The sequence below is a fragment of the Amblyraja radiata genome, chromosome 4 (assembly GCF_010909765.2).
Source record: "Amblyraja radiata isolate CabotCenter1 chromosome 4, sAmbRad1.1.pri, whole genome shotgun sequence".
NCBI lineage: Eukaryota > Metazoa > Chordata > Chondrichthyes > Rajiformes > Rajidae > Amblyraja > Amblyraja radiata.
In genome coordinates this window covers 4269962-4342050 of record NC_045959.1, presented here as the reverse complement: position 1 = coordinate 4342050, position 72089 = coordinate 4269962, and positions in this window count along the sequence as shown.

The window sequence follows — 72089 nt, the reverse complement described above, 5'->3', positions numbered from 1 at the left end:
AGTCTGTGGTGACATAAAGCATAAAAGGAAGCTGTACTTCTGCAAGCAGTTTCGAGGGCTAAAGCTGACAGAGAAAAGAGCTGCAGTAAAGAAGTTGGGAGCATGCAAAAAGTGTCTTGAAGTCCATGATGATGGTTCATACTGCAAACCTGCATATCTGTGTAAAAATCTAAATCTGCAAGGATGAACAGAATCCTGAGCATCATTTTTATCTGTGCCCCAATTATGAGATGAGGAAAAGCAGTGTGGATCAGAGAAGGAGTAAATTTGGTCCAGAGGAAGATAAAGCAAAAAGAAATATACAGTGCACCAAGAGGAGTTTTTCAGCAAACTTCCACCAGAGTTGGCAAAACAATGCCGAGATGTGTTCTCCAACACTGCATCAAGAGCCTTCAACACTGCAAAGCATCAGCCAAGCCTCCTAAAGGAAGGTGGACTGCAAGAGCATCCAGTGATTATGATGCTTCTGGAGGTCATAGCAAATGCTGGACAAAAGGTTGGGACATTAATTGACTTGGCTTCAGATACCAACTACATAACTCACAAGGCTGCGAGTAGACTGAACCTTAGGAGTGAAGACATCACGCTTATCATCCATGGAGTTGGGGGGATGAAGGTCCACGTAGAGACGATGCGCTACCTTCTAAAGATCCGAGTGAAGACTCCCAAGGGCACACTCAAGTCGCACCAGTTAGTTTGTTATGGATTGGACAGCATTGCAGATGTTCACAAACATGTGACACCACAGCAGCTGCAAAAGTTCTTTCCAGACGTCCCACTTGAGGAACTTGTGAGACCAAAAGAGATACATTTGCTCATAAGCCATAGAGAAGGTCAGCTAGCGCCTCAGAGGATTAGAACTGTTGGAGATCTCATTCTGTGGGATGGACCACTGGGAAAGACTGTTGGAGGTTGTCATCCTGAGCTGTTTGAGAAGCTTACCATGTCAGCCCACATGTCCAAAACACACTTCGCAAGATCAATGAGAGCAGCTGCTTTAAAGTATGAGGAGCTCACTGCCCCAGTCCCTGAGGAACTTTCACCAAACGGACAGGTCGCCGTCAAAGTTCAGAAGTCACGTACATCAACCGCCAATCGGGACTTCTTGGATTGGTGGAAGTGGGATAGCATTGGAGCAGCATGCGAGCCAAAGTGCGGGGGTTGCCGCTGTGGAAACTGCCAGCCAGGCGGAAAAGAAATGACTCTTGCTGAAGAGAGAGAGCTCGAAGTGGTAAGGGAAGGCCTCACCTACGTAACAGGAGACCGTCACAGTAAAGACCCACATTGGCATGCTAGCTATCCTTGGTTGGAAGACCCAGCTTCTCTACCAAATAATAAAAGGACAGTGGAAGCCACATTTCTCAGGACGGAGAGGCAGCTATCCAGAGAACCTGAATGGAAAAGTGCCTACACAGCTCAGGTGCATGACATGGTGGACCGAAAGGCTGCAATCAAATTGTCCGAAGACATGATTGCAAACTGGAAGGGACCAGTGTGGTATGTGAGCCACCTTATTGCTCCAAACCCCCACTCTGTCACAACCCCAGTGAGACTAGTGTGGAACAGCAGCCAAAAGTGCAAAGGTGTCAGCTTAAATGATTTGCTGATGAAAGGTCCAGACGTCCTCAACCAAATTCGCGCCGTCCTCCTCAGATTCAGAGGCGGAATCTATGCTGCTCTGGGAGACATAAAGAAGATGTATAACTCAGTCTGGTTGGAGGACCGTGAAGTACACTTACACAGATTCCTCTGGCGAGATTCCGAGGACGAGGAGCTGGGAGAGTATGCTATCACAAGAGTGAACATCGGAGACAAACCTGCGGGGTGCATTGCACAGTTGGCAATGCGTGAGACTGCTAATCTTCCTTCTTTTACCCACCTCAAGGATGAGCAGCAAGTACTCCAGAAAGACAGCTATGTTGACGACATCCTCACATCTCACAACAGCCTCGACCAGTTGAGAATCATCACAGCAAATGTGGAACGAATCCTAAAAGCTGGTGGGTTTGAGCTCAAGCCTTGGGTTCTGTCTGGCCAAAGTGGGAGGAAGGAGGACAGTGATGCTTTAAAGAAAAGCAAAACAAAAAGCATGATCCTACCAAACCAAATGCATGATGATGATAACAAGGCACTTGGTCTGGGCTACATTGTTGAAGAGGACATGCTCCACGTTATGGTGGGAATCAATTTCTCCAAGAGAAAGAAAAAGATGCGGCTTGGTCAAAGCCTTCTACAAGAGCAAGTCAAAACTCAGACGCCAAATCCCCTAACAAGAAGAGAGCTTCTCAGCCAGGTAGCAGGGCTATATGACCCCATCGGCATAGTGGCTCCTGTTAAGCAAAAGGGAGCGATTCTAGTACGCAGAGCTTTCCAAGAAGCAAAAGAGGGAAGCTGTTCGGTCAGAGACACATGGAACATGGCACTCTCAGATGGACTCAGGGAGGATGCAATTAAGCTCTTAGAAGAGTACGAACAACTTGGAAAAGTCAAGTTCGTCAGGGCACTGACTCCCTCTTGCTCCGCAACTGAACCCTTGGGAATCACCTTTTCTGACAGAAGTGAGCACACCTACGGGGCAGTGATGTACGTGAGATGGGATTCAGACCATGGCCCAATTGTCAGACTTGTGGAATCCAAGGCCAAGTTAACTCCCTTGGACCACAGAGGAGACGCTGTTAAAGCAGAGATGTGCGGAGCAGTGTTCGCCTCACGCTTAAAGAAGTATTTGAGCTACACAGTCAAATTCAAGTGGAGAAGTGGTATCATCTTGTGGAAAGCCCTAAACAATCCAAAGTGGGAGGCCATCTCTTTGACAGGAGTCATTACAATAAGAGAACAAGAAAATGCTCTAAAATACATTTTTTGCGCTGCGGAATTGGGCACAACTTTCCCAAGCACCACAACAGATCGACTGGTAGCCTATAAAGACCAAGATTCTGGGCTGATGGTTTGTGGTGGCAGAGTGCAGAGCTTTGAAGAGGATAAAGTTGCTGTTCCCATCCTACCCGTTGATGCCTGGGTGTCCATGCTGCTAGCTCGGGAGGCTCACAGGGAGAGTCATGACGCAGTGGCTGGGACCTTGCTTAAAATGAGAAAAAAGGCTTGGGTCATAAAAGGAAGGAGAATTGCTCAAAAAGTTGTTGATCACTGCATAATCTGCAAGAAAGCAAAAGCAAAGAAATGTCAACAAGTAATGAGTGATCTGCCGCCTGAAAGAACTGAACCTGCTGCTCCTTTTGAGTTTACAACAGTAGACCTCTTTGGACCCTACCACGTACACGATGACGTCAAGAAGAGGGTAAAACTCAAAGTCTGGGGAGTTGTCTTACTTCCAGTAGAAGAACAAGACAAAAATGCATCAGGTGACTAAGTTCAAACCCCCATTCAAAGTTTGACTTTAAAGCGTCGATCTCCCAAGTGGTTCCATTGGAAGATCGAGTGGGAGGTGTCAAGTCAAACTGAAATGCAAGAAACTTGCGAGCAGAGAAATGCTACAATTGAAATCACGAGACAGTGATTAAGTGGGCGGAACCCCAGCCTGCCGAGTTCTGCCTGTGGGTCAAAAGGGCACAGAGCACCAGAAGCCAGTGAAGGAGAGACAAGGAACTTGCGAGCAGAAAACCCACAGTAAATCAAGAAGACTGTCCGAAAAGACTGCCGCGAGAGCCAGAAAAGGCAAGCAGGACTGATTCTACAGACCCGATTGGCAGCCGGTAAGGACTGAACTCTAAATGGACTGAGTCGAAGACTGCAGCCCCAGAGACTCTGTTTAACCATTTAAAAGCTGAGAAACTTGTCTGGCTAACGTGTTGATATTGGTGGTGTCTGTTAAAGACCAAAACTGTTAAAGACCAAAACTGTTAAAGACCAAAACTGATAAAGACCTAAACTGATAAAAACTAATCTGCCAAAATAAAAGAAGGAGGAAATAAAAGGTGGAAAAGAAGTGTTTGGTCTGAGTGAATCCAGTTCATCATTTCGGGGTAGATAAATCAAATCCCTTTCAAGCGGGGAAACTGCAAAAACATTAGAAGACTTGACAATGGTATTGTGATCACTGGTCCCGAACTGTTCCCCAACGCATACCTCTGCCACCTGACCCGTCTCATTTCCTAACAGGAGGTCCAGCACTGCCCCTTCTCTAGTAGGTACCTCTATGTATTGCTGCAGAAAACTATCCTGCACACATTTTACAAACTCCAAACCATCCAGCCCATTTACAGAATGTGTTTCCCAGTCTATGTGTGGAAAATTGAAATCTCCCACAATCACTACCTTGTGCTTACTACTAATATCTGTGATCTCCTTACATATTTGCTCTTCCAATTCTCGTTCCCCATTTGGCGGTCTATAATACACCTCTATAAGTGTTGCTACCCCTTTCCCATTTCTCAGTTCCACCCAAATAGCCTCCCTAGACGAGCCCTCTAATCTATCCTGCCAAAGCACTGCTGTAATATCTTCCCTGACAAGCAATGCAACACCTCCACCTCTTGCCCCTCCAATTCTATCACACCTGAAGCAACAAAATCCTGGAATATTTAGTTTCCCATCACAGCCCTCCTGCAACCATGTTTCACTGATCGCCACAACATCATACTTCCAGGTGTCAATCCAGGCTCTAAGTTCATCCACCTTTCTTACAATGCTCCTAGCATTAAAATATACACATTTAAGAAACCCACCCCCTCGTATTCTCTGTTTATTATCTCTTTCTTCTCTCTCCCCTACATTTTGTGTCTGAGTGCTACCATTCTCTGCCTCCTGCCTCACAAACTGACTACTAGCTTTCCCTATTTGAGTCCCTCCCCCCAACCATTCTAGTTTAAAGTCTCCTCAGTAGCCTTTGCAAATCTCCCCGCCAGGATATTGGTCCCCCTCGAGTTCAAGTGCAACCCATCCTTTCTGTACAGGTCGCACCTTCCCCAAAAGAGGTCCCAATGATCCAGAAACTTGAATCCATGCCCTCTGCACCAGTCCTTCATCCACTCATTTATCCTCCACCTCGCTCCATTCCTACTCTCACTGTTGCGTGGCACAGGCAGTAATCCCGAGATTGTTACCTTTGCGGTCCTTCTCTTTAACTCTCCTCCTAACTCCCTAAATTCTCCTTTCAGGACCTCTTCTCTTTTTCTACCTATGTCATTGGTACCTATATGGACCATGACCTCTACCTCCTCTCCCTCCCATTTCAGGATATCTTGGACATGTTCAGACACATCCCAGACCCTGGCACCAGGGAGGCAAACTACCATCCGGGTCTCCCGACTGCGTCCACAGAATCGCCTGTCTGACCCCCAAACTATAGTCCCCTATTACTAATGCCCTCCTCTTCTTTTCCTTACCCTTCTGAGCAACAGGAACGGTCTCTGTACCGGAGGCCCGGCCGCTGTTGCTACCCCCAGGGAGGCTGTCCCCCCCAACAGTACTCAAACAGGAGTACTTATTGTCAAGTTGTACAGCCACCGGGGTACTCTCTAGTCCCTGCCTGTGCCCCTTGCCTCTCCCAACTGTGACCCACTTGCCTGCCTCTTGTGGTCTTGGAGTGACCACCTCTCTGTAACTCCTCTCAATAACTTCCTCGCTCTCCCTGACGAGACGGAGGTCATCGAGCTGCTGCTCCAGGTTCCTAATACGGTCCCTTAGGAGCCCCATCTCGATACACCTGGCACAGATGTGGACGGCTGGAAAGCTATCAGATTCCTTGACCTCCCACATCTGACATCCAGAACAGTAAACTCCCTCATACTCCCCTCTTACCTAGGATACAATACAAAGTACAATACAAACTGCTGGAAGAAATCAGCAGGGATCTGACTCCCAATCAGCTGCTCCCTCTTGTCAGCTTCCACCAATCAGCGGCTTCCTCAAGCCCACTTGTTTTGAAATGCGAATGGAACGTTGCAGATATTGCTCCTCCCTCTGCGACCGCTCCAACGGCTCTCGGGCATCTGTAAACAACAAGCCCCACGCTCGGGTTTTATCCCTACTGCTCGGGTGTAGCTCCTCCCTCTGCGACCGCTCCAACGGCTCTCGGGCCTGAATGAGAACTTCCAGAAAGCATCTGGCCCTGATGGTGAACTTGGCCATGTTTTTAAAACCAGTACGGATAAATTGATTGGTGTCTTTGCAGATCCTCGTCATCATGGCTGCGGTTTACATCCCACCCCAGGCAGACTTTCATTTGGCTTGCACCGGAGGATCTAAAGGTCATGGTGAACAAACACAAAACAACATACCCCTTTGACTTTCCCAAAATAGCCAAGGACCAACAAGGCTAGATTAAAGACTTCACTTTCTAACTACCACCAACACATGTCCTGCGGTACCTGAGGATCGAACACTCTTGACCATTGATATTCCACCATAATAGATACCAATTGCATCATCTCTTGCCTTCTTTTGAAAAATCAGGCCATTCTACAGTGTTTCTTCTTCCTGCATATACGGAGGCAGTTGCTGAGGAATACAGCTCCAGTGTTGAGCATGAACAGAGCTAGTTGAAGTTCATTGTAATTAATTGAAAGAAACCGCAAAGAAATTAGCCCCATGGCCTCCGAGCCCATGTGGACCATTAATGACCCTCTGGTCACAGCAGGCAGAGGAGCAACTTAGCGACTGCTTGGCATCACTAGTCTAGCCAATGTTCCAGGACTCAGCAACGGACCTAAACCAAATATTTGTATTAGTTACTAAAATTTGAAGAAAATGTGTGGAAGACTGTATTCCTACCAAGACCATCTGAGTATTCCTCAACTGGAATATTCAGTATTTTATGAGGATGTTGCCAGGACAAAAGTGTCTGAGCTATAGGCAGAGGCTGAGTAAGCTGGGACTCTATTCTCGGAATGCAGGAGGGTGAGGGGTGGTCTTATAGAGGTGAATACCATCATGAGAGGAAAAGATCAGGTAGATGCACTGAGTCTCTTGCGTAGAGTAGGTGAATCGAAGACGAGAGGACATAGGTTTAATGTGAAGGGGAAAAGATTTAATTGGAATCTAAGGGGTAACCTTTTCACACGAAGGGTGGTGGATGTATGGAACAAGTTGCCAAAGGAGGTAGTTGAGGCTGGGACTATCCAAATATTTAAATAACAGCTAGACAGGTACATGGATAGGACAGGTTTGGAGGGACACAGACTAAATGCTGGCAGGCGGGACTAGTGTAGCTGGGAGATGTTGGCCGGTGTGGGCAATTTGGGTCAAAGGGCCTGTTTCCACAGTGTATCACTTCATGACTCTATGACTCCAGAAGTCTTGGACGAACCATAATCTACTAAGCATTAGACCCCAGGAATTCAAGACTGGTGACACAGGTACATATAGGAAGTCCAGGTACAAACCTGAAACCAAAGAAACACTTTTGGTCCAAACTGGAGGATGAGACAGTCATTCAGCAGCTGCAGAAGGGCTTGTATGTCATCACATCCTACAAGGCAAAACCAAATGGTAGCTGAAGCGGTAACAACGCATTTACCCCGCAGATGAGCTTATTGAGGTCAATGCTCACATTGAAAGGGAGAACATTGATATACCTTCCTGGCCCCCCACAGCACCCAGTGACACTATAATCTCAGTCACCAAGGCTGATATCAGAAGATTCTTCATGAAGGCGATTCGTCAGAAAGCATCCAGCCCCAATGCTGCACTTGGGCCACATTCTTAAAACCTTCATGGACCAAACTAAATGTTGCAGATATCTTCAACTTCTCACTATTATGGTCCAAAGTTCCCACCTGTTTTAAAAGGATATCAATAATACCAGTGTCCAAGATAAGTAAAGTGACGTGCCTTAGTGACTATCATTCGTTGCCACTAACATCCATGGTGATGAAGTGCTTTAAGAGATCTGCTATGATGCATGTCAAAGGGCAGCACGTTAGAGATGCTGCTTTACCGGAGACCAAGGTTCGATCCCGACTACGGGTGCTGTCTGTACGGAGTTTGTATGTGACCTGCGTGGGTTTTCTCCGAGATCTTTGGTTTCCTCCCACATTTTAAAAAAAGCATAGAAAATAGGTGCAGGAGGAGGCCATTCGACCCTTTGAGCCAGCACCGCCATTCATTGTGATGTTACATTACAATTACAACTACATTACAACTACAGGTTTGTAGATTAATTGGCTTGGTAAAATTGTAAATTGTCCTAGTCTGTGTAGGATAGTGTTAATGTGCGGGGATCGAAGGGCCTGTTTCCACACCGTATCTCTAAACTAAACTAAACTAAACTCCTGCCTTTGTGAGGACCTGGGTCCACCACAATCTGTCTATCACTACAATCTATCTATCACTACAATACAGAGGATGCAATCTTGCTGGATCTCCACTTTGCACTGGACCACTTGCACCACATATGTCAGGCTGTTGTTCATGAAGTACAGTTCAGTGTTCAACAAAATCAGCCATCTTCAAATGCATAATTTGCATTTGAATGTGGTTGAGTGTTACCAGAGCAACAATCTTGCTCTTAACATCAGCAAGACCAGAGCGCTGATTGTTGACTTCAGGAGGATAACCATGGGTCCATGAATCAATTGGCTGTATAGCCATGGAGAAAATCAATTGTTTCAAGTTCCTAGTGTGCATATTTCTGATGGCCTGCCTCAGGACCAGCAATTTGATGCAAAAAACATCTCTTCTTCCTCAGAAGTTTTGTGGAAATTTGGCATATCGCTGGTCTATCGAATGACAATAGGCATACGGTGGGGACTATACTGATTAATTGTTTCATAGCCTGGCTCAATAACTCAAATGCCCTAGAATGAAAGAGGGTGCACAATGCTGTAGAAATTGTCTGGTTCATCAGATTTACCTCCCCACCATTGTAGGGATCTACAGGAAACGTTGCCTCATGAAGGCAGTTAATATCACCAAAGGCATACATCTTTGGTACAGGAGCCTGAGTACCACTACCTTATGTTCAAGAACAGCTTCTTCACATCAACCATTAGGCACTTGTTCCACACTGCACAACTCTAACCATATCACTATCTCAACACCAAGCTACTATGGCCTTTGCATAAGGTTCCACAACACACTTTACTTTGCACTATTTTGGTCTGGTTATCTAGTATAACATCATATATATTTTTTATTTTACATTTATTTGTTCTGTTGTCATGTAAATGCTCCATTAAAAATGCAGCAAGTAAGAATGTCATTGTTTTGTTTAAGGTTTCAAGGTTTCAAGGTCAGTTTATTGTCACATATACCAATTAAGGTACACTGACATTTGAGTTACCATAGAGCCATACTAAGTGAAAAACAACAAGACACACAACCATGTAAAAGTTAACATAAACATCCATCACATTGGATTCCGCACTTCTCACTGTGATGGGAGGCAATACAGTTCAATCCTCTTCCTCTTTCTTCTCCCGTGGTCGGGACAGTCAGGTCACAGTATGGAGCTCAGGCAGAACTCAAATGTTTGCTGCTTAGAATAGAATAGAATAGAATATGTTTATTGTCATTGCACAAAACTGAGCAACGAAATTCCATTTGCTTCTCCTCCGTTAAAAGAAATACAACACAACAACCAATACACATATGTACAGTTAATAGTAAAATAATAGATACATTTTTAAAAGAGTTTAAAAGAGTTACATCTTGCTTCCCAGTGTTCACTATTGGAGTTAAGCTCTTTTACCGCACATGGGTAAAAACTATTTTTTAGTCTACCGGTGCGAGCCTGCAGAGACCTGAGTCGCCTCCCCGAGGGTAGCAGAGTAAAAAGGTGGTTGGCAGCGTGGGATGTGTCCTTCTTGATATTTATGGCCCTGCGCAAGCATTGCTTCTTAGCAATGTTTAAAGCTTATGAGGACATGCAGTGATGACACAATCCAAGAGAGGCAACAATGAAGAAATTATTGTGCAATAACTAACCGATGATTAAAAAAAATCTTAAATCTAAGGTTTCAATTCAATTCAATGTACAGCAGTGTGTTGCTCCACAACTCCAGCCACTTTTGTGGAACAGTTCAAGGTGCCCAGTGGATTAAACATGGAACTAAATCACTAACTTGGCACAGCAAATGTATTCTTCAACTGAGTTAATGAGATGAGTGATTTATGTGGTTTGCGCCATGAATTCAAGTGAACTCCAGCCCCATAAATATTAATGTTAATTCATTCCTGCCAAGACCTATTTCTACTTGAGACTGGATTTATATAATTATATTATAGTTCTATTGTATCATGTGTCTTTAATTAGTGAATCTTGTTCTCACTTGAATATCATTGCTGTTTTATAAAATAAGAAATGATCTCACACTTATTGTACATATAGTTAAAGTATATTTCTTGAAAGGGCATTAAGGGATGCAGTTCTTAAAGAACAGAGCTTTACAATCATTTTCCAAGAATAACATTTTTTGTTTCACAGTTATCACAGTTAATTCTCCTAATTAACCTCTTGGTGAGGCAATCAAATCACCAATGAACAAGCTTTGCAATCGTTTATTTCTCACAAATCTTTTGCATATTAACAAATATAGTTATATTTTATTTTCTGGCTCTATTTATATTTAGAAATGCCCTATGGATGAATTAAAAGAGCCACAAACATATACAACTTTATAGCACTGCACATTTTACAGAAGTCAGCTTTGAATCATATAGGTGGGATATTCTTGTGTTGGGATTCAATTCAATTGGGGAATCGCCTCAGCGCAGAGGGAGAAGAGGAGGGAAGAGACAGTAACCCTAAGATTTTTGCCTCCACCACAGTGAGGAGGTGCTTGGAGGATACACTGTGGTGGTGTTAATTTGTGTTTATTGTTGTTTATTATTGTATGATTGTATGTATGACTGCAGGCACGAAATTTCGTTCAGACCGTAAGGTCTGAATGACAATAAAGGTATTCAATTCAATTCAATCAATTCAACTTTATTGTCATTGCACAGATACAAGTATGGGTACAACGAAATGCAGTTTAACGTCAGTTCGTAGTAATAGTGCAATATAGAAATAAAAATACAGAATAATCAAACAATGTGGACGGAGAGACTGGAGAAATCTATCGGCGGGACTCCGAGTTCAGCAATGTGATAGTGTTGTTGTAGAAGCTGTTCCTCATCCTACTAGTACGAGACCTGAGGCTCCTGTACCGCCTCCCTGATGGGAGGAGGGCAAACAGTCCATGGTAGGGGTGGGAGGGGTCTTTAATGATCTTCCCGGCCCGTCTCAGACACCGTTTTCGGTGGAGGGCATCTATGGCAGGGAGCGGGGCACCGATGATGTACTGCGCGGTTTTCACCACCCGTTGTAGTGCCTTCCTGTCCGCTACGGTGCAACTGCTGTACCATACCATGAAGCAGGTGGTCAGGATGCTTTCGATGGTACAGCGGTAAAAGTTGGTCAGGATCTAGGGGGACAGGTGAGCTTTCTTGAGCCTCCTCAGGAAGTAAAGGCGCTGCTGCGCCTTTTTGATCAGCTTGGATGTGTTGAGAGACCAGGACAGATCCTCCGAGATGTGTACCCCGAGGAATTTGTAGTTGGAGACGCGCTCCACCTCAGTCCCGTTTATATGGATGGGGGTATGTCTGCCCCCTGATCTTCCTGAAGTCAACAATAATTTCCTTCGTCTTCTTGGAGTTGAGGACGAGGTTATTGTTGGCACACCAGGTTGTCAGGTACTGGACCTCCTCTCTGTAGGCTGACTCGTCATTGTCACTGATCAGTCCTACCACCATGGTGTCGTCGGCAAATTTAATTATGGCGTTGGATCCATTCTTAGGGATGCAGTCGTGGGTGAAGAGGGAGTAGAGGAGAGGGCTGAGCACACAGTCCTGTGGCACGCCGGTGTTCAGTGTTATAGTGGAGGAGGAGAGGTTGTTGACCCTAACAGACTGTGGTCTGTTGGTGAGGAAATCCAGTGTCCAATTGCAGAGGGAGGTGGAGATGCCAAGTCCGCTGAGTTTGGTGATCAAGCTAGCAGGGATGACAGTGTTAAAGGCGGAGCTGAAATCAATGAACAGCATCCTGATGTAGGTGTTATTGCTGTCCAGGTGGGTCAGGTGGGTCAATTACTATATTGTAAAGCCGATGTGGCGTCCTCTGTAGACCTGTTGGTCCGGTAGGCAAACTGATGGGGGTCCAGTGTGGGGGGGAGGCTGGCTTTGAGGTGAGCCAAGCTCAAAGCACTTTGCAATGACAGGGGTGAGTGCCACTGGGCGGAAGTCGTTGAGACTCCCTGTAGCTGATTGTTTGGGCACTGGCACAATGGTTGATGTCTTGAGGCAAGTGGGGACAACACCCTGGGCCAGTGACAGATTGAAAATGTCAGTGAAGACCAGGGATAGTTGTCCAGCACATGCCCTGAGCACCCGGCCAGGGATGCCATCGGGGCCGGCAGCTTTGTTCTCATTCACCTTTCTCAGTGCATCTTGTACAGCAGAGGTGGAGAGACTGAGGGGTTGTTCATTCGGGGGTGGGGCAGCTTTGGTGGCTGGAGTTTTGTTGTCCCGGTCAAAGCGAGCATAGAAATGGTTTAGCTCGTCCGGAAGGGTGGCGTTGTCTGGGGGGGGGGGGGGTGTTAACTTTATGGTAATCGGCAATGGATTTGGTTCCTTGCCACATGCGACTGGGGTCGGAGTTGTTTTGGAAATGCCCCTCGATCCGCCGTTTGTGATTGAGTTTGGCGTTCCTAATTCCCTTTTTCAGATTGGCCCTGGATGAGCTGTATCCCTCAGCGTTGCCAGATCTGAAAGCGGCATCGCGAGCCTTCAGTAGGAGTCTGACCTCCCTGCTCATCGACGGCTTCTGGTTAGGGAAGTTCTTTATCTCTTTGTGGGTAGTGACGTTATCAGTGCAGAATTTTATATAGTCCAAGACTGTTGAGGTGTATGAGTTGATGTCCACTTGGGAGTTAAATGTGGACTGGGTAGCAAACAGACTCCAGTCTGTTTGCTGAAACTGCCCCTGTAAAACAGAGACAGCCCCCTCAGGCCAAACCTTCACTGTCCTCACGGTAGGTTTCACACGTCTGATCAGAGGTGTGTATTTGGGGAGCAGGAACAGAGAGAGATGGTCAGACTGACCAAGGTGGTGGAGGGGGAGGGCTTTGTAGGCTTCAGTAATGTTAGTATATTCTAAGTCCAGAATATTGTTTCCTCTGGTTGGGCAGGAGACATGCTGATGGAACCTGGGGAGTACAGTTTTAAGGTTGGAGTGGTTAAAATCACCCGCAGCAATAAAAGCCCCCTCTGGGTGTGCAGTTAGTTGTTTGCTGATAGCAGCTTGCAGCTCTTCCATTGCTAGCCTGGCATTAGCGTCCGGGGGTACATAGACTGCAGTGATAACATTCGATGTGAATTCTCTGGGCAGATAGAAGGGCCTGCACTTTATCATCAGATATTCCAGGTCAGCAGAGATGTGACTACCAATCCTAACAACGTCCGTACACCATGTGTTATTCACATAAATACACAGTCCGCCGCCCTTGGTCTTACCGGAGTCCTCCGCTGTTCTGTCGGCCCTGAAGACAGTGCGCCCCTCCAGCTCGATGGCGTTGTCCGGGATGTTACCGTTGAGCCATGTTTCGGTGAAGACCATGGCGTTGCAGTCGGCGATCCATCTGTGTGTGGTGATCCGCAGCCGTAGTTCGTCGATTTTACTCACCAGGGACCGGACATTCGCGAGGAAAATGCTGGGCAGAGCTGGCTGGTGCGGGTTTGATTTCAGCCTAGCTCGATAGCCTCCCCGCTTCCCGCGTCTTTGTTTGCGGTCCCTGCGCCGCCTCCAGGCACTTCCTGTCGGGGGAGCTGGCCCGCTAGACCACGGTGTCCTGGCGATCTCCGGCGGCAGTTGGAAGTCGCTTCTGGGGCTCGTTGTGTAGAGACGGTCGAGCTCCAGTAGCTCCTGACGGCCGTACAGAGTCTTCACTCCAGTGCTCCGGGCGAAAACTAAGGTAATTATTAACAGGAAAAAAAATAAATTGCAAAAACTACGGAGACGCAGAGCCTCGCGTTGTGCACGCGACGCCATCTTCAGACATCTAGATCTTGCTATGCTATACTCTTCGTAAATTATGAAGAAGAAAATAAGCCCTGTTGTATCCATTTTCTGGTGGAGGTTAGGATGGGTGAGTTGTGGCATATGTGGGATAGGGTTCCATATTTACAGGCTTCCACACCAAAAGGTTGACTGAAATAAGATTTGGTTCAAAGTGGTAAAGAAAACGTATGGTATACTTGCTTTCTTTGGTTAGAGAATTGAGCGTACGTGTCAGGAAGTCATGATGCAGCTCTATAAGACTTTGGTTAGGCTGCATTTGGAGTGTTACATGTAATTCTGGTCACCCATTGCAGGAAAGATGTGGAGACTTTGAAAAAGGTGCAGAAGAGGTTTTACCATAATTTTGCCTGGATTAGATGGTATTAGCTACAACAAGAGGTTTGACAAACTTGGATTGTTTTCTCTGGAACTCCGGGAGTTGAGGGAAATATATGGGAGGCATAGCTAGGGTACAGCATCAGATTCTTTTTTCCCAGGGTGGAAATGTCAAAGACCTGAGAGCATGACTTTAAGGTAAAAAAGGTAAAGTTTAAAATATGAGGGACAAGTTTTTTTACACAGAGGACAGTGCATGCCTGGAATGCGCTGATAGGAGTGGTGCTGGTAGCAGAGATGATAGTGGCATTTCAAAGGCTTTTAGATGGGCACATGGATAGCAGGGAATGTTGACATATGGATCATGTCGAGGCAGATGAGATTAGTTTACCTTGGCATCATGTTCTGCAAAGAAACTGTGGATAAAACGGTTTATCCTGTGCAATACATTGTATGCTCTATGTCATTCTGGCATTTAAACTGATGCTGACATCTTTGAATAATTATTTGGAAACTTCTAATGGGACATCTTCCTGACACTGGATCGGCTTGAGCATCAGGCATTCTCCAATTACGTCTTCCTCTTCCTGATATCAACTCACCACCAAAAAGGAAGGTTTATTTCAAAATGAAAAGAAACTATCTTGGGGTGCCAGAAGTAAAAGATTCACCTGGACACACAGCACTCCTACAGCAGCCACTGATTTTAATTGGGCACTACCTCCCACTCCAGCAAGACTCTCCTCAATTCACTCCATACGACTCCAACCCTCCACCATTATGGAACGTGAAAAGAACAGTTGCCAATGAAGCAAGTAACAGATTATTATAGAAAAAAAAATTGCTTCTGGAAGCTGTGATGGATTGGCAGCTTATGTAGAAAATATTAAAGTAAGGCCTAAACTCCATTCTTTTCTTTTTTTGAGCAACATATATGTGGTGAGTTATGGGGCCTAAAGCAAATCATAGAAAATATTTCTGCAGAATGGTCTCCTCTCTGATACATGTGTGACCATTTATCAATACGGCCATGTTTACATTGGATATTTTTTTAAACTGCAGATATCGGAAATCTAAAATACAAAAATGTTAAAAATATTTAGCTGGTCAGCCAACATCTGTAGGAAAGAAACTGATTTAATGTTTCAAGTCAATGACGACAAGTTCTGTAAAAATGATTTTTGTGCTGAGATGTTGACTCCTTTTCTTTCTGCAGATGCAGTCTGACCTGCTGAGTATTCCCAGAAATTCTATTTTTATTTTGTGTTCACTTATTTCCATTTAAAAATTACATGACCTGTTTATGAGATAAACAGGATTCAATTTGAGTAAATAAGTAATCGTGACCAAAAAATAAATAAAAAGAGGCATGTTACAGAAATAGGAAAGCAGCAGAATGTATTACAAAGAAATAATAAAATGAACAAAATGGAATGAACACTTCAAAACAGCAGGTAATAATTCTATTGGAAGGTGCTGGACAGGAAGGCATGCAGTGTGAATGTCATTAAAGTGTATTAAGGTCAGAAAAAATGATTAAAAAACCTTCTCATAAGCCTGGGGAATTGACATTCAGACTGAGATCAATGTGTAGGTTCTATCTCATGGTTGTTAAGAAACTCCAGTCTCAAAATAAATTGATAGCATTTGTGTAATAAATCAAAAATGAAATGCAACAGATTAAAATGAACAAAATTCAATCTGAATTTCTACAAATCCTGAATTAGATTATGTCTCTCTTTTGAACAGATTAAATCAATAGTGCCCCCAAGTCTGATAAATTAAAATATCTAATGGGATTAGTTATGCACCAAATATGGAAATTGCAGAGAAATATCTGTTGTGCGATCAGATTTATTACTCCGAACCTCATAGCATTGTACATCTAAAGCAACCATTTCCATATGTGTTTATGGTATTATGTAAGGATTGCAGAGCAAAGGTTGCTGTTGCAATGGGGCTTTTAATGAGAATGCACCAAATTTCTTACATAGATTTCTCAGTTGACAGATGTGGAACATCTGCTTAGCTGGGTCATTCATGTTAATCAGCAGCAATTTTGTTCTTTAATGACTTTACTCCACATTTTGAACTGTTTTGATAATTGCTCAGATGCCCGACTTTGTAAAAACTCATGATCTGCATGGATTCAGTTTTTTTTGGCTTGTTCGATAACTCTGGAGATCACTTAAAAAATCAACAATGTTATTTACAGTCTGAAATTGTATAACTGAGGCCTTCTTTTAAGAATCTACCAGCTGCCATGATGGGATTTGAACTTTTGTTGCCAGATTAATGAAGTGCTGGTTGTCCCATTACGCAAACACTGCACACTGTGATACCATTGTTAATATTCATAATACCCATACATTTTAATTAATCTGTGCCGTAAAAAATACAGATTAATCATTATCATGTTAAGCATTCTCCATCAATTAATACTGCCAATTTTATTTAATTAACCTAACATTTCTTCCCACTGATGCAGCCTGACCTGCTGAGTGTCCCCAGTATTTTATGTGCAGAGAAGGTTCACCAGACTGATTCCTGGGATGTCAGGACTTTCATATGAAGAAAGACTGGATAGACTCGGCTTGTACTCGCTAGAATTTAGAAGATTGAGGGGGGATCTTATAGAAATTTACAAAATTCTTAAGGGGTTGGACAGGCTAGATGCAGGAAGATTGTTCCCGATGTTGGGGAAGTCCAGAACAAGGGGTCACAGTTTAAGGATAAGGGGGGAATCTTTTAGGACCGAGATGAGAAAAACATTTTTCACACAGAGAGTGGTGAATCTCTGGAATTCTCTGCCACAGAAGGTAGTTGAGGCCAGTTCATTGGCTATATTTAAGAAGGAGTTAGATGTGGCCCTTGTGGCTAAAGGGATCAGGGGGTATGGAGAGAAGGTAGGTATAGGATACTGAGTTGGATGATCAGCCATGATCATATTGAATGGCGGTGCAGGCTCGAAGGGCCGAATGGCCTACTCCTGCACCTAATTTCTATGTTTCTATGTTTCTATGTTTACATATCAAATTTCCAACAACTGCAGTTTTATTTAAAATTGTCTATCATCCAACATGGCAATGCTTTTCTTTTTCCTATTCTCATACTGCATAGGAGGCTGTTCAGTCCACTGAGAATGCCAACTCTCAGAGCAATTTAATCAAATCCATTCACCCTTTATTCTTCCTGTAGCCTGCCTTTTCTCACAAATCCATGATACTCTCCCATCAAAAATAAACTATGGTCAATTTGCAATAGCTATTTTTTGGGGGGGGTTTTCAGTAGCTAGTTTTTGCAATAAGTATTTAACCTAACAACTAACATATTTTTCAGATGTGGAGCGAACTGAAGCTTCCAGGGAGAGGTAATTGTAGGGAGAACATGCAAGCAAGCTGCAGCAGAGAAGTCAAAACCAGATTCTCGCAGCTGTTTTTAATTTTCTGAGCTGGGTATGGTCCATCCAGGAGGAGAAAATTAAACAAGTCTCACAGAACAGCACAAATCAGATATCTTTAAAAAAGTTTATTAAAATCCAACCAAATGTACAAATAAAACAATATAAACAAGAAACATAATCAATATTATATACAATGTTAGAGGAAATTACAGACAGGTTATTATGAAATGTTGCAGACTGATGATTTCTGTTCGGATAAAAAGTGCTGGAATAATTCAATGGGTTGGGCCGCAACTCTGAAGTACAAGGATAGGCAACGTTTCAGGTTGGGACCTATCTTTGGACTGATTGTGGTGGGGAGGGCGAAAACTGGAAGAAAGATGTGGATGGCACCAAGATTTACAAATAATAGCTGTAGATTAACCCTTATTAATTCATGCCATTGATAACCTTCACCACACAACTAAGCATGCCACCCTTTACATTGTATTACGGTACTACACAAAGACTCTCTCTTTCTCGGGCACTAGTTAGTAAGCGAGACACCGGCAACAACTGGCTGTTGAAATACTCCAGTGTATTTGATGGAATAAAGTTGGACTTTATCATGAATGTGTTTTTATTTATTGGGCCACCAATAAACATGATGTCAGGAGTGGGATCACTGTCTGTAGCCCTGGGGGTTTAGGCGATTGTTGAGAGGTTAATGCTTGTCGTGGGTACCTATAGAAGGTGTGGACATCATAGACAGGGTGTGACTCTAGCCCCAAGGCTTTAGTATGGGTATCAGTATAAGTTGCGGCATTTATTATTTTATTGCATATGAGGCCACATAAAATTAAACAGGTCATGCACAGTTCAGGTATGGCCAGTAAATTTCCCAATTAGCGGGTTTGGCTTGCAGACACGACCTGCATGTGTACGATAATCACCTCCAGCAGACATCTCATCCTTCGCTGGGGAAGCAAGTCCATTCTCTGGTGAACGCGGAGGTGAAGACACCGGTGGAGATTGGGGCACTGGGGAAGGCAGAGATGGCATGGCACCGGCAGATGTGCCCGTGAGAGGGTGTCAGCTAAATGCATGTCCTTACCACGTTTGTAGGTTAGTCTGATGTCATATCTATGTAGTTCCATCATCATGCGTTGTAAGCGCGCTGGTGCCGTATGGATCGGCTTACTGAGGATACTGTCCAGGGACCGGTGGTCGGTTTCGACCATGAACGGGTTGCCAAAGATTAAGTTATATGGTTATCTATATTACTAAAAGTCTGATCTTGACCGCTTTTGGCCGCGCTGTGATTTCCGAGAGAACGCTGCCACCTACGGCCATGATTTTTGGCCAACTCCATCAGAGCCGCCCTCCGACGGGAGGATTTTTCCCATCGATGAAAAATCAGAGAAATATTAATGATTTAAAAAAATTGCCATTCTCTCTGCTGCCCCCGCTGGCGGCAGGGGGGAGGGGCCAGAGCACCCGGAAGTGTAGTCCCTCACTCAGCCTCTGCCTAGACCCAGGAAGCGAGAGGGGCACAGCTCTCTGAGCTGCGAATAACGCCTCGTTGGCAGAGGAGCTGAACCTATTCTTTGCTCGCATTGAAGTGGAGCCACCAGAGACAGCCACATCACACCACATGGTCCACAGCAGCTTAACCCTCAAAATAGAGGAGCATGAGGTGAGGCGCACGCTGCGGGCCATCAATCCGAGGAAGGCTGCTGGACCCGACGGCATCTCTGGACACGTGCTGAAGGACTGCGCAGACCAGCTGGCTGGAGTCTTTACGAGGATTTTCAACCAGTCTCTGGCCCAGTCCACTGTCCCACCCTGTCTGAAGTCCTCCACCATAGTCCCCTTGCCCAAAAAAACCTACATCTCCAGCCTCAACGACTACCGGCCAGTCGCACTCACACCAGTGGTGATGAAGTGTTTTGAAAAACTGGTCCGGGGTCATATCACATCACTCCTGCCCCGAAGCTTTGACCCCCACCAGTTTGCGTACAGAGTGAATAGATCTACAGAGGACGCTGTAGCCACAGCTCTCCATGCTGCACTGTCCCACCTGGAGCAGCGGGGGAGCTACGTGCGGATGCTCTTTGTGGACTACAGCTCTGCTTTTAACACCATCCTTCCCCACAAACTGGTGGACAAACTGGGGGACCTGGGACTTCCATACTCCACCTGCATGTGGATAAATAGCTTCCTGTCGGGTCGCAGCCAGAGAGTCAGAGTGGGCCATCACACATCCACGGCCCTCAGCCTCAGTACCGGCTCTCCACAGGGCTGCGTACTGAGCCCCCCTGCTCTACACCATCTACACACATGACTGCACCCCCGCCCACCACAGCAACACCATTGTCAAATTTGCGGATGACACTACGGTGGTGGGACTCATCTCCGGGGGGGACGAGTACGCCTACCGGGATGAGGTGGAACAGCTGACAGTGTGGTGTGGAGAAAATAACCTGCTCCTCAACACCTTAAAGACCAAGGAGCTCATAATAGACTACAGGAAGAAGAAAACGGACATTACACCATTAATTATCAGAGGGGACTGTGTGGAGAGGGTGGCGGATTTCCGCTTCCTGGGAATCCACATTGAGGAGGACCTGACGTGGAGCGTGAACACCTCTGCGCTGCTGAAAAAGGTCCAGCAGAGACTGCACTTCCTGAGGGTGCTCAGGAAGAACAACATCACCCAGAGACTGCTGCTGTCCTTTTATCGGTGCTCCATAGAGAGCATCCTAACATACTGTGTATGCGTATGGTACACCAGCTGCACAGCGGCTCAGAGGAAAGCGCTCCAGAGGGCCATTGACAACGCCCAGAGGATTGTCGGCTGCCCTCTCCTTACCTTGGAGGACCTACACAGTTCCCACTGTCTCAAGAAATCCCAGAACATTATAAAGGACATTTCCCACCCCGGACACTCCCTGTTTGAACTGTTGCCGTCAGGCAGACGGTACAGATCAATGAGGACAAGGACAAACAGACTCAAAAACTGTTTTTATCCCACTACAATAACTACACATAATATAGCCACCAAATGAGCGCAGGTGCGCTACATACCAAAGGGATTGTGCAATCGACAGAAGAATGCATGGTTGTGTGTTTATGCTTGGTTTTTTCATGTTATTTATTTTAGTTGTTTATTTCAGATATTTCTCTTTTACGTATCGTTAGCTTTTAGATAATGTGTGAATGGTGCACTGACTGGTTGGCATTTTTAATTTCGTTGTACATGTTTACATGTTATAATGACAATAAAGAACCTATTACTATTGCTATTACTATAACACTGAACGCACGTCTACTCCACGGTGAGTCCCCCTCGATGCGGCTGTAAAGTGGCTGCTGCCCAATTGTTTGCCTCGCCTTTTTAAAAAGTTTGTGCTCACAAAATGAATTGTGGATGTCAGGTGGCTGCAGCCCAATTATTTGCCTCGCCTTTTAAAAAAGTTTGTTCACAAAATGAATTTTGGTTGTCAGGTAGCTGCAGCCCAATTGTTTGCCTCGCCTTTTTTTTATCAAGTTTGTGTTCACAAAATGAATTTTTGTTGTCAGGTGGCTGCAGCCCAATTGTTTGCCTCGCCTTTTTAAAAAGTTTGTGTTCACAAAATGAATTTTGGTTGTCAGATGGCTGAAGCCCAATTGTTTGCCTTGGGTTGGCTTTTAAAATCGTTGCAACAGTTGGATGCCAGCCCATGAATCCATTCGGCCCACAATGTCTATACTAGCCCTCTGGATACCAGTACCTTCTGCCTGCAACACCCATACTAGCGCAACAGACAGCCCCCCCCCCCCCACTGGCGAGCAATATTGGAATTGGTGTAGAGGTGGAATATTGCATAGGTGACCAGCCCTCCCGTGTGATGCTGGGGCCCAAAGGGTCCCACTTAGTCTAGTATGTTATATGGTTATATGGTCACAGGCCTCCCTTTTGAGACACAACCTTCCACCATCACCCTCTGTTTCCTTCAATTTTCTATCTATTCAGCAATCTCTCCTTAAATCTCATGGGATAGCTTCCAGAGCAGCTACCATTGGGTACTTTGATGAATGTCTTGGTAAAATCCATGTTTTCAATATCCACAGCTCTGTCCTTATCAACCTTTTTGGTCATATCTTCAAAAAACTAATTCAGATTTGTGAGACACAACCTCCCACGTATAAAACCATGTGAGTTTACCTCTAATCAGCCCTTGTCCATCTAAATGCATGTATATTTTATTGCTCAGAATATTCTCTAATATCTTTCTGACCACAGATGTCAAGCTCATTGGCTTCTAGTTCCAAAGCTTTTCTTTGCAGCCCTTCTTGAGTAGAGGCGCAACATTTGCCACCTTTCAGTCTTCCAGCACATCACCCGTATTTAAAGATGACTTGTAAATCTCAGCCAGGGTTGTTGCAATCTTTTCTCTAGCTTCCCACAGTGTCCTTAGATATATCTGCTCAGGCCTGGCAGATTTGTCTAAGTTCATGCGCATCAGGGCCTTCAGCACCTCTTTGACCATAATAGTAACTGCTTTGAAGACACTTCCATTGACTGCCCCAAGTTTCCCAATCCTCCTGACTTTCTCCACGGTAAAAACAGAGGAGAAATACTCATTGAGGACCTTGCCCATCTCATGTGGCTCCATGCAGAGTTGACCACTTTGGTTCAGGAGATGTCCAACTCTCTCTCTTTCTTCCAGCTTTCTCTCCCCACCCACTACAATCATGCTAAAGAAGAATCCCAATGCAAACGTCACATATCCATATTTTCCAGAGATGCTGCCTGATGATTCTGGCGCCGATAGAGTTATGATAAATTCATCAAGCAGTCTGTATATCCTTGCAGCAGTGAACCAGGCCTGTTGCAGCATGTAGGAGCAGGCGGCCCCATTGTCTGGTCCCCCATTTTATTCTTAATGGCTCCGCACTGGGCCCCCCAATTGTTCTCAGCAGCCACCGCTGGGCCTTCCCTTCATTTTGGTGGCCCCCCATCAACTCGCCCAGATTGTTAGAGGCAGTATATAGAGGCTAACTAACCTACCAGTTGGACGGCTTTGGGTTGTGGGAGGAAATGGGAGGACCTGGAGGAAACACATAAGGCAACAGGTGGAACGTACGAAGCACTGAATGTCACAGTAGATCTGTTAGTTGTGCCACTGTTTAAGACTGTTTTGTTTGATGTTAAAACTGCATCATAGGCCAGTTTGTGAACTACATGTATAGCAAAACAACAATTTGCCACCCTCCAATTTGTTGGTTTTCACTGTATGTCATCATACTCAAACTGTGATTGATTGTTGTGGTGCGGCGTTCCTCATGGACGTGTAATTTCCACAGTTGTGACGATATAACGCAAGGCTGAACTTTACAGGCAGGTTTTTCATGCTGCAGAGGTGACACTATACAGCAATGTGTCTACTATTTTAGGGGCATGTTGATGGGATGGGATTCGAAGGCACATGAAGAAGTTCACACAGAGAGTGGTGAATCTCTGAAATTCTCTGCCACAGAAGGTAGTTGAGGCCAGTTCATTGGCTATATTTAAGAGGGAGTTAGATGAGGCCCTTGTGGCTAAAGGGATCAGGGGGTATGGAGAGAAGGCAGGTACAGGATACTGAGTTGGATGATCAGCCATGATCATATTGAATGGCGGTGCAGGCTCGAAGGGCCAAATGGCCTACTCCTGCTCCTATTTTCTATGTTTCTATGTCCATGAATCTAGCTTTACTTTGGAGAAGTCTGAAATCCAAGCAAATCCAAAGTGGAATTCTCTGTCTCAGAGGGCGGTAGAGGCGGGTTCTCTGGATGATTTCAAGAGAGAGCTAGATAGGGCTCTTAAAAATAGTGGAGCCAGGGGATATGGGGAGAAGGCAGGAACGGGGTACTGATTGGGGATGATCAGCCATGATCACATTGAATGGTGGTGCTGGCTCGAAGGGCCAAATGGCCTGCACCTATTGTCTATTGAAATGTCAATTTGCACTTTAACTGCTCCCTCAATATGAAGGAGAATATGACAATAACTCATTATTGAACATGGAATTTGGGTGCCATCCTTAATGTAACAGTGAGCAACAAACTGCGAGATTTGGCTAAACCAGTAATGATTCTGAGACTTGTAAACTGAGACTAACCAAGACCCCCATCATGGACAAACAATCAAAGCATGCATACAAGGATGTATTTGATGTTCTAGGACATCACAGACCTCAGTGAGAATAAAAATTGCTGCCTGAGTATTGGTCCTTTAAACAGCACTGTCCAATGGTTAATAAAACCTGATTGTTCAGGGAGTAAAAATGCCCCTGTCCCACTTAGGAAACCTGAACGGAAACCTCTGGAGACTTTGCGCCCCACCCAAAGTTTCCGTGCGGTTTCCGGAGGTGTTTGTCAGTCTCCCTACCTGCTTCCACTACCTGCAACCTCCGGCAACCACCTGCAACCTCCGGGAACCACACGGAAACCTTGGGTGGGGCGCAAAGTCTCCAGAGGTTTTCGTTCAGGTTTCCTAGGTGGGACAGGGGCATTATATAGGTTCACAAATCTCACACCAGATCAATGCTTTGTGTTGTCATTTAGGCATGTTTAACAGCAGAAAAACAACTACGAAAAAGATACAAAACCTCACAGGTTATTATTTAAATAAATATATCAATGGTTCTAAGGCATATGGAAATGCTTTAGTCTTCGGTAAGGCAACATTTAACTGTGCACCATTTTGTGTAAATTAATTTTTTGTGTAAATGAATTTTAAAGTTGCTGCTTACTGGTTGAGCTAGATGAACTCTAATCTATACCAATCTCATGCTGATAGCCTCTACAGGCTGGATTGTTGGACTTACTACAGAAGCTCTGGTCTTCAATCATACTGGTCTTCCTGCAGAACTACCCAGTCTGGGTTAGGACAGATGAAGAAACAGAGGAAGCAGCTTTGCAGAGTGAGTACGCCTCAGGATTTGTCTGGCTCTCCTATTAAGGGCTGAAGAACACCAGAGAGTGTATGGACTTCCATCTTAATTCTGATTGAAGTTTCTCCAAGTCATCCCATCATCCTGCACCTGGTACTATCCTCACTCACATTCAGAAAGCTCCAAGCAAATTCTAGCATTCTGGATCCACATGTGCATCTTGATACACCTCGGCGTGCAGTTCCCGATAGGAAGCTCTGAGTTCAAGAGGAAGCATTCAAGAGAGTGAAGGAGTGGAAATTAGTGGAGTGACTATCACTAAAGAGAAAGTGCTTGGGAAGTTGAAACCTCTGAAGGTGGATGTCACCTGGACCAGATGGACTGCACACCAGGGTTTTGAAAGAAGTGGCTTTAGAGATTGTAGAGGCATTTGTTGCGATCTTTCAAGAAACACTGGAGTCAGGGGTGGTTCCAGTCAGATGATTGAAAAATAGCAATTATAAACTCCGCTGTTCAAGCGAGGCAGAAAAGGAAACTTTAGGTGGTTAGCCTGACTTCAATGGTTTGTAAGATGTTAGTCCATTATAAAAGATGAGGTTTCTGAATACTTAGAAGCATATGATAAAATAGGGCGAAGTCAACATGGTTCTGCAAAAGAGAGATCATGCCTGACGAACCTGTTGGAATTCTTTCGGGAAGTAAATAACAGGGTAGACAAAAGAGAGTCAGTGGATATGGTCTACCTTGATTATCCAAAGGCCTTTGATAAGATGCCACACGTGAGGCTGCTAAAGAAGATGCTAGCATGGACAGCAGATTGGCTGGATGGCAGAAGGCAGAGAATGACAAAAAGTGGGGCCTTTTCTGATTAGCAGCCAGTGACCAGCGGAGATCCGCAGAGGTCGATGCTGGGGCCGCTACTCTTCACGGTGTATATAAATGATAAATAATAAATAAATAAACAAATAATAAATAAATAAATAAATAAATAAATGGATGGTTAATCAATAAATATAAAGGATGAGGGAATTGAAGGCTTTGTGGCCAAGGTTTGCAGATTATATGATGATAGGTGGAGGGGCAGGTAGTGTAGAGAAAGCAGGGACTCTGCAGAATGACTTGCACAAAATGGGAAAGTGGGCTGATATGTGGTAGATGGAACACAGTGTAGCAAAGTTTGATCAGGCATTTTGGTAGTAGGATTTTCTAAATAGAGAGACTATTCAGAAATCGAAGGTTCAAAGGGACTTGGGAGTGCTGGTGCAGCAGTCCCAAAAAGTTAATTTGCAAGTTGAATCGGTAGCAAGAAAGGCAAATGCAATTAGAGCATTTTTTTTGAGAGAGATACAATACAAAAACAGGGATGTAATGATGAGGCATAATAAGGTGCTTGTTAGATTGCATTTGGAGTATTGTGAGCAGTTTTGGCCCCCCTTGGTCTGAGGAAGGATGTGCTTGCATTGGAAAGGGTCTAGATGGATAATGCTTTATATTTTCACTCTCCTTACCTGAGTTAACACTGTAACTGTTTATTTTCCTTCTCTGATCTGTGTCATTTCTTGTTTTATTTTCCTTTAAAGATACAAATTTGGTCATGCTAATTTTTAACATGCATGACCACTAAATCTTTCAGCATATAGACAGTGTCAAATCAAGACTGACTGTTTGATGGGATACTCTTCTGATTAAGTGCCAGGTTCCAGTATGACAAAGAATAGGGAATGTAGTACCATTGGTCATGACACAGCCAAATCTGCCAACTGCACAACATCAGCCATTATCTAATCACAATGGAAAAATAAGAAGGTATAAAAGTATCTACGTGGGTAGTGCATTTAATGTAATGTATTTTGGAAGGCTTTTGACAAGGTTTAATATGAAAAGATGATTTTTTTTTAAAGACACATGGTATTCAAGAAACAATGGCAAATTGGATCCAAAATCTGGCAAGAAGCAAAGGTGAAGATTGGGAGGCAAATTGGAAATTTGGAAGGCTTTTGGAAATTGGAAATGTTCCTTGAAACCTTGCATCCTGGTAAGAAAATTGAACTTGCCTGCTGAGACTGTGGGACTATTAATATGTTTCACTGTAAAGCAATTGTGAGATAGAATTATTTATGTGTACCACTAGTACAAGAGCTGTTGCTCCTGTTAAACAAGAGCAGTTGGTGCCACAGACCTAGCTTGTATTCCTCCTGGAATTGCTCGAGCTGTTTTTTTTTTGCTACTGGAGAGTGTTAGCAGTTTCAAATTCATTTATACAATCCGAATGGCCAGCCCTGGGCCCATCACATAGATGGAATTATGAAGATGGCGTCCAACACCGACTTTCTGAGAAGTTTGAAGATATTATTTTCAAATACTGCCTGTGACAATGGCAAATTGGATCCAATGTGTGGCAAGAAGCAAAGGCAAAGATTAAGAGGTGTTTACAATTGAAATGCTGTGTGATCAGTATTTGGTCCCCGATGTATATCACATCAATAATGATGATTTAGACTTAAATGTGTGGAGTATTAAATAAAGACATTTTCAAATGATACACACATTGGCTGGCTCATTGGCAGAAGGGATGGTATCGATCGGAGGATATAAATGGTCTAATAATTTGGGCAGAAATATAGCAGATCGATTTTAATTCAGAGAAATGTGAAGTGATGTATTGAGCAAGGTACATCAAGATAAGGATATATCCATAAATGAGTGATACACATTTTTAAATTAGCTAAAAGGCATTGGAGTGATTTCCTTTATTAGCTAAGGAACAGAGTACAAAAATAAAGAGGCTAAGGGAGAAGTGTATACAATGATTTTAGGTCACATCTCAGTATAGTGTACAGTGCTGGTCTACATTACAGATATACAGAAGATTTATGAGGATATTGCCAGGACTGCGAAACTTCAGCAATGGTTATTTCCTTTGGCACAGTCAGATTATAGGGGTCCAAGTTGAGAAAAGAGGGCAGACTATTTTCCTTAACTAAGAGGTCAAAAAACAGGTGTACAGGCCTAAAGTATATGGTGGAAGATTAGAGAGGTTTCAAAGGTTTCAAAGGTTTCAAAAGTATTTTATTGTCACATGTACCAATTAAGGTGCAGTGATATGCGAATCACCATACAGCCATAGCAGAAAAAAAGCAACAAGATACACAACTACATAAATGTTAAAATAAACATCCACCACAGCAGATTCCCCACATTCTTCACTGTGGTGGAAGGCAAAAAAGTCCAATCTTTTTCCTCTCGAACCATTTGTCGGGGCGATCGAAGCTCACGCATCCGGAGAATAAGGAGTAAGCCATGTAGAACGGAGATGAGGAAAAACTTTTTCACGCAGAGAGCTGTGAGTCTGTGTAATTCTCTGCCACAGAGGGCGGTGGAGGCAGGTTCTCTGGAAGCTTTTAAGAGAGAGCTGGATAGGGCTTTTAAAAATAGCAGAGTCAGGGGATATGAGGAGAAGGCAGGAACGAAGTACTGATTGGGGATGATCAGCCATGATCACTTTGAATGGCGATGCTGGCTCGAAGGGCCGAATGGCCTACTCCTGCACCTATTGTCTATTGTCTATTATCTATTGTCTATTATCTATTGGTAAGCCGCAGTGTGGACAGAGATGCGATACAGAAAAAAAAGAAACATTTTGACAATGTGGACATATTGGACTGAATTGTAACCTTCCCATGAATCTATTCTTTAAATTATCAATGCGGGGAAAGAGCAGAACAAATGACAAGACTGACAAAAGAACAGATCATGCCTGACTAATTTTTAAATTATTCTGAGAGAGTTAAAATTGAAATTCATGAAATTTATCTGCTGCATTTCAAAAGACCTTGGACAGGTCTTGCATGAAATACTCCTTCACTCATGGTCACTATTCTATGGGATGTAGATCAGTGACAAAATAAGAAATGAAGCAGTGAGAATCAATAAGCGGAACGAATAGGCAAGGGATTGCATTTCATATAAACTTCCCCAGAATTCATATTAATCCAGGTGCATAGACTGCTATTGTAAGTATATTACAAAATAAATAAATTAGGAAATGAGATTACGAAAATGTATATCAATGGGAGTTACAAATGACCATTATTGTATATAGGTGGCCAATGAGTAAGGAAAGGTCATAGAGTCATACAGCATGGAAATAAGCCCTTCAGCCCAACTTGCCCACGTGGCCCAACATGCCCCAAATGGGACAGGCCCTTAACCACCCTTTGTATAAAAGAGTTGCCCCTCAGGTTTCTATTAAATCGTTCCCCCATCACCTTAAAACTCTGTCCTCTGGCCCATGATTCCCATACTCTGGGAAATAGACTCTGTGTATTTACCTTTATATATTACTCTCATGCCAAGAGGGAGTTAGATGTGGCCCGTGTGGCAAAAGGGATCAGGGGGTATGGAGAGAAGGCAGGTACAGGATACTGGATGATCAGCCATGATCATATTGAATGGCGGTGCTGGCTCAAAGGGCCGAATGGCCTACTCCTGCACCCATTTTCTATGTGTCTATGTTTCTATGTTTAGATCATCCCTCATTCTCCTGCGCTACATGTAATAAAGTCCGAGCCCGCTGAACCTCTCATAGATAGATACATAGATACATAGAAAATAGGTGTTGGAGTAGGCAATTCGGCCCTTCGAGCCTGCACCGTCATTCAATATGATCATGGATGATCATCCAACTCAGTATCCCGTACCTGCCTTCTCTCCATACCCCCTGATCCCTTTAGCCACAAGGGCCACATCTAACTCCCTCTTAAATATAGCCAATGAACTGGCCTTGACTACCCTCTGTGGCAGAGAGTTCCAGAGATTCACCACTCTCTGTGTGAAAAATGTTTTTCTCATCTCGGTCTTAAAGGATTTCCCCCTTATCCTTAAGCTGTGACCCCTTGTCCTGGACTTCCCCAACATCGGGAACAATCTTCCTGCATCTAGCCTGTCCAACCCCTTAAGAATTTTGTACGTTTCTATAAGATCCCCCCTCAATCTCCTAAATTCTAGCGAGTATAAGCCGAGTCTATCCAGTCTTTCTTCATATGAAAGTCCTGCCATCCCAGGAATCAGTCTGGTGAACCTTCTCTGCACTCCCTCTATGGCAATAATGTCCTTCCTCAGATTTGGAGACCAAAACTGTACGCAATACTCCAGGTGTGGTCTCACCAAGACCCTGTACAACTGCAGTAGAACCTCCCTGCTCCTATACTCAAATCCTTTTGCTATGAAAGCTAACATACCATTCGCTTTCTTCACTGCCTGCTGCACCTGCATGCCCACTTTCAATGACTTGTGTACCATGACACCCAGGTCTCGTTGCATCTCCCCTTTTCCTAATCGGCCACCATTTAGATAACAGTCTGCTTTCCTGTTTTTGCCACCAAAGTGGATAACCTCACATTTATCCACATTATACTGCTCTCCTTATAGCTCAGGCCTCTGAGTCCCAGCAACATCCTCATGAATCCTCTCTGCACTCTTTTCAGCTTAACAACATCTTTCCTAAAGCTGCACACAATACTCTAAATGTGGCCTCACCAATATCTTGCAGAACTGTCACATGATCTCCCAACTTCTATTCTCAGTACTCTGACCGATTAAGGCTAATGTGCCACCCTGTCTATCTGTGACGCCACTTTAAACAAACTATACACCCCCACTCCAAGATGCCGCTGCTCTTTAACCTCCACAGAGCCCTACCATTCACTGTGTTGGTCCTGCCCTGTTTAGACTTCCCAAAATGCAACACCTCACACTTATCTGGATTAATCTCCATCAACCATTTCTCAGCCCATCTGATCAAGCTCCAATATCCTGCTGTAATTTTTGACAATCATCTTCATTATCTATAATACCATTCACTTTAGTGTCATCTGCAAACTTACTTGTCATGCCTTGTACGTCCTCATCCAAATCATTGATATAGATGACAAAGAGCAATGGGCTCAGCACCGAATCCTGTGGCACCCACAGACCTCCAGTCAGAAAAGCAACCTTCCACCATCACCATCCGTCCTTCCTTCCTTACAGTCAGCTAACTCTACTTGGATTCAATGCGATTTCACCTTCCGCTGCAGCCTACCTTGCGGAACCATGACAAAAGCCTTGCTAAAATCAATATAGACAACATCTACAGCTCTGCCCTCATCAATCTTAAGTCTGAAACTCAGGAGAGTTGTTCAATCACTACCTTTCTTAGGTCAATTTCAAACAATGAAAAAGAAAAACCTTTTGTGATGGCTGCATTTCACTTGACCACATGAATGCAAAAAACCTTAACCCTCATTTTCACACCTGATAATTTATAATCTTTTATCCACGAGATGTAATGTAACGCTACAATTACTTAAAGGATTAATGCTGAAATTAATGGAAACCAGGGAAGTGATCTTTGGAGCCCCGTCTATAGTGTAGGACCTTGCTGGCAGCCAGTAAGCTTGTTGTGAACCCTTCTGTACTTGATTTGCTGCTCAACATGTTCTGAATAGTACTTACAGCTTCATTTAATTGTTTTGTGCAGAGAACCAAGAAAATAATGATGATTAATTTACTGAAGAAAGGATCGAGGAAAGTTTGATTATGTCTCGTTGACTATGCATGGCATTTACAACAGGTACACAATACACAGCTAAAGAGAATAACAGAGAAAAAGGATAATGGAGCAGATATTTTATTCCACCCCTCTCCAAATTCCCACAGTGATAGATCGCCCTAAAATAACTTCCTTACCTTCATTAAACAAAGAATAACGTGCAAGTGATAAATACAGAACAATATACCAATACAAAAAGAACAATAAAGGAGATTGAATAATTCATTCAAAGAACAAATTAGTAATTAAGAAACAAGGGAATGTAAAATTTTCTGCAATATAGCAAGGTGTGATTTATGAATTTTTGCTGCAACCGCATGAACTCTGTGGCATATTTGCTCATGGTTTGTGAATCTAATTTTTCACTATCATGAATAATATACATGTTCCATCTATAGGAATATGTTCTACTGAAAGGTCCGTAATTAGTTTTCACTCAGGCTTTTAAATTGCAAAATTTTGTTTAATGAAATATTTTCCATGATACAACCCTTGTGTAAATCAATGTATCCATGTTTTTATATTATATTCATACGTTACCAGCTGAAGGAAGTGGTGGTGTGCCTGAAAGATACAATAGGCAACTAAGATGCAAGAGACTTTATTTGTAAATATACCAAATTACTTATTTTTCCATGAACACATGGTCAAAGATTGTAGCAGTCTGCATTCCTGGAGTACGGCAAAAATAAATACTTTCTGATAAGGCAAGTACCTGTACTGAGAAAATGGAAGGATTTAAAGAAATACAGAAGGCCCAGGCTGATCCAAGGGAATGATTAACAAAATGCATCACATCTTTTTCACTTCCTTCATGGAATCCAAACTGATGAGGACATCAGAAGCTATCCTGCAAGCAAGAAGTTCCAAAAACTGGAAAACATAGCATGAAATAAAACAAAGGATGATTGAGATTAGGACAAAACTGATTTGGACAGAGGTACCAGTGGGGTATGAAAATGACGTGTGCTTGAAATATTGTTGTTTACATTGTAACAAAATGTTTTGAGCCTGGGAACAAAAGTACATTCACTTGCAGGTAGCTTGGGGGAAGGAGTAAACTATTGGCAAGCAGTTAACCATGGACAAATAAATCTGAAAATAAGGCTAAAGGGTGACAAAAGGAATTTATTGTGGATAAGTGGAAGAAAATGTGATTCATTTTAGTGGTCTGATAAACGACTCCTGAAGTTTTCAACAATACTTTATTTTAAAGTTCAAGTTGCAGCATACAGGTTTAACAGACACGTCTGGCCACATCGGTGGTCAGCGCTGAACTAACGCACGCAGGGAAAAAACGCGCGAAAACAACAGCCCCTCTGGAGTCACGTGACCGCGGCTTCCGAACGTTGGGTTCGATATCTGCGTGCGCTAGCAGGCACCGCTACATCATGAAGATTATTAAAGAAAAATTAACAGCTAGAACTGATCACTATGGTTACTAAACATGATATATGACTATATTATCAAACAGCTTGCTGAAACCAGCTGGGCAGTGTTCAGAAATGATAAGGAAAATAAGCCAAATATTATCTAGTTTTGGCTGCCATGTTACAGCAAGAAGAATGATGTATGCAAGGTAGTACAGTTAAATGTAACCATAAAATTCTTATCAGAGTGTACTCAATTCTTGCCTCAATGATGTTTGTTTTTGGAAAGAGTGGTATCAGTTAGCTGCCTGGAGATAAGGGGTACCCACTTTCCACATAGCAGATGATTCTTTGCAGCCTAGGACTGAATCAGCAAATGCCATTTGGCACCAGATATCTGATTGAAATGGGCTGTGTTGTGCTGCATGTAAGCTCAGGTGCCAGCTGAGCACAGCTACATGGCCTGAGCACTCAGAATGAACAAAATGCACAGGCAGAGCCTCTTTACATGCTTCCAAGCAGGAGGAGCAAGTGCCAGAGAACGGTGAAGAGCAGCAGAATGAACTGGAAGATGACGCAGGAAATGTCTTATCTGCAGAGCATATTGTTACTCATTAACTTCTCATTATTGCAAAGGATCTACAAGTGTGCCAATTTAACAACTATGTTAAAAAAAACATTTTACACCTCCTCCCTTCCCGAATACAGCATAGTGTATCAAATAGCCAAGCTTCCCTTTCAGAGACCCCAATGCACTTTGAACTTCCATAGGGTACAATGTCCTTAGACCCAGGCAGAGCTATGGAGAGATTTTGTTGGTCACCATTGAAATGTTACTGGTCAGCATCTTTACAGCACACATCTTACTGTTATATTCACATGTAGGGACAGACTAGGTCAATAAGCCTCTAGGTTGTATGTGTGACACAAATAATGAGGTGAGCATAACATTGAAAATGGAAGTACTTTGCACTAACACTAACTAACAGCCAGCACAACATTCAAGAATCTTGTATTTGCAATGTTATGATTTGTTTTTGCAATGTTGCTACCGTTATGTACAAAACATATACTATGTAAAAAATAAATGCGTTTTCGGGCAGATTTAAGCAACAGAAGAGCTGGTCACCAGATTGAACAAAACATTCCATTTGACTGGTATAGCACCCATTAGCCTGAGATCTAATACTCATTCCTCCACTGAAATATCATAGCTAACGCTTGTGTCATCTACAAGATGTATTACAACTCATCTAGGCCATATCAAACCACCCAATGGCACTGTCCATACAAACTAAAAGGGCAAGGTGCATAGGCATAATATCCTGTAACATCCTCCACGTGCCACACACCAACTAACATAGAAAAATATCAGTGTGTCTATTGTCATCACTGGGTGAATATCCTGCAATATAAGGGCCTGTCCCACGGGCATGCGACCTGCATGCGGCAAGCGTGACCTAAAGGGTCGCTCCCACCAGCATGCGCCTGCATGCGGCAAGCGCAACCAAACCAGAAGCGGGAGCAGCGCGGAGGTCGAATGAGTGACATGGCGTCGAGTCGGCTGCAGGCCGGCAGGCCGTTGCCGTGCGGAATTTTTAAACACGGTCAGTTTTTCGGAGCCCCGCGCGATGTCGGGACCAGCTCCGCCTAACTCCATACGGCTCCGGCGATCGAAGTGGGACCGGCCCCGCGAGGCCGTACGGCTCAAGCGACCATGTTAGGTCGCGCTTGCTGCATGCAGGCGCATGCTGTTGGAACCGGCCCTTTAGGTGGCGCTTGCCGCATGGAGTCGCATGCTCGTGGGACAGGCCCTTTAGTCTGTTCTCTGTGACACTTCATTGGCAGTTTGAGATGGACAATAAATAATGATCTTGCAAGCAATGCCAAAGCCATTAATTTATTGTTACGACAGTTTTCTGCCAACTATTTTAATGCAGGTGTCAACTCATTTATTTTAAAGATTTAAAGCTTTTGTGATATAAAATGTTTGCTCTTGAAATTATTTTCTCTCCTTCAGTTTAACAATCTAATTAAATGGTGTCATTTGCATATAAATATAGTACCCACATTATCTTTTTATGGCTTAATTCTTCCATTAAAACAAAATGGTTACCCTTCAAACTCATGTGCTTGGGAGTCCAGGGTAAAGTGTACCACTATTTACTCACTATGTCTGAAGAATCTACTAGGTAAAATATTAAATCTCACTGAATATTTTTCAAAATAACTAGATTGCATTTCACTATCAAGTGATCTTCTAAAGCTTAAATCTGCCCGAAAACTCATGTATCTCTTCCATAGTAGATGGTTTATACATAACGGTGGCAACATTGCAAAAGCAACTCATTACATACAAAAGCAAGATTCTGCACTATGTTGAGTCCCATGATCAAGTAATCACACCACCTTCAATCATCTTAAATTCACTCTTCCTTGTTGATTAGAAAGCATTATGAGCTTGTAATAGTCAAAATGATGATTTCGTTTTTTAGTTTATAGTTTTAGAGATGCAGTGCGGAAACAGGCCCTTCGGCCCACCGAGTCCGCACTGATCAGCGATCCCCGCACATTAACACAGTCCTACACACAATAGGGACAATTTACAAATACACCAAGCCAATTAACCTACAAACTTGTACGTATTTGGAGTGCGGGAGGAAACTGAAGATCTCGGAGAAAATGTACGCGGTCACGGGGAGAATGTACAAATTCTGTACAGATAGCACCCGTAGTTGGGTTTGAACCCGGATCTCCAGTGCTGCAAGCACGTAGGTCAGCAACTCTACTGCTGTGCAATCACAGTGTTAAATGAAATTGACACAAATTAATCCCAGACTATTATTCAATATTTGTCTCTTACTGTAAAAACCTTAATGACCTAGATTTTCCAATAATAATGATGGTGTCATTCCTCCCAGAAACTGATATGAACTTTGGATGCTCATCAATGTGTGGTTCCTTGTAGAAAAGTAACAGAATAATTCAATGCACATCCAAAGGTTGTAAATTGTGGCTTTCTTAACTGCCATGAGTTTCAGATGTTTGAATGAATGAATGAATGAATGAGTTTATTGGCCAAGTATTCGCATACAAGGAATTTGCCTTGGTGCTCCACCCGTGTGACAATATGACATACAGTGACAGTTAGGAATGACACATAAAACATTAAACAAAGTACATCAGCTGCATAATCGAAAACATTGATACACGAGGTGTAAGTACATTTTTTAATAGATTGTTAACAATGATTATTGCACTGGAGAAGTAAGAAAAACCCTGTCTCAAATTAAATCCTCCAAATCCAAAAGCAGCATAAGCAGACCAACATAGCTTATTCCCTCAGGCCAACATCCCCAACTTTGTGAATCAAATTACATTTGGATGACTTCAGTGGCAAACTGAATGGAGACAAAATAAAGTGAAGAACATGGTTTACAAAAAAAGTGCTGAAGTAATTGAACGGGTCAAGCAGCACTTCTGGAGAACATAGATTGGCAACACTTTGGGTCGGGATATTTCATCAGACTGATTGTGGTTGTGGGAGGGTTGGGAGGGGGGTTGAGAAAGCCGGAAGAGAGGATGGGCAGGACAAAGCTAAGTGAGTGATAGGGAGATAAAGGTGAAGGGTTAGACAAAGGCCAGAGATGAAAAGACAAAAACTATAAGATCAGGATAAAAGAAGAGTTAATTATGAAACCAGAGGAGGAATATAGGAGAAGGGGATTGGGGAGAAGATAAATATATGTGTGTGTGTCCAAGTGGTGCACAGGGAAGAAAGCGGGTGGGTGAAGGGAGTAGGTTGTAGTTTTGTTTCATAAAATTTGAGAATAGGGAAGATTCAAACAAGAGGACATGACTTCAGAATTAAGGGACAGAAGTTTAGGGGTAACATGAGGGGGAACTTCTTTACTCAGAGAGTGGTAGCGGTGTGGAATGAGCTTCCAGTGGAAGTGGTGGCGGCAGGTTCGTTGGTATCATTTAAGAATAAATTGGATAGGCATATGGATGAGAAGGGAATGGAGGGTTATGGTATGAGTGCAGGCAGGTGGGACTAAGGGAAAAAAATTGTTCGGCGCGGACTTGTAGGGCCGAGATGGCCTGTTTCCGTGCTGTAATTGTTATATGGTTAAATGGTTAAAATTGGAAAACATTCATTGTTTATACCATTAAGTTTGTTGTAAGCTATCAAAGCAAAATATTAGATCCCGTTCCTCCATTTTGTATGTGCCCTCATTCTGGCAATGGAAGAGGCCCAGGACAGAAAACTTGGTATGGGAATTGGAGCGAATTAAAATGATTAGCAATTGGAGGATCTAGTAAGCCTTGGCAGACTGAGTACAAGTGTTCGACGCTACGGTTGCCGAATCACAGGAGTCTTAAATCAGTTTACATTTCTCCTTAACTTTCAAAATGCCCTGACCAGGTTGTTAGCTTTTTTCTTCATCATGGGCAAGAAATGTCAAGACATGACATCAGCTTTTTACAAATTCATAATAAACTGTTAGTAGTGTTTATTTCCTTTCAAATTCAGCATTTACAATTTCATACATCATCATCTTACTTGCCATTTACTTAACCATTGCCACCTTGTTATGCTTGGTTATGGCTTCTTATGCCAGAGTACTACTGGTTAGTTAGATTCATACACTATGACCCTAGTTTAGTTTAGTTCAGAGATACAGGGCGGAAATAGGCCATTTGGCACACCGAGTCCGCATCGACCAGCGATCCCCACAGACTAGCAGCATCCTACACACAATTTACAGTTTTTACCGAAGCCAATTAATCCACAAACGTGTACATCTTAGAAATGTGAGTGTAAACTGGGGCACCCAGAGAAAACCCACGCGGTCGTGGGGAGAAGGTAGAAACTATGTACACACAGCACCGGTAGTCAGAATCAAACCTGGGTCTCGGGTGCTGTAAAGCACCAACTCCACCGCTGCGCCTCTGTGCCGCCCCTATGATGACCTGTGAAACAACCAATTATTATAGTCTCATGCTAAGTGAAGCAATGGGGCCTTTTTGTACAGAACATTGTACCCTGGTGAAAGAAAAGACATGGCTTAGTTAAGCATTACAAGCCCTTCTCTAACTATTCTTACAATAGATAACATGGGAAAAAATACTGACCAGAATATCTGGGACAACCCTGGTGCAAAACTATATCATGAGATCTTCCACAGGTGCCTTAACATTGTGTAAAGATTGTTGAGCTTCTGCTGTTGGAATAACTTAAGTCACACACAGTGATTAAGATCCAAATACTTTATTAGCGTTACAGCATTGGTAACTTCATCTTAGCACATAACTCCAAAGTGAGGGAGAAGGGGTAGAGAAGCTTTCTGTTAAACTAGTGGGTGTAGCTACAAAGTAGGACTCATTCAAGATTCAAGATTCAAGAGGGTTTATTGTCATGTGTCCCAGATAGGACAATTAAATTCTTGCTTTGCTTCAGCACAACAGAATATAGAAGGCATGAATACAGAACAGATCAGTGTGTCCATATACCATTGTATTAACATATACACACATCAATAAATAAAACAGATAAAGTGCAAATAAACAGATAATGGGCTATTAATGTTCAGAGTTTTGTTTGAGTTGAGTTCACTGGCCTGATGTCTGTGGGGAAGAAGCTGTTTCTGAACCTGGACATTGCAGTTTTCAGGCTCCTGTACCTTCTACCTGAAGGTAGCAGGGAGATGAGTGTGTGGCCAGGATGGTGTGGGTCCTTGATGATACTGCCAGCCTTTGAGGCAGCGACTGCGATAAATCCCCTCGATGGTATGGCCGATGATGGACTGGGCAGTGTTTACTACTTATTGTAGTCTTTTTCGCTCCTGGGCGCTCAAGCTGCCGAACCAAGCCACGATACAACCGGTCAGCATGCTCTCTACTGTGCACCTGTAGAAGTTAGAGAGAGTCCTCATTGATAAACCAACTCTCCGTAATCTCAGTGATCACATGAGTGACACAGATCTACAACGATACAGTGGGCATTGTGATGATGGCTGCTCCCTAAATGCCACTCTAATCCCCGTTAAGAGCAGACAGGCCAGGAAGAGCTGAAAACCAGCACCATGGAGAGGGCCTGCCTGCTGGAAATCACTGGCTCGCTGGACTGGGCTCCTTCAAATATAATGTAATCAATTATTAACAATAATATTTACAGTACAAAATAAATCAAAACAAAACCCACTGCAATAATACAAAACAAACAAATATACAAAATAAACTACTATACATAGAAACATAGAAATTAGGTGCAGGAGTAGGCCATTCAGCCCTTCGAGCCTGCACCGCCATTCAATATGATCATGGCTGATCATCCAACTCAGTATCCTGTACCTGCCTTCTCTCCATACCCCCTGATCCCTTTAGCCATAAGGGCCACATCTAACTCCCTCTTAAATATAGCTAATGAACTGGCCTCAACTACCTTCTGTGGCAGAGAATTCCACAGATTCACCACTCTCTGTGTGAAAAATTATTTTCTCAAAAACAACTATATTACAATCCTTATTGAGGATGACTTCCATTCCACATTGTGCCCAGCAGTCTGTGGACAGTGCATAGTCCCTCTCAAGTACCACCCAGGCACGGATGTAACCCAGGAAAAGGGGCAGGCAGGCAGCCGGCTCGGGCAGAGCGCTCATCTGGCTGGCACCGTGACACGCAGATGACCAGCTTGGCCAGGCTCTGAGCAACCTAGCCTGGACATCTTCAGCCCACTGGACTGGGCTCTGGACTGAGCAGAGACCACAGCCAGAGAAGCAACACAACAGCTGCATCCAATTAGTTGGGATTGGATTGGCCCACCTGCACCGCATCAACCCTACTCCTTAAAATCAAGGCAGTTTCATCCAAGAGTGGGAAAGAGGGAGATTGAGTGAGATGTTGCCTTGCTGGCTGTATTTCCCTTTTGCAGGCTTGGAATAATACAGAGCTGCTGGGATCAGCCTGAGTGCCAGAATCTCTATTTTGAGACTGAGCTGTTGGGAAATACTTGAGACTGCCAGTGCCTTGTCTTCAAAGTGAAGACTGAGCCTCTGGGATAAGCCTGAAATTGCCAATTCCTGATTGCCTGTCCACAGATGATGAGGGACTGCATCCCCACATGACGAGCAAGTATATTTTTTGAACCCCTTAATATTGATTCAAACTTAATCCTTTGGTCAAGATTCTGTTTACCTGTCTTAGCATCTCCTCGTATGGCTTTTGTATCAAACTTTGTTTTATTACACCCTTGTGAAGCACTCAGGCATGTTGTCCTAGATTGAAGGTGCTTTATAATTGACAGCTGGTTTAATTGGATTGATTTATTGATACTTCGTTCTAAGATTTTTATTACTGAATTATGGCATGGATGCTCCCATGATCATCCCATCCAATGCCATTGCCTAATCTGTAATTTGCACGATGTATCCTTGAACTTGCTAATTAGACACGGACATGATTTATTATTTGTCTGTTTGTGCACTATTTCATGGCATTATGGGGTCAATTGGTTTTGTAAATGATCACAAATTTATGATAAATTTGAATATTATTTTTCGTTTTTTCTTATGTGGCTGTCAGTGAAAATATGAGAGTGACAGACATCGAAACATTTGTACCAACTGCCAGTATATTAATTACTTCAGGATCAAGTATGCCAGGAATCGATATATGAAACTTGACACATCAGGGATAATTGTCAGTGAATTAATTGTGCAGAACAGAAAGAAATAGATTCTGACTAAAAATATTGAAGTTCCAGCGAGCCTTCAAAATTCATTGGCAACTGATGAGTTGTGAACATGAAAATCCACATTGTAAAGTGTGACCAGTCTTGACTTTCTCCACACAGTTTTCTGCTGTCTCCAATAACTGACAAAGATCATGTTTCTGATGTTAATCACTTTTCTGCTGCATTTTTGCCCTGAAATCCTGCCTCTTCACAGCAGGCAGTGAAGAAAGCTAATGGAATGTTGGCCTTCATAACAAGAGGATTTCAGTACAGGAGTAAAGAGGTTCTTCTGCAGTGTATAGGGCTCTGGTGAGACCACATCTGGAGTATTGTGTACAATTTTGGTCTCCTAATTTGAGGAAGGATATCCTTGTGATTGAGGCAGTGCAGCGTAGGCTCACGAGATTGATCCCTGGGACGGCGGGACTGTCATGTGCGGAAAGATTGAAAAGACTAGGCTTGTATTCACTGGAGTTTAGAAGGATGAGGGGGTTCTTATAGAAACATATAAAATTATAAAAGGACTGGTCAAGCTAGATGCAGGAAAAATGTTCCCAATGTTGGGCGAGTCCAGAACTAGGGGCCACTGTCTTAGAATAAAGGGGAGGTCATTTAAGACTGAGGTGAGAAAAAACTTTTTCACACAGAGAGTTGTGAATTTATGGAATTCCCTGCCACAGAGGGCAGTGGAGGCCAAGTCACAGGATGGATTTAACAGAGAGTTAGATAGAGCTCTTGGGGCTAGTGGAGTCAAGGGGTATGGGGAGAAGGCAGGCACGGGTTATTGATAGGGGACGATCAGCCATGATCACAATGAATGGCGGTGCTGGCTCGAAGGGCCGAATGGCCTCCTCATGCACCTATTTTCTATGTTTCTATGCTTCTATGCTCTTTTTTTGTAAGAAAGCAAGGTGGATTATTTTTGGTAATCATTAGTTAGTACTTGCACCATGCCATGTTTACAATATATTGGTTCTGAACATTTAGCATAGAGCTGCTATTTATTTTTTATTATGTAATTGATGTTAAACAGGTAGATTGCTCAAAATACCTTTTTCTTTAAACTGCAGACCAGCAGAAAATTGGCTACATTTTGCACAGTGAAGGAAGCATTGATACTCTGATGTGGTGATGTGTACATCTGTGTGCCATAGATCTTCACAGGTGTATGACTATAATACAGGTAATCAGATTGTTAGATTATTTGCATTTGTATAACCTATGCCTTTTTTACGGAAATTCCCCGTTGATATAATTTTAATGTTTAAACTTTTTATTTCCTTTTTGCTTGAGGAACTGGAATCATAGTTTTTGTTTATATTGATTCACTCAGCTGATACACCAGCACGACGCTTTAGTCTGTCAGGTATTCTTACACATTGCATGCAATTTAGGTGGACTATTTTATTGTTAACAGATCATTAATATTTCTAACATATTATTTTTCTTGATCAGCTATATTTTCTTTTATATTTTCTTGGGAGCAGAGGATCGTGTCACACCGTTAATTTCAGATTACACAATTAGGCCATTTGCCTTGTAGAAAAAAGTACACCTCCAAGATGAAACGTATGCTTTGGTCAATATTAAGATGTACCCCATGGTTTGTTCAGAGTTTTCAATGTAGTAGATGTAGAGTTTGTAGGTGCCATATGTATATTAGTTGGCCATATCAGGTGAAATATGATAACCTGTTTCTGATTCTCTATGATAATTTGAAGGCCAATAGTTGAGTTGTGTAATTAGATACAGCAGATCTGTTGATAAACCTGTTTTCTATCCTAACTTCCCCAGTGGTTGCAGAATGTGCTAGATGGATGATGGTCATGCAGGATAATGGCTCACCTCATTAATCAGATTGCTGAATTAGTAACTAATGTTGCTAAATCGGGGCTGGACACAAATTATTGGCCACTTGGTCATAAGAGCAAAACTAAATCAAGCACGTGCTAACATATTTGGCATGAAGACCAATGACTGCAAATTACACTTATGGGCCTGTCCCACTTAGGCGATTTTTCAGCGGACTGCCGGTGACTGTCAAGTTGCCGGCAGTCGCCTGAAAAACCGGGAACTGGAATGGCGACTGTCAGAGTGGAATAAACACACACACAAACACATAGCTTCCTTCACCAGCCACAGTTTAAGAATAAGGAGTAAGCCATTCACCAGCCACAGTTTAAGAATAAGGAGTAAACCATTCACCGGCCACAGTTTAAGAATAAGGAGTAAGCCATTTAGAACGGAGACGGGGAAACACTTTTTCTCACAGAGAGTGGTGAGTCTATGGAATTTTACTTCGGAGTCACGTGAGTGACTACGTGAAGAACCCCGTCAGGACGCATGCGTTTCATATCGCTACACGCATTGCAACGAGTCACAGCAGGGGGAACGACGTTCCCCTTAGTGGCAGAATTTGAAAGCCGGGAACAGCAGGTAAGGAGAATCTGCGTTCCTTCCATTTACTTTACAGGTGGAGACATGGACCAGATCCACGAAGGCTGCAAAAAAGCTGGCGGGGGAGAACCGCGGAGTTGCGGGCAGCCAGCAGCAGCAGCCAACGGCACGCCAATCTCCCGTAATGGGAACAGCTGTGCCCGACTTCACTCCCGCACCGGCCACGACCGGGCGGTAGAGCGAAGCAAAAAACTAACAGAGTCGTTGACTCCGATGAGTCCGACTCTGAATAGCTGCGAGCAGCCAGTGCCCGTGAGCATTGGGACCGGTTGGAGCGGCTTCAGGAGCAGCCGCGAGCAGCCAGTGCCCGTGCGCATTGGAGCCGGTTGGAGCGGCTGGGAGCGGGGAACAAGAGCAGCCGCGACAGCCAGTGCCCGTGAGCATTGGAGCCGGTTGGAGCGGCTGCAGGAACTGGAGCAGGAGCGGCTTCAGGAGCAGCCGCGACGGCCAGTGCCCGTGAACATTGGAGCCGGTTGGAGCGGCTGCAGGAACTGAAGCAGCCGCGACGGCCAGTGCCCGAGAGCATTGGAGCCAGTTGGAGCGGCTGTTGGAGCAAATACTCCAAAGTGACAGGCTCCGGGAGATGGAGACTAGTCACAGTGGGCAGCTAGTAAGTCCTACAGCAGTACCTCTTGTAGGGCTGCACAGTGTTTCTCCCTCATCAGAGGGGAGTACAGGGGGTCAATTCTGGGCTGACCCTGAGGAGGGGTGTGCAGAACATACCCCTAGTGCACATGGGGTGCAAGAAAACCTATTGGATATGGTGTCCCAGTTTATTCAACCCGACCAAACTGGCCAAAACCTGGAACCTAAAATAGCTGCAAGTATCAACTACTTGTCATTCAACCAGCTATAAGGACAGGCATTATTGGACACCACAGCAAGACACTTACCACCAGGGAACTGCAAAACACTGAATGTTCCCAGTGTCAACCAGTGTATTTGAAAACATGTCAGAGCCTCAATCAGAGCCAGGGACTTGAAACTACAGAAAGTTCTGAAAGTCCTAACAGCGGGAATTACGGTTTTCGCCCGCACAATAAACAAAAAAGACATGACACAAGATCACCAGGATGCACTGGCTTTATTTTGCAACTACCAATACGAGTAAACAGCATTAGGAAGAAGTGCCATCCAACCGGCTTTAGACCCTAATTTGCAGGACTATGCAAACCTGGAACCTACAAACCACCAATATTACTATTTGGAGGCACTTATCAAAACAGATAAAAGAACTTGACGAAGAGGGTAAAACCCTGGGGCTCATTAAAGCAACGTCTAAAAACTACTTCGGCCAGAAAAAGCACCCCTACGCACCACCAGTCGGCCAAGACAAACTAGTAAAAGCTCAAAGGCCAGGAACACTCAACATCAGTCTTTTTAGGCCATGGCCCAGGCCGGCCTCCCTGTGGAATGCACTAACCCTCAACACCGACCTAACTACAGATCCAGACACCGGCGCCTCAACGTCCACGGATGATGCCGAAAAAGTAACAAACCTACCAATAGTAACCATGGAGGTAGGTGGGTCTGGTTCCTTACGAGGTTGGTGGGAGATTACAATTCTATCTGGATGCATGGAATAAATTAACTATCGGCACTTATATTTTCAGAAGTATAGGGTTATACCATAGAATTTATACAAAAACATAATCCTCCAGTTCAGCATGTACCGAACCGAATGTTCGTGCTTACAGGCAAAGAACAATCAAAAGCGCATGCTGAACTACAGTGGCCATATAAAAAAGGAGTAATGGAGGAAACCCAACACGTATCACAGGAATTCGTGTCCAAAATCTTTATCGTAAACAAGATGGTGGTTGCCGCATCATCATAGATTTGACTAATTTGAATACTTTCGTACTATATATTCATTACTAGATGGAAACCTTTGTTACTGCTAAGCAATTGATTTCCTAGGTTACTACATGGCAAGCATCGTTTTAAAAGATGCTTACTATACAGTACCCATTAGAGGTGACCACAGATGTTATTTAACACAATGGATCATCTGGGGTTCACCCTTAACTCAGTTCACATGTCAGTGACTTTGCCGAAAGAAAAGGTTACAGCCTTAATGGAGGCTTGCAGCAAAATCATTGACATCACAAAACCATCCATCAGACTGGTAGCAAGAATAATTGGCATAATAGTGGCTGCGTTTCCAGCCACACAAATCGGACCTTTACATTATCAAAAATTACAGAGGGCTAAAATACGAGCACTCAAAAATTATGGTGGTCATTTTGACAGACCAATGAAGCTACCAACAGAGGCCATAATGGAACTAAAATGGTGGAAAGATAACATTAGGCATTGTTCCTATCCAAACATTATCAGCTACCCGTCTATGGAACTACAAACTGATGCCAGTGCACTTGGATGGGGTGCTACCAATTCCATCTCCAGCTGTGGGGGAGATGGAATGCACTGGATGCATCATTATTACAAACACTGGGCATAAACTAACTGGGAATGTTAAGTGCATTCCATGGCCTTAAGTCATATTGTTCTGGGTTATATCACCAGCATGTTAGACTACAAATTGACAACACCACCGTGGTAGCACATATCAACCATATGGGTGGAAACAAATTGACATTATGTGACAATCTGGCCAACACAATTTGGCAATAGTGTATCCAGAGAGAGATATTTGGATATAGCTACCTACTTACCAGGTAAACTAAATTTAGTGGCAGACAACAGGTCACGCAAATTCAATGAAAACACTGAATGGATGTTGGATAAAAATGTATTTGCTGAAATTACAGCACGGTATGGAACACCAGATATCGACCTATTCGCATCCAGGCTCACACCAGCTATCGAATTATGTTCATGGGAACATTTTCGCTGCATTGGGGGATTGTTTATCAAGGGGAAGTTACCCATGTCATAATTATATAAACCTATTAATTTGTAGAATTTGAAAGCACCTCTACTACACCTGGGACTGACGGACCGAACAGTGGATATTATTTCAGCGGCCCACAGACAGTCCACCAAAAAACAGTACTTGGTGTCATCAAGAAATGGGAAGTACTGTCACAACAATAAACATCACCCACAGATCTATGAACATCCCGTCTGTTCTGGAATTCCTGGCAAGCCTCCATTACGATGAGAGGCTCAGTCATAGTGCCATCAACTGCGCCAGAAGTGCTCTGTCAACATACCTGTGGCAAGGAACAGAGCGGCATTCTGTTGGGACACACCCTGGTAACCAAACTCATGAGGGGCATTTTAATGTTAATCCCCCAAGAACCAGGTACTCCCAAATATGGGATGTGAGCATTGTACTGACCATGTTAAGAAACTGGTCTCCAGCTACAGCTCTGTCCCTACAGAAACTGACTATGAAAACAGTCATGCTGATGGCCTTGGTCACGGCACAAAGGGTCCAGTCACTACAGAAATTAAGGCTGGACAACATGACTATTTCATCTGGAAATTTAACTTTTCACATCAATGAATTAGTCAAACAGAACAGACAGGGGTCAGCAGGCCTTAAAACAGAATTCAGGGCCTACCCGACAGATGATCGTCTCTGTATTGTAACACACTTACTATTATATATGGAGTATACTAAGATCATCAGAGGGAAAGAAATGTCACTTTTAATCAGCTACAAACAGCCACTCAAAACAGTGACAGTCCAGACCATCTCTAGATGGCTAAAACAGGTCCTAATAAAGGCTGGAGTAGACACTAGCATTTTAAATCTCACTCCACCAGGGCTGCAGCTACATCGGCAGCTATGAAGTTGGATGTTCCTATGGACCAAATCCTCAAGGCAGCAGGATGGTCAACGGAGAAAAATTTCCAACGATTTTATAACAAACCAGTCATTGAACCTGGAACATTTGCAGAAACAATTTTAAGTTCTGTAATATAATTTACCCCATAAATAGGGGCTATAATTTGGTGTTAATATATTTATCGTTGGGTTTTCAATATCGTATTGATGTCTAATGATGTTAACACTATTCTCCCCATAATCAAGGCAGATGTGATGCATGGACTCGTTTCCACGGCATGAAATCACAGAGCTTTAAAATCTTCACGTAGTCACTCACGTGACTCCGAAGTAAAATAGTAAGATTAAACGAGAACTTACCAGTTTGAAGTTTGATCGTTATTTTATGAGGAGTAACGTTGAGGGATTACGTGCCCTCCGCTCCCACCCTTAATCATATACTCAACTGGTATCCCTTCTCTAATCTTACTATGTTTAGTCATTACAGTTATCTGTGATTTCACACCGCTGCTTTGAAGAATGACACGCATGCGTCCTGGCGGGTTCTTCACGTAATCCCTCAACGTTACTCCTCATAAAATAACGATCAAACTTCAAACTGGTAAATTCTCGTTTAATAATAATAACAATAACTTTATTTATAAAGCACTTTAAACAACTACAGTTGCCACAAAGTGCTGTACATGAGAATAATAATCTTATTATTTTCTGCCTCAGAGGGCAGTGGAGGCAGGTTCCCTGGATGCTTTCAAGAGAGAGCTAGATAGGGCTCTTAAAAATAGCGGAGTCAGGGGATATGGGTAGAAGGCAGGAACGGGGTACTGATTGTGGATGATCAGCATTATCACATTGAATGGCGGTGCTGGCTCGAAGGGCCAAATGGCCTACTCCTGCACCTATTATCTATTGTCAGCCAGTGTGAATTTTTTAGACAGCGCTCCCCCCCCCCCCCCCCACTTGCCCTGTCTAAAAAATTCACAAGGTGCAAAGCCAAGGTGAAACGGACACGCACTGCGACCATAATCAGGCTGCGACTATTTCCCAGAATGTGGGAACTCCTCACGATCATGAAGGCAACTCTCCGGCAACTATCCGCGAGCATGTGGAGACTACATAGTCTCCTGCAGTCGCCTAAAAAGTCGCGAAGTGGGACAGGCCGATCAGCATCTGCTCAAGTTATACTCCTCTTTCAGGAAGGTTCCAGAGGCAGCAGAATGGTTATGTTAAAAGGATTATCATCTTCATTAAAAACACAGAGAAGGGACATTTCAACCTCATGTTTCAACTCAAAAAAAGTGTGCTGGCCTCTGGATGGCCATATCAGAATAAAAGAATTGAAAAAATTAATTTAAAATACTTACTAGAATTAAGGATGATAGAGTTGATATAAATTCACCTGCTACTCCCTACACCAAAACTCAGCCAGTGAAAAGGGTGGGCAAGTTTGGTTAAAATTTGGTTAAAATTAATTCCTTCAAGACTGTACTGTTGACAGTTTGTAACTTTTCATTTTCAATTGCTTTTTGATTTAAGATGTGTTTAGCAGGCAAGCAAAAAAGGTACAGTAAATTGAATCGTAGGTGATACCCCCTGAGTGGAAAAGTAATTTTTTTGACATGGGGAAGACTTGCCTGGTGTCATCTTGGTGGAATCAATGCATGTGCGTGCGTGCGTGCATGTGTGCGTGCTTGTGTGCGCGCGTGTGTGTGTGTGGTGTGTGTGGTGTGTGCGTGCGTGCGCATGTGTGTGTGTGTGTGCGCGTGTGCGTGTGGTGTGCGTTCATGTATGTTTACATACTAGTGTGTGTGTGGTGTGCGTTCATGCATGCTTACATACTAGCGTGTGGTGTGCGTTCATGCATGCTTACATACTAGCGTGTGTGTGCATGCGCTCATGTTTTAGTTGGGTGGGTGGGGGAGGTTGCAAGGAAGGCAAGAGGAAAAATTGGATTAATGTACATAAGTGTTTGAGGGTTTGCGTGGACATGGTGGCCAATGGGCTTGAGTCCGTGCTGTATGATTCAATGACCAAAGCAAACAACATATTGCCGGCTCAACACATTTCAAGGATTAAGGAGTACTTCAAAATCAGATTGGCTTTGCATGAATTGACTGAGATTTTGAAGAAATGTGTGCATTGAATAGAAGCATCTAACTATGGATCCTGTTGACATTCACATTCTCTTAAACATAAGTAGCAAAAACCGAGATTCATTCTATTATGCTACAATCTTAGAAACATAGAAACATAGAAACATAGAAAATAGGTGCAGGAGGAGGCCATTCGGCCCTTTGAGCCAGCACCACCATTCATTGTGATCATGGCTGATCGTCCCCTATCAATAAACCGTGCCTGCCTTCTCCCCATTTCCCTTGACTCCACTAGCCCCTATGGCTCTATCTAACTCTCTCTTAAAACAATCCAGTGATTTGGCCTCCACTGCCCTCTGTGGCAGGTAATTCTATAAATTCACAATTCTCTGGGTGAAAAAGTTTTTTCTCACCTGAGTCTTAAATTAACCCTTTATTCTAAGACTGTGGCCCCTGGTTCTGGACTCACAACATCGGGAACATTTTTCCTACATCTAGCTTGTCCAGCCCTTTTATAATTTTACTTCGGAGTCACGTGAGTGACTACGTGAAGAACCCGCTTCCAACGCATGCGTGTCATATCGCTACACGCATTGCAACGAGTCACAGCAGGGGGAACGACGTTCCCCTAGTGGAGAATTTGAAAGTCGGGAGCAGCAGGTAAGAGACTCTGCGTTCCTTCTACTTACCTTTTAGGTGGAGACATGGACCGGATCCATGAAGGCTGCGGAAAACTGGCGGGGGAGAACCGCGGAGTGCGGGCAGCCGGCAGCAGCAGCAACGGCACGCGAAACTTCCGGAGAGGAAACAGCTGTGCCCGACTTCGCTCCCGCACCGGCAAAATTCACTTCTCGGCCGGGCGGGAAGCGAAGCAAAAGACGTCCCATATGCCAGTCTCAAGCGAGTCTGGCTTGGAGCAGTCGCTAGCGGCCAGTGCCGAGATTACCGGGGCCGGTTGAAGCAGCTCGAGGACAGGGAACAACCACGAGGGACCAGTGCTGTAAGTACCGGGGTTGGTCCGAGGGGTCCCTACGGCAGCCGGGAGCGGCCAGTGCTGAGGGCATTGGAGCCGGGCTGACCGGCTGCAAAACGACCGCAGATGGACCAGTGCCGTGAGCGCCGGGGTCGGTCCCAGCGGTTTAAGATTAACGAGCAGCCGGGAGCGGCCAGTGCTGAGGGCATTGGAGCCGGTTTGACCGGCTGCGGAACTACCGCGAGGGACCAGTGCCGTGAGCACCGGGGTCGGCCCGAGCGGTTGGAGCTAACGGGCATTGGAGCAGGTTTGACCGGCTGGAGAACAACCGCAAGCGACCAGTGCCCGTGAGCACCGGGGTCGGCGGTTGCTCAAGGAGATCCTCCGTGGCAGACTCCGGGAGATGGAGGCTGCCACAGTGGCCAACTAGTAAGCCCCACAGCGGTACCCCTCGGGGGCTGCACAGTGTCTCTTCCTCATCAGAGGAGAACACGGAGGATCAGTTCTGGGCAGACCCTGAATGGTCCGCAGAACTACTCACCCCCAGCGGACCCTCCGTGGCAGACTCCGGGAGATGGAGGCTGCCACAGTGAGCAACCAATAAGCCCCACAGCGGTACCCCTCGGGGGCTGCACAGTGTCTCTTCCTCATCAGAGGAGAACACGGAGGATCAGTTCTGGGCAGACCCTGAACGGGCCGCAGAACTACTCACCTCCAATGAGTCTGGGGTGAAAGGAAACATGTTGGAACTCCCTGAGGGACGCTCAGGCCAACGGTGTGCGGGCGGCACAGTGCCCGTGAGCACTGCACCGCGCTGGAATTGCAGTTGCAGCGCCGCAGGGAAGTACTGACGGCACAGGGGCCGTGAACACTGTACCGCGTTGGCACTGCAGGACCTACACCTGGGAGAACATACCTCGTTGGAGGGATGCAGGTCCAAGAAGAAAGCCTCTAGTGGGTAAGTCCCATGGCAGCACCTTTTTACAGGGCTGTAGCTCACTTCTATTACTACAGGGAAGTGCTTGAGGGAATGACAGATCCAGGAGATGAAAGCAGCACCTTCTATAGGGCTATATCATGCTTTCTCCCTCCCCAGCAGACTCTTCTATCAGAAGAATGCTGGGGTCAAGTCCTGGACAGGTAATAGATATATTGCTGTAACTATGAGGTGATGCCATTCTTAGTCACCAAGTCATAGAGTGCATTATTGGTCATTTCCTGATAGAAATACAGGAATTATATGTTGAGATGAAGGATTTAGCAGGCCAAAATTGATGGCATATTCCATCCTCATCTGGCAGTCACAAGGGAGTGTCTGTTTTATGTTTCAGGGGAAATCAACAGGGATAAGTTAAAGCTAACTGGGGAAGATCTATTAACCAGATTAGAAGCTAGCATAGACCACATGGCTTGCTATCAACTGGTGGGGCTAACATTAGCCATAGCTGTCGCTGGCCACCGAGGATTGTAAATCCATGAATGTGCTAACCATTTATTTATGCTCCTGGAACATCCAACCGGGATTGACGCGGCCTGCGTTAACCCCAAACCTCCAAGCAAAACCCTTTATTTGGAGGTGACCCAGCTAGAAGGTCAAGGAGTTGGACGATGAAGCCAATCTGGAGCTCACCTAGACGTCCAAACATCGTCCTCAAAGGTATCGCCTTATGCTGGAAGATGTATACACCCACAACACACGGCCTCGGGGATCCAGAAGGAAACAGAAACCCACTGGTAACTAAGGAAGTCTGGTTCTTACTAAATTAAGGCAGGAAGAAGGTTGGTTCACATGGCAGTGACTTTGCCGTAAGGAAGGGTACAGCCTTAAGGGATGCTTGCAGGGAACTAAACCATCCACCAGACTGGGAGTAGAATATTGGCATTAGGGGCTGTGTGTGCCAGCCACATGATATCGTGACCTTTACATAATCAAATTACTGAGCGCTAACACGCGTCACTCAATAATTTATGGATCATTCTGACAGACCAATGAAGCAACCAACAGAAGCCACCATGGTACTAAAAGGTGGAACATACATTCACCATTAACACGGTCAATATGTTAGTAACTTTACCAAGAGATAAAACCGCAGCCCTACAGGAGGACTGCAGCAAGCCATCATTGACAACCCGTCTATGGTATTACAAACAGATGCCAGCACAATTGGTTGGGAGGTGGAAGACAGTGGAGGTGGCATATATATATTAATTATATGGGTGGAAATATATCGACATCTTGTGATCAATTGGCAAAATTAATTTGGCAATGGTGTATCCAAAGAAACATTTGGATATCGGCAACATACCTACCAGGGAAAGTATTTGCTGAAATTACAGCAAAATATGGTACGCCAGATATTGATTTTTTTTTGCATCCAGGTTGAATCACCAACTACCAAGGTATGTGTCCTGGGAACCAGACCCTGGGGCAGAAGCTACAGATGCTTTCTCACTGCATTGGGGGAAATGGTGTTTTTATGCATTTCCTCCGTTCTGCCTCATCAATCGGATACTAAGGAAAATTCTACAAGATTCAGCATCTGGGATTCTCATAGTACCCGATTGGCCTACTCAACCGTGGTTTCGGTTATACAGGGGATGGTGTTAGAACCATGTTCCCTTATTGGACATAGCCAAAATTTACTAATTCATCCAGTGACTGAGGGCAGTCACCCATGCCATAAGAATATGGATTTGTTGATTTGTAGAGTCTGAAAGACCCACTACACGGCATGGGGCTGTCAGACAGGACTATGAATCCCATCACATCAGCCAAAGACTGTCAACACAAAAGCAGTACCTCGGACATATCAAGAAATGGGGCATATACTGCTTTGACAACAACCTAGACCAAAGAGCCAAGAACATTCCGGCCGTATTGGAATTTCTAACAAGCCTCCATTGTGATAAACGATTAGGCTACAGTGCCATCAATAGTGCCAGAAGTGCACTCTCCAATTACCTATCGCAAGGAACGGAGCGGCACACGGTGGGAACGCACCCCCTGGTAACAAAACTTATGAGGGGCATATTCAATGCAAAACCCTCTAAAACCAGGTACTCCAGAATCTGGGATGTGGGTGTCGTTTTGAACATGCTGAGGAGCTGGTCGCCCATAACAGCATTATCACTTCAGAAACTGACCATGAAGATGGTTATGCTCATGGCGTTAGTTACCGCACAACGAGTCCAGTCGTTAAACAAACTGAGCCTGGACTGCTTGATCATCTCACCCGAGAAACTGGTGTTTGTTATACATGATTTAATAAAACAAAACAGACCAGGTTCATCGGATCAAGTGATTGAATTTATGGCATATCCAAATGACGAACGCCTGTGTATAGCCAGACATATCCAATTATACATGGAATATACTAAGAGCATTCGAGGTCAGGAAATGGCTCTGTTAATTTCTTACAAGAAACCGCACAAAAGGGTCACGACCCAAACTATCTCAAGGTGGCTCAAATGTGTCCTAAAGATGGCAGGAATAGACACTAATGTTTTTAAAGCTCATTCCACCAGGGCTGCAGCAACATCCGCAGCAAAAATTCTGGAGGTGCCAACAGACCAAATCCTCAGAATGGCAGGATGGTCATCGGAAAGGAATTTCCAAAGGTTTTATAACAAACCAGTTTTGGAGCCATCATCGTTTTCTGAAAACATTTTACGTTCTATAATATAATTTGCCCGAAAGGTTACAGGGCTATGATTTCAATTTAATAAATTTATTTTTCATTATATCACACAAGTCTTGTATGAGTGTGTTTAAAATTACTAATGATACCTTCTCCCAATACCCAAGGCAGTTGTGAAGCATGGACTCGTTCCACGGCATGAGGTCACAGAGCTTTGAAATCTTCACGTAGTCACTCACGTGACTCCGAAGTAAAATAGTAAGATTAAACGAGAACTTACCAGTTTGAAGTTTGATCTGTATTTTATGAGGAGGAACGTTGAGGGAATACGTGCCCTCCGCTCCCACCCTCTTATGATCATATCAAAAACTGGTATCTCTTTGATAATCTTACTATGTTAGGTCATTATAGTTTCTGTGACCTCACACCGCTGCTTTGAAGAATGACACGCATGCGTTGGAAGCGGGTTCTTCATGTATTCCCTCAACGTTCCTCCTCATAAAATACAGATCAAACTTCAAACTGGTAAGTTCTCGTTTAATCTTACTATTTTATATGTTTCTATAAGAAACATCCTCATCCTCTAAACTCCAGTGAATACAAGCCTAGTCTTTTCAATCTTTCCTCACATGACAGTCCCGCCATCCCAGGGATCAATCTCGTGAGCCTACGCTGCACTGCCTCAATCACAAGGATGTCCTTCCTCAAATTAGGAGACCAAAACTGTACACAATACTCCAGATGTGGTCTCACCAGAGCCCTATACAACTGCAGAAAAACCTCGCTAACCTTCTTCTCTTTGTTTAGCTGAGCCAACAGCATTGAAAAAAAACAGATATTAATGATTTATTTTGTTCCTATTTTACTCTTCAAGATTGTCAGATGCACAACTCGATGATTCAGAATTCTTTATAACCAGACCTGTGCATGGTTGACTCACAATTACTCCAGGTGGGTTGAAATTACTAAATGGAGTTTAATGGTTGTCTCATTTCAAAGAGTGTGTCTTGAGCTACCAGAGCACCTGACATTGTAGCCTGACATCGGGACCCGACCAGGCTGAGAGCCCAACCCCCCAGAGCACCCAACAGCACCATCCAACTCCCAACCGCACACAGCGCAAACTCCTACCTTGTGGGTGATTCCACAATCCAACTACTAGACCTCACCAGGAGCAGCCATCCTCTCAGGAACTGTGGGAGGTGAGCTGGACTGCAGGTTAGACTGAAACAATATGGTTTACGGTCCTCCCTCCCAGCATACTGCTTGCAAACCTCTCAGTTGGATGAACTTAAAGCTCAAGTCACCTTCCTTAGATAACTGCGTGACTGCTGTCTGGTTTACAAAGACATGGCTCACCCCAGCCTCAATTGATTGTGCAATTCAGCCTGAGGGCTTCTTGTTATACTGGATGGACTACACGGTACCCTCGGGCAAGGTAAAAAATGAAGGAGGTCTCTCCGAAAAAATCACATGGTGCTCGGACTTTGTGGACAATCAGTTTTCATCTGAGTCACTGACTTTATGAATCCAGTTCAGTAACTAAGTGAAACTTGCATTGTTAGATTCAGATTCAGATTCAGATTCAACTTTAATTGTCATTGTCAGTATACAGTACAGAGATAACGAAATGCAGTTAGCGTCTCCCTGGAAGAGCGACATAGAATATGATTTCAATAAATAAATCTATTTACATGCATACAGTCATAGTGTTTTTCCTGTGGGAGGAGTGTCGGGGGGGGGGGGGGGGGGGGGTGATTGGCAGTCACCGAGGTACATTGTTGAGTAGTGTGACAGCCGCAGGGAAGAAGCTGTTCCTGGACCTGCTGGTCCAGTAACGGAGAGACCTGTAGCGCCTCCCGGATGGTTGGAGGGTAAACAGTCCATGGTTGGGGTGAGAGCAGTCCTTGGCGATGCTGAGCGCCCTTCGCAGACAACGCTAGCTTTGGACAGACTCAATGGAGGGGAGCGAGGAACCGGTGATGCGTTGGGCACTTTTCACCACCCTCTGCAGTGCTTTCCGGTCGGAGACAGAGCAGTTGCCATACCATACTGTGATACAGTTGGTAAGGATGCTCTCGATAGTGCAGCGGTGGAAGTTCACCAGGATCTGAGGAGACAGATGGACCTTCTTCAGTCTCCTCAGGAAGAAGAGACGCTGGTGAGCCTTCTTGACCAGAGGTGAGGTATTGTGGGTCCAAGAGAGGTCATCGGAGATGTTGACCCCCAGGAACCTGAAGCTGGAAACACGTTCCACCTCCGTCCCATTGATGTGGATGGGGGTGTGCGTGCCGCCCCTGGACTTCCTGAAGCCTACAATGAGCTCCTTGGTCTTCTTGGAGTTAAGAGCCAGGTTGTTGTCAGCGCATCATGCTGCTAGGAGCTGGACCTCCTCCCTATAGGCCGACTCATCGTTGTTGCTGATGAGGCCAATCACCGTTGTATCATCTGCATACTTGATGATGGTGTTAATACCATGTACAGGTGTGCAGTCGTAGGTGAAGAGGGAGTAGAGGAGGGGGCTCAGCACACAGCCCTGTGGAACGCCGGTGTTCAGGGTGAGGGTTGAAGAGGTGTGCTTGTCTAACCTAACAGACTGGGGTCTGTTGGTTAGAAAGTACAGTATCCAGTTGCAGAGGGAGGGGTCGATGCCCAGGTCACCGAGTTTGGTGATCAGTTTAGAGGGTATAATGGTGTTGAATGCTGAGCTGTAATCGATGAACAGCATTCTTACGTAAGTGTCTCTGTTGTCGAGGTGGGAGAGGGCGGAGTGAAGTGCCGTTGAGATGGCATCCTCCGTACTCCTGTTCTTGCTGAAGGCAAACTGATAGGGATCCAGTGTGGGGGGTAGGCAGCCTTTGAGTTGTGCCAGGACCAGCCTCTCGAAGCACTTGGTGATGATGGGAGTAAGTGCAACTGGGCGGAAGTCGTTGAGGCTTGCCGCAGTGGAGTGTTTTGGCACCGGCACGATGGAGGTGGTTTTAAGGCACGTGGGGACAACTGCTTGGGCAAGTGACAGGTTGAAGATGTCAGTCCAGACGTCTGTCAGCTGCGCAGCACAGGCCCCGAGGACGCGCCCGGGGATGCCGTCAGGGCCAGCAGCCTTACGTGCATTAGTCCTACTCAGTGCCACGTACACGTCGTAGGGGGTAAGAGTGAGGGGTTGGTAATCAGCAGGGAGCACAGCCTTGATGGCTGTCTCTAGATTGTCCCTCTCGAAGCGGCCATAGAAGTGATTAAGCTCCTCAAGGAAGGAGGCGGCGCTGGATGTGGGGGTGGTGTTGGAGGGTCTGTAGTCCGTGATGGCCTGGATGCCTTGCCACATGCGTCGGGGGTCGGAGTTGTTGTTGAAGTGCTCCTCAATCCTGAGCTTATGGCAGTGCTTGGCCTTCTTGATGCCCCTTTTCAGGTTAGCCCTGGATGAACTGTAGGCTCGAGCATCGCCTGACCTGAAAGCGGTGTCCCGTGCTTTCAGCAGTAGCCTGACCTCGTTGTTCATCCATGGCTTCTGATTCGGGAATATGGTCACCCGTTTGAGGGAGGTGACACTGTTGATGGTGGAGTTTATAAAGTCCAGAACAGAGGATGTGCAGGAATCAATGTCCGTGTGGGAGTCAAGGGTGGCCTGGGCTGCAAACGCCTTCCAGTCAGTGTTTCCAAAACACTGTTGAAGTGTGCAGTCCGCTTCCTCTGACCAGACTTTAATTGTCCTCACAGTGGGTTTAACCCGTCTGAAGAGTGGGGAGTACTTAGGGAGCAGGAACAATGAGAGATGATCAGACTGACCAAGGTGGGGGAGGGGGACGGCTTTGTAAGCTTCAGCCATGTTAGTGTAGACTTTGTCCAGTGTCTTGTCTACTCTAGTGGTGAAGGAGACATGTTGGTGGAATTTGGGGAGTACAGTCTTCAGGTTGGAGTGATTGAAGTCACCCGCAACAATGATGGCTGCCTCGGGGTTGTGAGTCTGTTGTTTGCTAATGGCAGTATTCAGCTCTTTCATTGCAAGCTTGGCATTAGCATCAGTAGGGATATAGGCTGCAGTCACAACAGTGGAGGTAAACTCTCTGGGCAGATAGAACGGTCTGCATCTAACCAAGAGGAACTCAAGGTTAGCTGAGCAGTGACTCTCGATGATGGTGGAGTCCGTGCACCATGCTTTATTTACATAAATGCACAGACCCCCACCTCTGGTCTTACCGGAGTCTGTTGTCCTGTCCGCTCGGAGTAAATGACGCCCCGTTAGCTGGATGGCGCTATCAGGAACGTCGATGTTGAGCCAAGTTTCCGTGAAGATCAGGATGTTGCAGTCTTTGATCCAGCTGTGGGAGGTGATCCTTAGCTGGAGTTCGTCCATTTTGTTTGGCAGTGAGTGCACATTGGCGAGGAAAAGGCTAGGAATCGCTACCCTGTGTGGGGCTAGCTCTAACCTGGCCTTTAACTCACCTCTGCATCCCCGGCGGTGTTTTCGTACACGTCGCCATCTGTTGGTACTTCCGGTCGGCCGAGCTGGCTTGGTGCGCACTGGTGTTCTGCAGCTCCGTTGCTTCGTGCCTCCGTGGCTCCGCTGGCGTTCTCCAGCCCCTCGGCTCCGCTGGCGTTCTCCAGCCCCGCGGCTCACTGGCGTTTTCCAGCCCCGCGGCTCTGCTGGCTTTCTCCAGCCCCACGGCGCACTGGCGTTTTCCAGCCCCGTGGCTCGCTGGCGTTTTCCAGCCCCACGGCTCCGCTGGCGTTCTCCAGCCCCGTGGCTCCGCTGGCGTTCTCCAGCCCCGCGGCTCCGCTGGCGTTCTCCAGCCCCGCGGCTCAGCTGGCGTTCTCCAGCCCCGCTGCTCCGGTGGCGGTCTGCCGCCCCGTGGCTCCGCTGGCGTTCTCCAGCCCCGCGGCTCAGCTAGCGTTCTCCAGCCCCGCGGCTCAGCTGGCGTTCTCCAGCCCCGCGGCTCAGCTGGCGTTCTCCAGCCCCGCGGCTCAGCTGGCGTTCTCCAGCCCCGTGGCTCCGCTGGCGTTCTCCAGCCCCGCTGCTCCGGTGGCGGTCTGCTGCCCTGTGGCTCCGCTGGCGTTCTCCAGCCCCGCTGCTCCGGTGGCGGTCTGCTGCCCCGTGGCTCCGCTGGCGTTCTCCAGCCCCGTGGCTCCGGTGGCGGTCTCTAGCCCCGCGGCTCAGCTCGCGTTCTCCAGCCCCGCGGCTCTGCTGGTTGTCTCCAGCCCCGCGGCTCCAGTGCTCCGTTGCTCTGACGAGCTCAGGAGCGAGACGGAGATCGCCCAGAAAGTTGTTGCAGCCGCAGGAACCGAAATCCAGAAGTTCCTGTTGGCTGTACGAAAGGGATACAAGACTGCTCCGTGTGAGCAGCCTTGAGACAGGTAGGGGAATTGTCGCTATTTCTCCAATTCTTGGGAGACACGGGGCTTCGCAATGTGCCCGCGCCGCCGCCATTTTAGCAAAAGAGTCATGGGGGGAAAGTTATCAACTAGTGGTGTTTTGTTTTCTCTCCCTCATGCTTTGAATTGTTTGAGAGGATCCGACTTCAGCACCTTTTTTCTCTCAATGGTGCGCAGCCACATGCAGTGCCCAGCGGGTATTGACCAATTTGCTGGGTGCGTAATGAAATGGATCTTTAGTTTTCTTGAGGTAATTCTCACGTTGAAAATTGATCCTTTAGTTGATGCTGTTGTGGTTGCAAGCAATTTGTTGTAATGTTGTTGGATTTCATCTTCTGTTTCTAATTGCTATCACTCGCCAAGTTTGAAGTATCTCCTGGTATCCACACCTCGCTTGATAAATGAACTGCTGCAAAATATTAGTACCAGAGAAATACACCAGGAGACATCAGCAGAGCTATCTTTTTGTTTTGCATAGTGGTTGTACATAGAATATAAGTTCTTGCTGTTTACAAGCAAAAGCTAAGTGATCTCAGCCTTCCCATTTGGCTATCAGTGAGTGCAGTAACTTTGGGCAATTTATGACTGTTTTTACTTGTATTTTAATGTTGCTGTTTTTTACCTGCACTTTTTAACTATTCATATTGTTTTTATCAGGGACTAGATTGTTTTAGTGCTTTTATTTATGTGTGAAATGTTTACGTTTTATGTGCGAATCTCTGGTATTCCCTGGGAAACGTCTTCTCATTTGGCACTGTACAACTGTTGCTTTGCAAAATGACAATAAAGGTTGATTGATTGATTGATTAACCAAAAGTCTGTAGCCTCCTTTTGCACTGGTATTTGATTTCATTCACATGTTTAAACCATAACATATAATTCTTAATGTTTTATGTTATATTCTTAATGGTTTACTGTATGTCGTGTTGTTACTTACGAGTGGAGCACCAAGGTAAATTCCTTGTATGTGTACATACTTGGCCAATAAACTTATTCATTCATTTATTGCTGTGATGCTTCAAGGAAACACAATCTGTATTTCTCATGCTCATGGCAGCTGGAATGCCGGCTATTTCCCCTCCATATTACTCCGCCACTCTGCTGCTGGACCTTCTGTTGTTTCCTATGTGATGTACACAGACTCTGTGCTCATGTTCTCTCCCCTGCTCTTTCACTCATACAACATGTAAAAAGGACCAATTGGCCCACCATGCTACTCTGACAATTAAGTATGCATTTTACAATAATCCAAAACCAATCCCACTTTATTCCACATTCACATGAAATCCATCCACATTGTATCATTCATCCTGATATCAGGGATAATTTACACTCTCCAATTAAGTGAGTGAGCTGCACATCTTTGGGATAAGGGAGGAAATCACAATGTCCAGAGGATGCCCAGGCGATCACAGGGTGAACAAACTCCACACAGGCAGCATCAGAAGTCAGAATTGAACTTGGGGCTCTGGAGCTGTGAGGCAACAGCTCTAGTGACCGAACTTGGTCCTTGGATGATGACCAACAGCCTTTCAGCAAATACTTGCACCATGTAGCCCACCCTGAAAGTGAACTGAGCACACCATCACAATTAATAATGTGTAGGAAGGACCGGCAGACACTGGTATAAACTGTAGATTGACACAAAATGCTGGAGTAACCCAATGGGATAGGCAGCACCTCGATATAGAAGGAATGGGTAATGTTTTGTGTTGAGATACTGACCTGAAACATTCGGGTCCCATAATTTGAGGAAGGACATTCTTGCTATTGAGGGAGTGCAGCGTAGGTTTACAAGGTTAATTCCCGGGATGGCGGGACTGTCATATGCTGAGAGAATGGAGCGGCTGGGCTTGTATACTTTGGAGTTTAGAAGGATGAGAGGATATCTTATTGAAATATATAAGATTATTAAGGCTTTGGACACACTAGAGGCCATGTTCCCGATGTTGGGAGAGTCCAGAACCAGGGGGCATAATTTAAGAATAAGTGGTGCCATTTGGAACAGAGACGAGGAAACACAGAGAGTTGTGAGTCTGTGGAATTCTCTGCCTCAGAGGGCAGTGGAGGCAAGTTCTCTGGATACTTTCAAGAGAGAGCTAGATAGAGCTCTTAAAGATAGATGAGTCAGGGGATATGGGAAGATGGCAGGAATGGGGTACTGATTGGGGATGATCAGCCATGATCACATTGAATGACGGTGCTGGCTCGAAGGGCTGAATGGCCTACTACTGCACCTATTGTCTATTGAGATCCTCCTTCAGACTGAGATTCATGGGAGACGGAGACACAGTGATTTGGAAGGGTGAGGTGTGAAAACGAGACACCAAAGGGGACAGTGGTCAAGTAAATGTACCTGTGTCTCCCTCTCCCCTGACTCTCAATTTGAAGAAGCGTCTTGACTCAAAATGTCACCCGTTCCTTCTATCCAGAGATGCTGCCTGTCCCACTGAGTTAGTCCAGCATTTTGTGTCTATCATCAAAATTAATATATTAGCTGATGTCACATTATATCAGTCACCTGGAGCCCTCAAAGGTAGAGCTTGCAACAGCAATTCTGCAATCAGCGGGTACATTTATCGACACAGATTAATTGAAGAAAGGGAAATCTGGGTCGACCGTAATCCTGAATGGAAAACTTGATTTAGTGTTTTAGCAGCGTTGCAATTAATTTTCACAGCAATTGATTGATTGATTGATAAGCAGCACAAGGACTGAAAATGCGGTGTACATAAGAGGGAGTGAATTCAACATCAGAGCAGGCACTGACATTTTTTTTAAAGGATAAAGGACATATTGGAATATGTGAAAGGGGAAAACATGCAGAATTATTTTCGCATTTTATTTTCAATAATTGTAACATTTTCCACAATTAATACCTAATGGAATGAAACATTATATTTTAATAGTTAATTTTCAGTGCCTACATCAACAGATGTAAGTAACACATACCACATTATTAACAAGTACTAACCTTGGATGTGGATAGCTGTTTCTTGCCACTTTTCATTTGTATTTCCCATCCAATAATCCACAATTCAATAAATGGCAAAATGAGCTCTTACATTCGAGTATCATTTTTGGATACTCAAATTTAACCATATCTTAAGTTTAAATTCACGTTATTTGTCACATGCACCAACAAGGTCCACCAACTTGTTAGGCTAGTCTGGAAGAATAGATCGCATGGAATCCAAGGAGAGCCAGCCAATTGGATTCAAAATTGGCTTGAGGAAAGGAATCAAATGGGAGTTGTGGAGCGTTGCTTTCCTGATTAGAGGCCTCTGACCAATGGTTGACACAGGGGCCAATGCAAGGTTCATTGTTTGTTGTCTACTTTAATGATTTAGAAGACGACGTCAATAACATTGTTAGAAAATTTGTAGATGACACCAACATTGGTGATATAATGGACAGAGAGCAAGGATACCCAAGTTTACTAACTAGATCTAGATTTGTGGAAATGTGGGCCAAGGAGTGGAAAATGGAATTTAATTCAGACAGGTGTGAGATGTTGCAGTTTGGTCTGTCGCAACTGGGCAGGACTTACACAATACATGGCAGAATCTTGGAGAATGTTGCAGAGCAGTGAGATGTATAGCTGCATGGTTCCCTGAGAGTGGTGAGTCAGGTGAACAGGGTAGTGAAGATGAATATTGGCACATTGGCTTTCATTGAGATGGGTATTGAGTACAAAGGTTGGGAGATTATGATGCAGCTGACCAAGTTATAAGTGAGTAAAATATGTACAATTCTAGTTTAATAAAGGAAAGATGCATTAAATTGAAAAGGGTGCAGAAGAGATTCACAGGCAGACTAATGGGCTTGATTTAAAGGGATAAGATGGGATTTATTTATTTTGATCGTTGGAGGCTGAGAGATTATCTTATTGAGGGGTACAAGATCTTAAAAGACATGGTTAAAATGAATGCTCAAGGTCTTTTTCCTTGGTTAAAAATAGACAGCATAAACTTAATATGATAGGGGAGAGTTTTAAGAGTGGGCAATGTTTTCACTCAGAGACTAGACATATCTGGAAGGAGGTGACAGAGAAAGCTATAAAAGCATATAGATTTATGACTTCTACGGATTTGTGACTTTAAGAGATTTAACGGGCATGCGAATGGGAAGGACTCAGAGGGACATGGGACAAAAGCAGACAAATGGAACTAGCCCAGAATGCCAACTTGGTTGGCATGGAGAAGTTGGGTTCAGGGGCCTGTTCCCACGCTATATGGCAGTACGATTTTGCATTGTACTAATTAATTTGTGCAAAAATTCACAAGAGAGATTGAACAAAACTTGCAGCATTTTTATCATAGTTTGCTCTGGGTTGTTAATTGTTCCAAAACTGAAGCGTTTCCACATGATGGTTCAACACCCAAAGCATATTACTCATGCCACGACTTACAACACTAATATTTATAACAGGGAGAAACCTGGAATTTAATGGTACATATGCTAAGCGATAGAGTTAGTTTGGAAGCAATAAATCAGGCGAAATTATCTTGTTAAATATTTAAATAACACAGAAGTCCCCAGTGCTGAGGGCAAATGGAAAATGCAGAAATTGGTCAAAGCCACAGATGAAGCACTGCAAGGCGGTAAAGGGATATAACACAGAATTTGTTCAGAATTCTGAAGGTGGAGCATCGCAGGGCCATGTTCCTAGTGTCAGTTCTCTACACCATGTTCACTTTTGTATGTTTGCAAATATTTTCAGCAATGTGTGCATTAATAGCTCCTTAGCAAGCCTGTTGCTACAGCTGATGATCTGAAAGACTTAATCCTACTTCAATGTACAAACCAAATGAATGGTTACAATTTTTTCCAGTTCGTTAAGTCTAGATGTCAGCTCGAACGGAAAATAACTGCAACATTTATAATTTTTCTCCTGCCAGTGGTATTTTCTACAGGAATCATCTTCTAAATGTTATCATCATCATCAAGTGCCGACTAACTATTTTGCCAATGAACGTGCTTTTAACAAGCAATGGAACTCAGATGCATTCTGGCGAAGCTTGCAGATGCTGGTGAGTCTTAACTGATGTTTTCCCCCAGCGTCTGTTCTTCCTCTGATTCTTTATCTGTATGTCAGCAACATCTCACAGTCAACATTGCACACATTTACACACACTGCCGATAATGCATTGGCCGCTTGGGATATTTCTTTTGAGCCAATAGAAAAAAATCCTTGAAACTGAACAGCAAGCCCCAAGGGTTTCTTCCAAATCTGGTGCCTGAAATCGAGTGTGGCGGAAACGCTGTTTCCTCTTTCCACTTTCATGCCTGTCAAGCCTGTAAAATGCAAAATGTAAAAGAATCAAATAATGATTTTAAATATCCAGTTTACTTTGCATTGATCCTAAATCAAACTCCTGTTAGCACCTCAAAATTACTGGCAAAATGGGACAACCAGAATTATAATATATTTTATAGAAAAAGTATAGCATATCATAGAGGAAGATCAATGTAAAAGTTGCTTGAAAGCCTATATTATAGATTTTGAAAACTGGTTCCTCCATCATGAATAGGGATTCATCTGAACTTTGAGATTGCAAAAAGATCATAGTATATTCTGAATTCTACCTATATAAACATATTGGCTGCCACTAAGCTTTAGGCTTAAACCAAGGAAACCTATTGGTCATACATGCTCTAAACAACATCATGGAGTCCAAACTCTGAACCTTTCACATAAAGTACTTGATTCAAAGTGAAGATGTACAACAAAAAAGACTGACTATCTAACCATTAAGTTTCCATCTTTCCAGTTGCAACCTGAAGATTGAACTGCACTGAACATATCATTATGGGACACAGATGTTGTACATATTTGTTGAACAATTTTGCATATGAACTGACGTGTGGTCAATGAACCAGATTGTAGATGCCAAACCCGAATAAGCAAGGCATTGGGATACTGAAGCGATCTGCTGGATTGGTGCTGACATCATTGATTGGGTAACCAAGAATAATTTGCAGCTTTAAGTAGCCTGCATTCATCCTGCCAAAGCCCTCGCCAAGCAGAAAGGAAATGTAGTTGAGGTTTTAAATCTTAATATTAAACCTTGAATGTTTAGATGTGGCACGACATTGAATATGTTTCCCACTATAAGGATAAATGCATAAGTGTTTGCCATCAACAGAGTAATAACACTCTCTGGCTTGTACTATAGTTTTTAAATGGATTACACACAGGCACAGACTGCCCCAAATATATTTGCTGGAGCTCCGAATCCTCATTTGTTGCAACCGGAGTTCCTGATGTAGCCTCCTGTACATCGGAAAGACCAAACATAGAATTGGCAACTATTTTTCCGAACACTTGCACTCGGTCCGCCAAGGCCTGCCGGTTCTCCCATTCCTATACTGACCTTTCTGACCTGGGCGTCCTCCACTGCCAGAGAGTGACCACACACCAACCGGAGGAACAGCACCTCATATTATACTTGGTTTGCTTATTAACCAACATTGAATTCTCTAATTTTAGGTAATCACCTCTCACAAGTCCATTTTTTCCACCCGTCTTTTCAAGTGCCCTACCTGGACTCACACCCATTTCACTCTTCCACTTCTCCTTACACCTATATTCCTTCCTCTGGATTCACAATTCTCAATTCTTCTATCCTTATTTCACCCTTTGGTCTTATCATTTCTGGTCAAAGGACAAAGGACAAAAGGACATTTATTGTCACGTACACCATTTCTGGTGTAGTGAAATTTGAGTTGTCATTTGCAGCACATCAATAAAAGTAAGACACCACATTAAAGAAGAATTTAACATAAAAACATCCCCGCACAATGGTTCCCACTGTGAGGGAAGGCAACAAAGTCCTGTCCTCATCCTCCAGTTCACCCATGTCGGGGCCTATTGAGGCCTCCGCAGTCGCCGCAACGGCAGCCCGATGCTTCTGGCCCTCTCGCCGGATGATGGAGCTCCAGCGTCGGGAGAACACTCTTCAGCGGCTTGGAGTGTCTGGAACAGCCGCTTGCTGCCAGAGACCGCGGCTCCCGAAGTCCACAGGCCGCGCTGGTCGGAGCTCCGACACTGGCGATCTCGGCAAGAGATCCCCGGCTCCGCGGTGTTTAAAAGTCAGCGCTGCCCCCGGCTGGAAACTTTGCAACGACAGCTCTGCGATGTTGGAATCGGTGGTCTCAGCACTCTGGAGCCCAACACACGGCGACCCGGGCAAGGCATCGCCCGCTCCGCGATGGTGCCCCAGTGCTGTGCCGCTGCCGCCGAAGCCGAAGTTCTGGCCGGTCCCAGCAGGAAACGCCGCTCCAGTCCCGTTGGTAGGCCACGAGGAAGGTGCAAAGATACGGCTCGGAGAAAAGCCGCATTTCTGACCAGGTAGGGACTGAGAAATGCAGTTTCCCCTCCCCCCCCCCCCCCCCCACATAAAAAAGATTAGACCAACAAAACTTTTTAACATACTAAAAAATAAAATTAAAATGGTGAATGGACGGACAGCTGCAGGCTGGGCAGCCATACTCGACGGCGCCCCCTCGACATGTCCAACTTACTGCCTATCAACCTCCCCCCCACACACACACACGCACGCACGCACGCACGCACACACACACACACACACACACACACACACACACACACACACACACACACACACACACACACACACACACACACACACACACACACACACACACACACACACACACACACAATCCGTCTGAAGAAGGATCCTGACACAAAGTGCCATTTAGCCATGCTCTCTAGAGATGCAGCCTGATCTGCATTTGTGTACTCCAGTACTTTGTTTCTTGTTCTGAGAATCTAAGGATCTTCTGGGATTTCCTCCTTTCTGCTCATTGAAGGCAGCCAACACTAGGAGAGCAAGGCCACAGAAGTGTGTAGCACAAAAGTGAATCCAATGAAAAGTGGTCAAATTAGCTAATCAGATCTGGAAGGATGAAGATGGTGAATCAGTCACTAAGATCCTTGGATACCCATAGCTCTAACTCCCTTCATCTGCTCTATTAAGTCTAATCCAGCTGATTAGCCTTTATACTAATTCACTGTGTAATTACTCATCTCATTATCGCTGCAACAATACCAAGTCAATATCATTTTATACAATGTTGTGCATCCTCATTTTGCACCACGTGGAGACCCAGCCTTAGATATTTTGCCCCCCTGCAAAGTATATGTTGCTTTGGCTTGAACCAAATAGCCTTTTATTCTCGCTAAACAAGCCAAGAACTGTAGAGGATGAGCGGTCTCCTGCAAAAATAAGGAATTGAATATCTATTGTATTTTTTCTTGAGATCGAGGGTGGCTAAATGTGCATTTGCTGGCTCCAGCCTTTTCTGATTGCCTTATCCCCACTGCTTGGCTGTCTGTCCCCAGTAGTGCCTAGCTATAACCACTTTCAAATCTCATTTAGGAAATGGAGTTTCTGAGTTTGGATGCGTCCAGTAAATATATCAAAATAAAGTCATGATTGTTTTCACGCCACTGTCTAAGGTAAGTTCAACTTTTATCCCTCATGTTGAATCACACTACCCACCAGAGTATTAAACTACCCTATCTGCTCACTGATCAAAGTCCCAGAAGAGGATCTACTATTCTCCATTACAATCGGTCGAATCTTTTACATGTGTGAGTGTGTTCATTTGACTGGATAGCAGGCAAAACACAGCTTTTCTTTGTATCTCTAGACATGACAATAATAAATTGAGTTAAATATATTAAATAATAAATATAACTACACTGAAGATTAACCTGAGATTTTGCATTTCACTGAATGTTCATGTTTCCTTGAATATGCCATTAATCATAAATTAGTGTTTAAATATTTCAGTATTTTTCCCCTCTGTTATGCTGACACATTTGGCCTTCTAATTTTATATGGCAAATAGGTTTTGAAATATCTATCTATCCTCATAACTATAAAACTCTGATCTTGGATGTGTGTGGGTGTGTGTTTGTGTGTGTGTGTGTGTGTGTGTGTGTGTGTGTGTATGTGTAATTATTTGCTTGTGGGCGATCACATCTACTCGAAGAAATGACGCGCTAACGGGAACATTTTTACATATTCCGGTAGAGATTTATCCCGTGAAATCAAAAATTGCCTTATCTGAAAATGTCATGCATTATTTCTCGAGATTTATGAAAATGTTCACAAATCTCAAATAACTTAGAAAATAAACGAGATGGTCTCGCTGACTGTTGACGTCACAATGGATTTGACTGCCTGCCTCTGCTTGCGCTGTGAATGACGTCACCCCTGATCTGTCTTCTGTTCTGCTTGGCTTCTTAACTTTCACTTCTATAAATTTGTCACAGCGTTTTTTAAACTGCTGCTCAGATCATGCTGCATGCTCCGTTGAGCTCCTTGAAGTTCTAGAACATGGCGGCGGCGGCCATCATCGACGCATGGGCGTGGGTGTGTGCGGGGGACAACGTGATGGAAATGTGGCTATGGCAGCCATTACTCTCTCTAGGAGAGGCCGTCTATGGAGAACTGCAATTCCTCTGTTGATCACAGGGACTCGGGGAATCGTGATACCTTTTACAAACTGGTGATCTCTGGCCATCACAGGGGACGACCTCCTCTCCGTCTCCCCCACCCGATCGTCTGTCACGTGGGTGGGTGGGCTTCCCGGGTGGGTGGGCTTCCCCTCGCGGAAGCCACGATCGCTCAGCCCTCCGCTGCTTTTGGCCTCGCTCGGGTCCGCGCTGGCCGCAGCCACGCGTGGGCCCTGCGCCTGGTAGGGAGGCTGCTGCTCTGCGATCAGGGTAGGTGCTGCCTCTGCCCCTCCTCCTCCCTCTCCACCCCCTCCCCGGGGCAGAGAAAGAGAGGGAGGGAGGAGGGAGGAGAGAGGGAGGTTGGAGGGGGGATGGAGAGGGGGGAGGAAAGGGGTGGAGGGGGGAAAAGGAGGGGAGGAGAGGAGAGGGGGGTAGGAGAGGGGGGCAAGGGGAAAAGAGGGAGGGGGAGGAGACGGGGGAGGAGACTGGGAGGAGAGGGGGGGAGGGGGGGGCTCGCTCGCATGCACACCCATCTGCCCCCTCCCTCTCTGCCCCACCTCCCTCTCTGCCCCCATCCCTCTCTGCCCCACCTCCCTCTCTGCCCCCATCCCTCTCTGCCCCACCTCCCTCTCTGCCCCCATCCCTCTCTGCCCCCATCCCTCTCTGCCCCACCTCCCTCTCTGCCCCCATCCCTCTCTGCCCCCATCCCTCTCTGCCCCACCTCCCTCTCTGCCCCCCCTCCCTCTCTGCCCCACCTCCCTCTCTGCCCCCATCCCTCTCTGCCCCCATCCCTCTCTGCCCCACCTCCCTCTCTGCCCCACCTCCCTCTCTGCCCCACCTCCCTCTCTGCCCCACCTCCCTCTCTGCCCCACCTCCCTCTCTGCCCCACCTCCCGCTCTGCCCCACCTCCCGCTCTGCCCCACCTCCCTCTCTGCCCCACCTCCCTCTCTGCCCCACCTCCCTCTCTGCCCCACCTCCCTCTCTGCCCCACCTCCCTCTCTGTCCCATCCCTCTCTGCCCCACCTCCCTCTCTGTCCCATCCCTCTCTGCCCCACCTCCCGCTCTGCCCCATCCCTCTCTGCCCCATCCCTCTCTGCCACACCTTCCTCTCTGCCACACCTTCCTCTCTGCCACACCTTCCTCTCTGCCACACCTTCCTCTCTGCCCCACCTTCCTCTCTGCCCCACCTCCCTCTCTGCCCCACCTCCCTCTCTGCCCCACCTCCCTCTCTGCCCCACCTCCCTCTCTGCCCCACCTCCCGCTCTGCCCCACCTCCCGCTCTGCCCCACCTCCCGCTCTGCCCCATCCCTCTCTGCCCCCATCCCTCTCTGCCACACCTTCCTCTCTGCCACACCTTCCTCTCTGCCCCGCCTTCCTCTCTGCCCCATTGCAAAACAAGGAATTTCACAGCAACCTGTCACATGAGATTATAATAATAATAATAATAATAATAATAATAATAATAATGGATGGGATTTATATAGTGCCTTTCTAATACTCAAGGCGCTTTACATCGCATTATTCATTCACTCCTCAGTCACACTCGGTGGTGGTAAGCTACGTCTGTAGCCACAGCTGCCCTGGGGCAGACTGACGGAAGCGTGGCTCGGAAATTTGAGCGCCCTGGAGAGGAAAAGACTACAAAAAGTAGTAAACACTGCCCAGTCCATCATCGGCTCTGACCTTCCTTCCATCGAGGGGATTTATCGCAGTCGCTGCCTCAAAAAGGCTGGCAGTATCATCAAAGACCCACACCATCCTGGCCACACACTCATCTCCCTGCTACCTTCAGGTAGAAGGTACAGGAGCCTGAAGACTGCAACAACCAGGTTCAGGAATAGCTACTTCCCCTCAGCCATCAGGCTATTAAACCTGGCTCGGACAAAACTCTGATTATTAGCAACCACTTTCTGTTATTTGCACTACCAGTTTATTTATTCATGTGTGTATATATTTATATCATGGTATATGGACACATTTATCTGTTTTGTAGTAAATGCCTACTATTTTCTGTGTGCTTAAGCAAAGCAAGAATTTAATTGTCCTATACAGGGACACATGACAATAAACTCACTTGAACTTGAATCTGCGCCTACGGCCCCTCCGACCACCACCAATCACTCACACACATTCACACACAGGCAAAGGTGGGTGAAGTGCCTTGCCCAAGGACACAACGACAGTATGCACTCCAAGCGGGATTCGAACCGGCTACCTTCCGGTTGCCAGCCGAACACTTAGCCCATTGTGCCATCTGTCGTCCCATGTATCAATCAGTCAAAAAACAATTATTATCATCGCTTTCAGTGCTGCAAATACAAGTTGTTTTTTAATGGTTGTCTAAAGAGAAAGCTTTGTGTAGAAAGGAACTGCAGATGCTTGTTTAAACCGAAGATAGACACATAATGCTGGAGTAATTCCACGGGACAGGCAGCATCTCTGGAGAGGAGGAATGGGTTTCCAGAGATGCTGCCTGCCCCGCTGAGTTACTCCAGCATTTTGTGTCTTTCTGTGGAGAAAACATTGGTCAAGGAAGAAGGAAGAAGGGATAGCCTTCTTGATGCTCCTCACAATGGTGCCGTGGAGAGAATACGTGGAGCTTCAGCAGAGCAGTAGTCACTCAGAACGTCACTGGAAAGTCTGTCTAGATTTTTGACCTCTAGTATCTGGAGGGAGTAATGATGCCACCACCTTCTCGCTCAAGGCCAAAAACACAACCAACTTAGTCAGAGTGCCAACAAATATTAACAGGAATTATAGACACTGTTAGAAATGTTGTTTATGAAAGGATATTCAAAGATATACAGATTCTTAATTGAATAACGGAATCAATTAATTTAGAGGATAATCAAACAGGAATGGTAGAAACATAGAAGAATAGGTGCAGGATTAGGCCATTCGGCCATTCGAGCCAGCACCGCCATTCACTGTGATCATGGTTGATCATCTAAAATGAGCACCCCGTTCCTGTTTTTCCCCCCATATCCCTTGATTCCTTTAGCCCCATGAGCTAAATCTAACAAATCTCGACAATCCATTTCTCTTACTCTGCCTCCAGTAATTTTTTCAACTTGTGCTGATCCATGCCTTTCAAGAAGTGAATATTTTATTTGTTCCCCAGGTACAAACCATCTCAACATGGGGAGAAGAATGTTTATTACAGAATATATTAAGTACTTAGAATCTATAATAAAACTGAAATGAAATGGAGAAAAATGAAGAGAAAAAAAGTAGTTGGCTAGTTTCAATTAGTTTCCACATTACTGTGGAACAGGATGAATCGTATATATTTTTATAATTGATACCCAAGACAGAATAAAATACATGAGTGGATATTTTATGAATACATATTCACGTTTGGTATGGCCCAGCTCCCAAAACTTCTAAACTCACCTCTCTTACCCTCACATGTCATCCATGATTTATGTTTGACCGACTGCGGTTGTTTGAAGAACAGTGGAATTGCACCGCAACGCTACTTTCATAAGCTGAGCCTTTTATCTAACTGTTTAACTATCAATCAACTCAATGTTTGTCAGGTCAACATTTTAACAAGTCTAGAATCTATTAGGACAGAAAAATAGTAAGATTAAACGAGAACTTACCAGTTTGAAGTTTGATCTGTATTTTATGAGGAGGAACGTTGAGGGAATACGTGAAGAACCCGCTTCCAACGCATGCGTGTCATTCTTCAAAGCAGCGGTGTGAGGTCACAGAAACTATAATGACCTAACATAGTAAGATTATCAAAGAGATACCAGTTTTGATATGATCATAGGAGGGTGGGAGCGGAGGGCACGTATTCGCTCAACGTTCCTCCTCATAAAATACAGATCAAACTTCAAACTGGTAAGTTCTCGTTTAATCTTACTATTTTACATCGGAGTCACGTGAGTGACTACGTGAAGATTTCAAAGCTCTGTGACCTCATGCCGTGGAACGAGTCCATGCTTCACAACTGCCTTGGGTATTGGGAG